The 70,139-nt window shown below is 45.3% G+C and overlaps 7 protein-coding genes across 9 annotated transcripts in view; 4 read left to right on the top strand and 3 right to left on the bottom strand.

Moving 5' to 3' along the window:
* Positions 1-13,184: 13,184 nt before the first annotated feature.
* LOC124680921 (kinesin-like protein KIN-7A) lies at positions 13,185-17,123 on the bottom strand. Its single transcript, XM_047215940.1, has 13 exons — positions 16,883-17,123; positions 16,706-16,795; positions 16,524-16,624; positions 16,292-16,405; positions 16,124-16,205; positions 15,960-16,027; positions 15,807-15,866; positions 15,596-15,720; positions 14,444-14,642; positions 14,236-14,367; positions 14,038-14,130; positions 13,441-13,934; positions 13,185-13,200 (listed from the first exon to the last, which is right to left on the bottom strand). Exons 1-13 carry the CDS (start codon positions 17,121-17,123, stop codon positions 13,185-13,187), a joined length of 1,815 nt encoding a protein of 604 aa, XP_047071896.1.
* Positions 17,124-31,411: 14,288 nt separating this feature from the next.
* On the top strand, positions 31,412-31,964 carry LOC124680911. Its single transcript, XM_047215929.1, has one exon. It carries the CDS (start codon positions 31,638-31,640, stop codon positions 31,962-31,964), a length of 327 nt encoding a protein of 108 aa, XP_047071885.1. The 5' UTR covers positions 31,412-31,637.
* Positions 31,965-32,463: 499 nt separating this feature from the next.
* LOC124680910 (dual specificity protein kinase splA-like) lies at positions 32,464-39,265 on the top strand. 3 transcript variants are annotated; one of them, XM_047215927.1, is made up of 12 exons: positions 32,464-33,129; positions 33,262-33,883; positions 34,469-34,509; positions 34,592-34,660; positions 35,033-35,133; positions 36,795-36,873; positions 37,344-37,442; positions 37,561-37,629; positions 37,757-37,806; positions 37,914-37,995; positions 38,484-38,578; positions 38,664-39,265. In XM_047215927.1, the coding sequence occupies exons 1-12, from the start codon at positions 32,719-32,721 to the stop codon at positions 38,800-38,802; spliced, it is 1,857 nt and encodes a 618-aa protein (XP_047071883.1). In that variant the 5' UTR covers positions 32,464-32,718; the 3' UTR covers positions 38,803-39,265. The 3 variants fall into 3 exon arrangements, with proteins under 3 accessions (XP_047071883.1, XP_047071882.1, XP_047071884.1); XM_047215926.1 differs by having other exon boundaries at positions 37,739-37,806; XM_047215928.1 differs by lacking the exon at positions 37,561-37,629.
* Positions 39,266-53,495: 14,230 nt separating this feature from the next.
* LOC124680908 lies at positions 53,496-57,558 on the top strand. The gene is made up of 3 exons (XM_047215924.1): positions 53,496-53,764; positions 53,880-54,606; positions 55,552-57,558. Exons 1-3 carry the CDS (start codon positions 53,537-53,539, stop codon positions 57,330-57,332), a joined length of 2,736 nt encoding a protein of 911 aa, XP_047071880.1. The 5' UTR covers positions 53,496-53,536; the 3' UTR covers positions 57,333-57,558.
* Positions 57,559-59,674: 2,116 nt separating this feature from the next.
* Positions 59,675-60,571, bottom strand: LOC124680905 (acidic endochitinase-like). Its single transcript, XM_047215920.1, has one exon. It carries the CDS (start codon positions 60,569-60,571, stop codon positions 59,675-59,677), a length of 897 nt encoding a protein of 298 aa, XP_047071876.1.
* A 4,106-nt stretch (positions 60,572-64,677) lies between these two features.
* Positions 64,678-65,574, bottom strand: LOC124680906 (acidic endochitinase-like). The gene has a single exon (XM_047215921.1). The coding sequence runs from the start codon at positions 65,572-65,574 to the stop codon at positions 64,678-64,680; it is 897 nt and encodes a 298-aa protein (XP_047071877.1).
* Positions 65,575-68,756: 3,182 nt separating this feature from the next.
* LOC124680916 (mitotic checkpoint protein BUB3.3) overlaps positions 68,757-70,139 on the top strand; it is an 11,410-nt gene continuing 10,027 nt past the window's right edge. The window contains exons 1-2 of the mRNA XM_047215933.1: positions 68,757-68,914; positions 69,188-69,318. Of these exons, the coding sequence (XP_047071889.1) occupies positions 68,819-68,914; positions 69,188-69,318 (227 nt within the window). The 5' untranslated portion in view covers positions 68,757-68,818. The remainder of the gene's footprint in view (positions 68,915-69,187; positions 69,319-70,139) is intronic.

Here is a 70,139-nt window from a genome sequence, read left to right as displayed (position 1 = left end):
GGTGCCACAATCGGGCAGCACCTCCGTACTCGGTCACACGTTCGGTGTTGATGAAGACGACGTCCTTCTCCCCGTTCCAGCGGGCAGCGGAAGTAGTAGCTCCTCCTTGAATCCGGCAGCACGACGGCGTGGTGGCGGTGGCGATGGAGATCTCCGGCGGAGCTTTGCTAAGCGTTGCGGGAGAGGGGGAGGAGTGGGGCGGCTAGGGTTTGGGGAGAGGGGGTGGCCGGCCTCCTTGGGGTGCGGCCAAGGTGGTGGTGTTGTGGTGGCCGGCCCCCTCCCCTTGGCCCCTCTTTATATAGGTGGAACCCCCAAGTGTTGGACTACAAGTCTTCGAATAAGACCCCAACCCAAAACCTTCCATGTGTAGGGAAACCTACTGATGACCCACAAGTATAGGGGGTGTATCGTAGTATTTTCGATAAGTAAGAATGTCGATCCCAACGAGGAGCAGAAGGTGTTGACAAGCAGTTTCGATGAAGGATTCACTGTAAATGCTCACGTACAAGTATTCGTGGGGTTTTGATGTAACAGTTGAATAAAGTACGAGTAAGTAAAGTGCGAGAGTAACAATTGCAGCGAGTGGCCCAATCCTTTTTAGCACAAAGGACAAGCCGGTTTGTTTACTTATAATGACCAAACGTTCTCGAGGACACACGGGATTTTAGTCTAGTGCTTTCGCTACATACGGCTAAATAATCTTCATTGTTATGATAAGTGTTGTGTGGGTGAACCTATGCTAATGTACCGCCCTTCCTAGGACTAATACATACTTGTGATTATACCCCTTGCAAGCATCCGCAACTACAAGAAAGTAATTAAGAATAAATCTAACCACAGCCTTAAACTCGAGATCCTCGCGATCCCTCCCGCATCGATATACCAACGGGGGTTTAGGTTTCGTCACTCCGGCAACCCCGCAATTGGCAAACGAATACAAGATGCATTCCCCTAGGCCCATAAATGGTGAAGTGTCATGTAGTCGACATTCACATGACACCACTAGAAGAATAACACCACAACTTAAATATCATACCATTGAATATTACTCATCCATAGTTCACTACTAACATTTAGACTTCACCCATGTCCTCAAGAACTAAACGAACTACTCACGAGACATCATATGGAACATGATCAGAGGTGATATGATGATGAATAACAATCTGAACATAAACTTGGTTCAATGGTTTCACTCAATAGCATCAACAACAAGTAGGAATAGATACCGGGAGAGTTTCCCCTATCAAACAATCAAGATCAAACCCAAATGGCTACGGCGGTGACGAGGTGCTGCGGAGGAGATGGCGGTGATGATGGTGGAGATGATGATGATGGTGATGGAGATGATGTCCAGCTCGATGACGGTGACGATGGCGTCGATTTCCCCCTCCCGGAGGGAATTTCCCCGGCGGATTCCCGCCCGCCGGAGAGCTCTTTCTCTCTGGTGTTCTCCGCCCCGCAGAGGCGGCTGTAACTCTTCGTGAGGAACCCTCTGTGGCTTAGGTCTTCGGGACGAAGGGTTTCGCGAAGAAAAGGAGGCGAGAGGGGCTGTGGGGCCCCCACACCACATGGTGGCGTGGCCAGGCCATGGGCCGCGCCGCCCTATGGTGTGGGCCCACCCTGGGTCCAGCTGGCTCCTTCTTCTGGCTTCCTTCGTCATCTTGAAAAATAGGATTTTTGGTATAATTTCCTCCCACAGCTTGATCTTCCGAAATGTCGCGTTCGACGGTGCTTTTTCCAGCGAGAATCCCGGCTCCGGTGCTTGACCCTCCAATAATGATGAAACATGCAAAATAGATGAAATAACATAAGTATTGTATCCAAATATGAAATATATCAATGAATAACAAGCAAATTATGATATAAAATAGTGATGCAAATTGGACGTATCAACTCCCCCAAGCTTAGACTTCGCTTGTCCCCAAGCGAGACCGAACTCGATAAACAGGACCACATGTTTATGGAGTGAATAGTCGATAAATAAAATACAGACAAGAAGCATCATATTCATTCACACAAGACATTATAGTAAACAACTTCTTCATATAACTCAACTTGAAACAAGTATAAAGTAATCACAAATAAAGGTGCATAAGAAATCATAGTTGGTGATGGCAAACTTCGTTCTTGGTCAGAGAACAATTAACAGATTATATTTATCTCATTGAGCAGCGCTCTCATGTTAAAGTTTATAAGGCACAGCTTGCATACTCAATCATAATGGTCTCCTCATGATCATTGATACTTGCAAAGCTATATTCATTCAGATAAAACTTGTACTAAACAAGGAAGAATAAAAACATGATGAAGTGAATCACAATATAATGGTTTGATTACAACAACTCAAATGCTTGCTCAAGATGGAGGGAAATAGGTTTACTGACTCAACATAAAGTAAAAGACAGGCCCTTCGCAGAGGGAAGCAGGGATTAAATCATGTGCTAGAGCTTTTTCAGTTTTGAAATCATATAGAGATAATAAAAGTAACATTTCGAGAGGTGTTTGTTGTTGTCAACGACTGGTAGCGGGTACTCTAACCCCCTTGCCAAACAAACCTTCAAAGAGCGGCTCCCATATTATTTTCATTTTGTGTGGCACTCCTTCCAACCTTTCTTTCACAAACCATGGCTAACCGAATCCTCGGGTGCCTGCCAACAATCTCATACCATGAAGGAGTGCCTTTTTATTTTGGTTTTATTATGATGAGTGCTTACACAAGCCATGGCTAACCGAATCCTTTGGGTGCTATCCATCAATCACATACCATCGAGGAGTGTCTATTTAGTTTAATTAATTTGGGACTGGGAATCCCATTGCCAGCTCTTTTTGCAAAATTATTGGATAAGCGGATGAAGCCACTAGTCCATTGGTGAAAGTTGCCCAACAAGATTGAAAGATAAAACACCACATACTTCCTCATGAGCTATAAAACATTGACACAAATAAGAGATACTAAGTTTTGAATTGTTTAAAGGTAGCACATGAAGTATTTGCTTAGAATGGCAGAAATTACCATGTAGTAGGTAGGTATGGTGGACACAAATGACATAGGTTTGGGTTAAGGTTTGGATGCACGAGAAGTATTCCCTCTCAGTACAGGTCTTTGGCTAGCAAGGCTAATTAGCAAGCATAAGAGTTGAAGGAAACAAACAAATATACATGTGATAGAAACAATCATGCATCTTCCTTGTAAGCACAAACAATTTTAACTTCAGAATAATAAGCTATGAGCTAACAAGAAAGAAAGACAATGAAACAACTACATGTATTTCTCTTTCTACTTAAACCTCAAAGTGTTGTTGCTATTGACCAATGCTAAGTTTGCCAAAACCATATAGATTTATTCAATGCTCCCAAAGTGATACCAATACTAACAACAAGGTAAATCATATAATAGAGATTGCAAACTAGAATAAGATGTGCAATATGTAAATGATAAGACTTCTCATTAATATTCCATAACGATAACTCACACCAAGGGATACATAGATAACCAACTAAAGGAGAGATACTTCCACACTGCAACCCATCTTATATGATAACTTCCCTACTCATGATATGACACTACTTGACAATAAAAAGTAAAAGGTAGTGATAATGTGATACCGCGGCACTCCCCCAAGCTTGGAACAAACCAAGGGGATGCCAATACCGATGATGAATTACTCCTTTGGCGATGGTGGTGATGAATTCCTGACAAGCTTCTCAATAAGCTCCTGAAGCTCATCAATCCTGTATGTGAGATTGCGAATCATCTCCGAATTGTGCTCGACGCGGTTAAGAAGTCTGTCCCACGGCGAGTCCCAGCTCTTGGAGTTATTTCCCCACTCTTCAGCCTCAGGCTCCTTCCCTCCTGCAGTGTTAGAACGATCTATATCCCACTGGCTAGGCAATGCTGCCTTTGGAGTCCCTTCAATTTGATTATTGAAAATTAGATTGTAGAAAGGATGGTGAATGCCTGATAGAGATGTTTTCGGAGCTAGGTAATGACGTGGAACCGCTCCTCCAAAGGCGAATTCTTGTGCTCTTGTTTGCACTAAAAGGGTTGTCCACCACCTTGATGCTTGCGATGGTAGCACGCGGGTGTGCGCGCGAATCTTCCTCCACCTCTTCTTCATCCTCTTCCTTGACGTCCTTGTCTTCCTCTTTCCACCCAAGATCTCGATCATCTTCATCCGGAAACTCCTTGCCCTTGTTCTTGGAGACCATGGTGCTTCTAAACTGAAAACAGATCCTGGCAGAAACAGCTCGAAACAAAACACGTCGAGAACACGATATACGGACCTCCAAGGGTCTGGGGGATTATATAGCAAAAATTTTCGCGACATAAGGAAAGTACCAGATCGAACCAGAGTCGGAAAGGGGCGACGAGGCGGCCAGACCATAGGTCGGCGCGGGCCCAGGTCAGGCCGCGCCGGCCTATGGTGGCACGCCCTCGTGCGTCCTTTCCACTCCGTTTCGAACTCGTAATTTTTCATATTTTCCAAAAATAGCAAAAATATTGTTCGGAAAGTAAATTGCGAACGTTTCATTACCAGTACTGTTACCTATTCAAAGTCGAGTTCTGGCGGACTGTCAATTTGTCCTTTAATGAAAGCCTCCGGTGTTTCCACTTGAATAATATCAACATCAACATTATAAGAATCACCCGAGATATAATGCTTGAGTCTTTGTCCATTCACCACTTGCGTAGCATTGCCTTGGAGAGAGCTAATTTTGATTGCTCCCGAACGATACACCTCCTCAACAACATATGGTCCTTCCCATTTCGAGAGTAATTTCCCTGCAAAGAATCTGAGACGAGACCGATACAATAGGACTTTATCCCCAATATTAAATTCTCTTTTAATAATCCTTCTATCATGCCATTTTTTAACTTTCTCTTTAAAGAGTTTAGCATTTTCATAGGCTTCACTTCTCCATTCATCTAGAGAACTTAATTGCAACAACCTCTTATCACCGGCAAGTTTAGGATCTTTATTTAACTCTCTAACTGCCCAATAAGCTTTGTGCTCTAGTTCTAAAGGTAAATGACAAGCTTTCCCATAAACCATTTTATAAGGTGACATTCCCATGGGATTTTTATAAGCAGTTCTATAAGCCCATAGTGCATCCTTCAATTTACTAGCCCAATTCTTTCTAGTTTTATTAACGGTCTTTCCTAAAATAGATTTAATCTCTCTATTTGATAATTCTACTTGACCACTAGTTTGAGGATGATAAGCGGAAGCAATTCTATGATTAATACCATACCTAGCAAGAGTTTTTCTAAAACCTCCATGAATAAAATGAGAACCTCCATCAGTCATAATATATCTAGGCACTCCAAATCTAGGAAAAATAATATCCAAAAGCATTTTTAAAGAGGTCTCACCATCAAGCACTTTTTGTAGGTATGGCTTCCACCCATTTAGTAACATAATCAACCAGCAACAAGTATATGAGTATTACCTTCTGAAGACGGAAAAGGTCCCATGAAGTCAAATCCCCAACAATCAAACGGTTCAATAACAAGAGTATAATTCATAGGCATTTCATTACGTCTGGAGATATTACCAACCCTTTGGCACTCATCACAAGATAAAATAAACTTTCTCGCATCCTTGAAAAGAGTTGGCCAATAAAAACCTGATTGTAAAACCTTTTGTGCGGTTCTTTCTCCGGCGTGATGTCCTCCATAAGCACTACCATGACATTTACTCAATATCTCTTGTTGTTCATATTCGGGAACACACCTTCGCATAATACCATCCACTCCTTCTTTATATAAGTGTGGGTCATCCCAAAAATAATGCCTCAAGTCATAAAAGAATTTCCTTCTTTGCTGAGCTGAAAAGGTTGGAGGCAAGTACTTGGAAACAATAAAGTTAGCATAATAAGCATACCAAGGACTATCTCGCGAACTCACCTTTATTACAGCCAATTGTTCATTTGGAAAACTATCATTAACAGGAACAGGATCATAAGCAATATTTTCCAATCTAGACAAATTATCAAGCAATGGGATTATCAGCACCTTTCCTATCTACAATATGTAAATCAAATTCTTGCAAAAGAAGTACCCATCTAATAAGTCTCGGTTTAGCATCTTTCTTTGTCATAAGGTATCTAATTGCAGCATGATCGGTATGAATAGTAACTTTTGAATCAACAATATAAGATCTAAATTTATCACAAGCAAAGACTACAGCTAATAGTTCTTTTTCAGTTGTAGCATAATTTCTTTGAGCAGACATCAAGAGTTTTACTAGCATAATGAATAACATTCAGTTTTTTATCTACTCGCTGTCCAAGAACAGACGCCTACAAAGAAAATCACTAGCATCACACATAATTTCAAAGGGTAAGTTCCAATCGAGAGGTTCAACTATAGGAGCAATTGTTAAGGCTTTCTTTAGAGTTTCAAAAGCTTCCTTACAATCATCATCAAAAACAAATGGTACATCTTTTTGAAGAAGATTAGTAAGAGGTTTTGAAATCTTGGAGAAATCTTTAATAAACCTCCTATAAAACCCAGCATGACCAAGAACACTACGAATACCTTTAACATCCCTCGGATAGGGCATCTTCTCAATTGCTTCAACTTTAGCTCTATCAACTTCAATACCTCTCTCATAAATTTTATGTCCCAATACAATTCCTTCATTAACCATAAAGTGGCATTTCTCCCAATTAAGAACAAGGTTAGTTTCTTCACATCTCCGCAAAACTTTATCAAGGTTTCGCAAGCAACTATCAAAAGAATTCCCGTAGACGGAAAAATCATCCATGAATACCTCTACAATACTTTCACAAAAACCATGAAAAATAGCAGACATGCATCTTTGAAAAGTAGCAGGAGCATTACATAAACCAAAGGGCATACGCCTATAAGCATAAGTTCCATAGGGACAAGTAAAAGTGGTTTTCTCTTGATCTTTAGCTTTAACAGAGAATTTGTGAAAACCCGTAATAACCATCAAGAAAACAAAAATGAGTATTTTTAGACAATCTTTCTAGCATTTGATCAATAAATGGTAAAGGGTAATGATCTTTCTTAGTAACTTTATTAACTTTTCGAAAATCAATGCACATTCTATACCCTACAACTACTCTTTGAGGGATGAGCTCATCATTATCATTAGGCACAAAAGTCATTCCTCCTTTCTTGGGAACGCAATGCACAGGACTAACACATCTACTATCAGCAATAGGATATATAATACCAGCTTCAAGAAGTCTTAATACCTCATTCCTTACCACTTCCTTCATCTTCGGAATTAGACGACGCTGATGTTCAACAACGGGATTTGCATCATCTTCCATATTAATAGCATGTTGGCAAATAGAAGGAGAAATCCCCTTCAAATCATCAAGAGTGTAGCCAATAGCTCCTCGGTGTTTCTTCAATATTTCCAATAACCTTTCTTCTTCAAACTCTGAAAGCTTAGAACTAATAATAACAGGATATATTTTCTTATCATCAATATGAGCATATTTAAGATTATCAGGCAAAGGTTTTAATTCAAAAACAGGATCTTCCTTTGGTGGCGGTGTTGTACCCAAATCTTCCACCGGTAAATCATGCTTGAGAATAGGTTGGCGAAGAAAAATTTCCTCAAGCTCATCTCTTTCTTTCCTAAAAACTTCACTCTCGCTATCCTCCAAATGTTGCTCGCAAAGGATTGTTAGGAACAAGAACAATAGATGCACATTGCTCCATTTTAAAATCATCACTAGGCAAATCAGCTTTATAAGGAGTTTTGGTAAATTTAGAGAAGTTAAACTCATAAGATTCACCAAGCAAATTTAGTCAAAATTTTCTCTTTCTTGCAATCTATAATAGCTCCACAAGTATTTAGAAAAGGTCTACCAAAAATGATAGGACAATAATCACTAGCAACAGTAACCAAGTACCAAAAAGTCAGCAGGATATTTAATCTTACCGCATAAAACTTCCACATCTCGAACAATACCAATTGGAGAAATAGTTTCTCTATTAGCCAGCTGAATAACCACATCAATATCTTCAAGTTCATAAGAATCAATTTCGTGCATAATCTCCGTGTAAAGCTCATAAGGAATAGCACTAACACTTGCACCAATATCACATAATCCATAATAGCAATGATCACCAATTTTAACAGATAGCATAGGAACACTAGCTTGTTTGGGTTTATTAGGATGTGAAACAATATTAGAAGCATCTTCACAGAAAATAATATGACCATCCTCCACATTTTCAGGTCACAAGATCTTTAACTATTGCAACAACGAGGTTCAATTTTTATTTGTTCTTCAGGCTCTACAGGTTTCTTTTCACTTTTATGAACCGCACTATTTATAACAGAGTACTCCTTCATTTTAGCAGGGAAAGGAGTTTTTTCAATATAAGCTCCAGGAATAACATGATCAGCAGTTTCAACTACAATGCATTTATTAATAGATGAATCAATTTTATCTTTATACGGTTCATGATACTTATCAAAATTCTTCTTTGGCAATTCATAATGAGAGGCAAAAGCTTTATAAAGATTTGCAGCAACTTGAGAATCAAGACCATATGTAGCACTCATATTACGAAATTTATCAAGTATCCATAAAAGCTTCAATGCATTTATAATCATAAATTATACCCGATTCTCTATCCTTGTCGTTCTCCCAACCTTCGGTATTTTCTTGGATCCGATCAAGAAGGTCCCTTTTAAACTCTTCTTTGTTGCGTGTAAATGATCTAGAACAAGAAGTATCCAAGCAAGGTCTTGTCTTGAAAAGAAAGTCTTGCATAGAAATTATCAATAATAACATTACCAGGAAGCTCATGAATGGGGCATTTGAGCATTAAAGACTTCAATCTCCCCCAAGCTTGGGCAATACTCTCTCCATCATGAGGCCAAAAATTATATATGCGATTCCGATCCTTGTGAATTTCACTTGGAGGATAGAACTTAGAATAAAACCGGGGCACAATATCATTCCATTCAAGAGAATCCCCATTATCCAAGAATTTATACCAATGCGCCGCCTTACCGGACAGCGATAAAGAGAATAGTTTCTTCCTCACTTCATCCATAGCAATACCCGCACACTTGAATAAACCGCATAATTCATGTAAGAACAATAAATGATCTCCAGTGGTGGACAGTTCCATCCCCTTCATAGCGGTTATCCATAACACGTTCAATAATTTTCATAGGTATTTTATATGGTATCACTTCCTCACTCGGCGCCTCATCCACTACCGTTGCAGTAGTAGTAGATTTCCCAAATAGAAATTGAAGAGAAGATCTCTCCATAATGACTTATAGCAGACAGGCGGAAATAAAATCAGCACAACAAGAAAGGTTTTCCTTACCAATTCCACTTACCAATAGCGCTTCACTCCCCGGCAATGGCGCCGTGAAAATAGTCTTGATGACCCACAAGTATAGGGGGTGTATCGTAGTATTTTCGATAAGTAAGAATGTCGATCCCAACGAGGAGCAGAAGGTGTTGACAAGCGGTTTCGATGAAGGATTCACCGTAAATGCTCACGGACAAGTATTCGGGGGTTTTGATGTAACAGTTGAATAAAGTACGAGTAAGTAAAGTGCGAGAGTAACAATTGCAGCGAGTGGCCCAATCCTTTTTAGCACAAAGGACAAGCCGGTTTGTTTACTTATAATGACCAAACGTTCTCGAGGACACACGGGATTTTAGTCTAGTGCTTTCGCTACATACGGCTAAATAATCTTCATTGTTATGATAAGTGTTGTGTGGGTGAACCTATGCTAATGTACCACCCTTTCTAGGACTAATACATACTTGTGATTATACCCCTTGCAAGCATCCGCAACTACAAGAAAGTAATTAAGAATAAATCTAACCACAGCCTTAAACTCTGGATCCTCGCGATCCCTCCCGCATCGATATACCAACGGGGGTTTAGGTTTCTGTCACTCCGGCAACCCCGCAATTGGCAAACGAATACAAGATGCATTCCCCTAGGCCCATAAATGGTGAAGTGTCATGTAGTCGACGTTCACATGACACCACTAGAAGAATAACACCACAACTTAAATATCATACCATTGAATATTACTCATCCATAGTTCACTACTAACATTTAGACTTCACCCATGTCCTCAAGAACTAAACGAACTACTCACGAGACATCATATGGAACATGATCAGAGGTGATATGATGATGAATAACAATCTGAACATAAACTTGGTTTAATGGTTTCACTCAATAGCATCAACAACAAGTAGGAATAGATACCGGGAGAGTTTCCCCTATCAAACAATCAAGATCAAACCCAAATTGCTACGGCGGTGACGAGGTGCTGCGGAGGAGATGGCGGTGATGATGGTGGAGATGATGATGATGGTGATGGAGATGATGTCCAGCTCGATGACGGTGACGATGGCGTCGATTTCCCCTCCCGGAGGGAATTTCCCCGGCGGATTCCTGCCCGCCGGAGAGCTCTTTTCTCTCTGGTGTTCTCCGCCCCGCAGAGGCGGCTGTAACTCTTCGTGAGGAACCCTCTGTGACTTAGGTCTTCGGGACGAAGGGTTTCGCGAAGAAAAGGAGGCGAGAGGGGCTGTGGGGCCCCCACACCACATGGTGGCGCGGCCAGGCCATGGGCCGCGCCGCCCTATGGTGTGGGCCCACCCTGGGTCCAGCTGGCTCCTTCTTCTGGCTTCCTTCGTCATCTTGAAAAATAGGATTTTTGGTATAATTTCCTCCCACAGTTGATCTTCCGAAATATCGCGTTCTGACGGTGCTTTTTCCAGCAGAATCCTGGCTCCGGTGCTTGACCCTCCAATAATGATGAAACATGCAAAATAGATGAAATAACATAAGTATTGTATCCAAATATGAAATATATCAATGGATAACAGCAAATTATGATATAAAATAGTGATGCAAATTGGACGTATCACCTACCCAAGGTGGGATTCCCACCTCAAGTGGGACTCCCACCCTTCCATGAGGGGGGTGGCCGGCCACCCTTGGTGGAGTCCACCTGGGACTCCACCCCTCTAGGGTTGGCCGGCCATGGGAGGTGGAGTCCCTTCGGGACTCTGCCTTCCAAAGTGATTTCTTCCGGACTTTTCTAGAACCTTCTAGAACCTTCCATAAATGCACCGGATCATTTTCAAACTTATAAAATGACTTCCTATATATGAATCTTATTCTCCGGACCATTCCGGAACTCCGCGTGATGTTCGGGATCCCATCCGGGACTTCGAACAATACTTCGAACTCCATTCCATATTCAAGTTCTACTAATACGACATCAAACCTTAAGTATGTCACCCTACGGTTCGTGAACTATGTAGACATGGTTGAGAACTCTCTCCGACCAATAACCAATAGCGGGATCTGGAGATCCATAATGGCTCCCACATATTCAACGATGACTTAGTGATCGAATGAACCATTCACATACGATACCAATTCCCTTTGTCACGCGATATTTTACTTGTCCGAGGTTTGATCATCGGTATCTCTCTATACCTTGTTCAACCTCGTCTCCGACAAGTACTCTTTACTCGTATCGTGGTATGTCATCTCTTATGAACTATTCGTATGCTTGCAAGCTAATTAGACAACATTCCACCGAGAGGGCCCAGAGTATATCTATCTGTCATCGGGATGGACAATATCCCACTCTTGATCCATATGCCTCAACTCATACTTTCCGGATACTTAATCCCACCTTTATAACCACCCATTTACGCAGTGGCGTTTGATGTAATCAAAGTACCTTTCCGGTATAAGTGATTTACATGATCTCATGGTCGAAAGGACTAGGTAACTATGTATCGAAAGCTTATAGCAAATAACTTAATGACGTGATCTTATGCTACGCTTAATTGGGTGTGTCCATTACATCATTCATATAATGATATAACCTTGTTATTAATAACATCCAATGTTCATGATTATGAAACTAATCATCTATTAATCAACAAACTAGTTAAGAGGCTTACTAGGGACTCATTGTTGTTTACATAACACACATGTATCAATGTTTCGGTTAATACAATTATAGCATGGTATATAAACTTTTATCATAAACATAAAGATATATAATAAACACTTTTATTATTGCCTCTTGGGCATATCTCCAACACAAATATGCGCCACGTTTGCGTCTCCGCGGTCACCGAGTGTCCGCCGAAAAAGACGTAGGACCCGCCCGTTAGTGGCAGGGAGGCCGATATTATTCCCGCTAGTGGCCACTCCCCGCGCGAAATATCAAACTAGACCGGAGCGAGCAGTCCAGAAGCGATGGACGTCCTCGCCGCCCAGCCACCACCATGGATGCCGAGCAAACTCTCGCACCCGCCGCCGCCCCACACTCCCCTGTAGCCACGACCATAGCCACAATGGAGGCTGCAGCTTTGGCCGAAGCAAAGCGGGCCGCCACCGGCGGCCGGGAGGCAAAGCCGAAGGCGGCAAAGAAGGTGCTCTCCAAGGAGGAGAAATGCGTCGAGGCCGCGAAGTGTCGCGGCCGGCGCAAGAACTTGAAGGACAAGACTGTTGCGGCCGCCAACCAGCAGGCGTGGCAGATGCAGATGAAAGCCGGCGTCGCGCAAGTAGCCCTCCATCCGACCATAGCGGAGGGCTACATGTTCGTCAAGCGAGAGGGGATCGCCGGCGTCGCTCCTCCGGCCTCATCGGTGCACCGTACCACATCCCAAGCCCTCGCACGGAAGAGTCCCTCACAAAAAGATGGAACTACATCAAACAAGAGACAAGAAAGTTCTGCTCGGCCGTCGAACATTGCAAAAACAACCATGTTAGCGGCGCTGGCATCATGTCAGAGACAACCTTGATCATTCTATTTGATGTACATCATTCTATGTACATCATTAGCGGTTTTGGCGTGATTGCAGGTATCCCGGGCCTTGGAGAGGTTCAAGACAGTGCATAAGAAGGGCTACCATCATAGTTTTAAAACCGGACCGGCGATCAAACCGGTGAAGCTATTGGTTTAGGTTTTTACTGGTCGGACCAATGGTTCACCGGTTCAGTGTCTGTTTTTTTTAGATATAAATTAATATATTTTTACTTATAAAATTTTGCATAAAATAAATAATTATGTATAAGAAAATTATTTCACACAAGTCATTTGACATAATGGTTCACTTAATGATACAGCAGAGAAGTCACTCTGATCCACAAGGTTGTAACTTGCCACGTGCAATACTCACAGGCTCCCAGTCCTAAAACATAGCAAATATTTAAGCTGTGATTTTTTTGTACAGAATAGAGCCAAGTATGTATAAGTGGGATGCAATGTGTTGGCAAGGAGCAAGCTAGCGATAGCAAGTGATACCGTGTGTCAGACTGTCAGTGTGTACATCAAGCAGCAAAGGTGAACAAAAAAGCAACAGCCGATCAAAATTTCATCCAAATGATAACGCATAGATGATATATAATACGTATCTCCATTCTGCACATACGTAAACGGTGGGCAGCTCAGTTGGCTAACATTTGGAAGTGACATCACCAATTTATCAATAGACCTCTGTACATTTTCCAGTTTCGCCTCAAGTTTGGCAATATCATTGTCTTGCATATGAAGTCTACTGATTTCATCTTTCAAATCAGACCCATTTCCCTCATCTGTAATCATCTCAACATCTCTGTTCTCAGGTCTCACAGATTGCATCTCCCTGATTTCTGCCTGAAGTTTAGCGATAGTTTCTGCTACACCTTGGTTGCCATGCTTGTGGCATTCAACCTGCTTGTGCAATACTTCAATAGCTCGGTTTGCTTCAACCTCAAGCTGTTGTTGTAGCTGCTCGAGCTTGCGAATTTCATGCTTTAGCGTTAACGGAGCAGTGGACGATTGTCTAATTGAGTTCCTTATCTTGATCATTTTACTAGGCTGTAGTGACCCAGAAAATGTGAGACACTTTCGGGCCTTTTGCGATGAGTCAAAAGAATTCCATCCCTAAACGAATGACAGATATGGAGAAGATTTAGTATTTTGCCAGAATGGAGATGATTTAGTTAAAAGCAAAGAACATGTCTTCCTCGAAAAGATAAAATCTTACTTGCTGGTTGTCACCCATCTTCTTTCGTAGTTCTTCAAGTTGTGAACAGGCATTGTCTCGTTCTTTCTTGAGTTCTTCCATTTTTATTTCCATCTGCAAGGTTCGCTCTATCAGATCAAGTACAAAATTATATTCAGTGAATCCTCAAAACTAATAAAGCTAAAAAGTAAGCATTTCGTCCTTGGTAAGAAACCTTACCTGTCTGATTTTCTCGTCCTTCTCCATTATGAGGATCTCTGAAGAGCCAGCACGATCAGGGATTCTTAGTTCTGCTTCTAGCCTAGCAACTTCCGTTTGAAGGTGTTTCACAAGTTGCTTATCAGAAATAACCTGTATGGACAATGAATGGTAAGTTTATTTTAACAACCAAGGGTGTGGCAAAGAACCTCAGAGTCACAGCTCTTACCATATTAACTTTTGCAGTATTTGTCACCTCCTTGGCGCATGTTGCAAAGAATAATGTATTTCTAGATTGCTCTACGTGTGTCAGGGCTGGGCTCATGGTACATATGATGGCTGTTCTTGCATTCCCACACAAAGAAAGTTGCAAAATACGTGTGAGCTTTGAATCTCGATATGGTATGTGTCCACTTCTTTTCTCTGAGCTGCAATGCAAATTTATAATTAGTTTGTTTGAAGTTCCAATAAGGATAAACTTTCTTTCCTTAGGTTTTTTCTGCTAAATCAAAAACAAAATGCCCCATGCGACACCTTACTCACATAATCTTAATTCTAACTGCTAATCCAGATAACCTTTTAAGTAATTGTAAGCATTGCTGAAGTGAATAGGCAAGGTTTCTAAAACTCAGGTAGCCAAGTCTGCAGCGTACAGTTATTTGCATTATTTAAGTAGACATCAATGATAGTTTATGCGATTTTGCAACATCTTTGTAGATATTTGATAGTTTTATTAGAAAAATACATCAATAGCGAACTGAATGTAGTGCAGTAACCATGTCATTTTAGTGGTTATTTAAGTATCTACCATGGTAAGTGTTGGTAACCTCCAGATACTCTAATTTATAATGTGTCGACACTGCTATAAATTATTAAATTTACAATGAAAACCAACACTTGAAGATGACAAAAATGAGTTGGATTGAATGGAATAACCATCTACAATTTAGTTTGATATGATCACCCTGGAATATGAAAAACTACTGTTTATTAGTCATCACATGCCAAATGCCACTTGGATACCAGAAAACCACAACCTAAAGTGTGAACTTCCAGTCATTTAGCCAACAGACCCAAGTTACTGCTATGAGATGTTAACAAAGCAGGAGTTGTTACACAATACACAAAATGACGCCCTCAAAATTGTGGAATTGGACTATGAATCGATGCCATTAACTTAATAAAGTGCCTTAGTAAGAATATGTTCATCTGATGCCTTTCGTTTGCACTTTGCATGTGTACTTCTGTATGCAATTCATTAGAAGCTTAGTTACCATATAAGAATTTAGATCCGGTTTCCAGATGAATGCAGGGAAAAGGCTAATAAAAACAATTGATACAAATTTCTTATCTAGAAGTATCTCTTATAAAGAACTCAAACCTTAGCTTCCGGATGACTTTAGTCAAGGTCAATAAACTGCGATTTATATGGCAGCCTTCTTTCAGTCTTGCACCAATTGCATGTGTTTGTGCAGCTCTTTCACTTCCAGCAAGGTCAACAAAATTCTGCGGAAAAGCAAAAAAACAATCATTAAGATCATGGACAACTAAAATCAGCACACCACATGCCAAAAGTTGGGCAGTATTCTTACTAGACTAGCAACAAAAGATTTAACACAGCCTGACACTTCGCGGAGCCTACTCTCCACTGTCTGCATAGAGATATATACACAAAATAAATATTATTCTTTGCTCAATACATTTTTCTTCATTGAATGTAAACAGGAAAGATTGTTCTCACATACCAGCCTAATGATTTGGTGGGAACGTGAACTGGTGTCATTTAGTGCAGTCTCCCCAACCTGTCTTTGTTCTGCATTTATTTGGCACATCATTAACAAATGTCAACCAGTTAACCTTACACATTTTTGCCTTTCTTTGAGAGTTACACTCTGTAAGTAGTAGTAACCTTCACAAATGCCGATTAGATGCCGTAGATGTTCTCTGTCCCTGACAATTTGTTCATCCAACTTCTCCACGATGGGTCCTTTCTGTCAAACCAAAATACATTCCGACAAGATCATTACAACGTGAAGGGTAATTTCGTAAGAAAAGTGTACTGACTGAGTTAACAAACCTCGGGATCATCTAACAAGCGAAGGGAACCAGAGTCAGGTTGTAGAAGATCCTTCACAATCTCATTGTAGATTTCCATAGCAGATATCTTGATAACAAATTCTCTCTCAGGGGTCTAAACAATAGACAAAAGCCAGAAAGTGAGAAACGGTTATGTCTTACGGACATGTTAGCAGTCTTCCATGATTGCAACTGTAAAATATCATGAACAGAAGATACAAAAAAAAACTCACATTTTCCATGTGCCTGTAAATATCACTAACAGCACTCTCTGTCACGCCTCTCATGGTATATGTCTTGCCACTGCTAGTCTGACCATAGGCAAAAATGGTGGCTGCAAAACAAAGGCAAGGAAACAGTCACTTGCAGATCATCATTCCACCAGCACTAAGCTAGAAAGTGAGCACTAATCTACCATTGATGCCAGTCAATGCAGACATAGCAACATCCTTAGCTCCGCCTTCATAAACCAAATTTGTCTGGCAGCTCGGCCCAAACACCTTATCTGGAAGGGTTACATAGGCATTCATTAGTAGATTAGAAGGTGACATCTGTCACAACAAAACAGAATTGCTTGACCAGGACAGTGTACCGAAAGTGTAAGAGGTAGGTGCAGCCCGGTCCTGTGGGGGGCCTTTGTATGTAATTGTTTGACTGTTAGCACATTCCCACGCAGACTGGTACTTGACGGCCAGCTCCTTCTTGCTCAATGGTCGCACCCTAACCGTGACAAATATTTTCTCCTCCTTGGATCTGGAGCTGCCACCAGGGGTAAGGCTCGGTGTGCGCTCAATCTTCGATGTAAGGACACCTGGTGGTCTTGATGCAACCATGTTTTTAATCCTTGTTGGTGTACAAAATCCTTTAGTCCGAACTGCAGCAGAGGGCTGGGAATAACAAAGAACCTGCAACTGTCAACTTCAGATTCTAGAGAATAGTATGTATATAAAATGAAGTAAGGGTTCATCATCAGCCATAGAAAACACTAATACTGACAAAGTACCGAACAATTTCAAAGACTATCAATCTGAATGCATAATGATGCGATCCAGTTGCTTAACAGTTCAATAACATTCGTTTAGTTTCCAACAGAAGAAATAAGACAATCAGATTTTACACTAGCCTTTATGGAAAATCTTACACGGCTGTCAAGCTAGCAACAACTCCAAATTTCAGAAAAATATCGCTGTCAATCATCAATCTCTGCATTTTCCCCCCTAACTGAATAGATGTCCTCCCAGTCCAATTTCCACTGAACAATAGAAGCACAGATCCGGCTGTTTTCAGCCGTAATGGTAGCAAGACGGAGAAGTTGCCGTAATGATAGCACTGTCAAGTAAGACTAATTTCCCCACCAGATGCCACAGTTTCCCATCCCAAACTACCGTATGCCCACACATTTCTCCGACGAGAATAAAGGGAATCGGGGACGCCAAACACACATGCCAAAAAAACATTTCAAATGCTAGTAAAGTAGATCACTCGAGAGCCCGATGCAATCACTTACCAAATCCCCTCAGGCGATCATGCGCGTTCAGCTGAAGCCCCTGATTCCACCCAAAAACAAGCTGCTATCAGGCGTCATCGAATCCGCAACAAGCTGGACGACGACGAAGGATCCGGATTAGAGTAACCAACACGACCAAAGCTAAACCCTACGAGCAATCCAGGCAGGATAGGGTTGCTCACCGGCGAACGAAACCGATCCAAACAAGCACGGGCGGATCCCCACCCCGGCCCCGCGCGCGGCAGTCCCCGACCCAGTGCAGCGTGGCGGATGACGACAGCCGCGCCAACGGGCGAAACTCCTCGGAGGCGACTGGAGAGGAAGAGAGGGCTCGCTCGGCTCGATGACGCCGTGACCGAGGGAGAGGAAGAGGACGAGGTATGATCGTATTGTGGGAACGATGGAAACTTCCATCGGTTACGTGTTAATATATAGGGGCCAACAACGGCAGAGCTAGATAAAAGGAAGGTTACAACAGATAGAGAAAAACGTGGGTTGATCTTGATCTTATAGCTCGATGACGCCGTGGCCGAGGGAGAGGAAGAGGACGAGGAACTCGTGCGAGCGAGCGGAGCGGGCGGGGGCAACAGTTTGAATTTGAATTTCATTTTGCGTTAGTATAATGGTGATTCGCTGGGTATTCGTGCTGAATTCGAATCTCTAATGTCTCGTGGTCGTTGCCGCGACCTGGTGCGACGGCTAAGAGCGTCTTCAGTCGTGTCCCCAAAGCATCCGCAAACAGCGTCGGATCGAGCGTTTATGGGACATATTTTGTTCGTGTCGCGTTTGAGGGACGTCGCTCCTCAGCCGCGTCCTGCAAACAAAATTTCAGAAACTTAAAACTCGAGCGAATTTATTCAAACTTGCTATATATTACATAGATTCGAATGAAATTCGATTAAATTTAAACTAAACCATAATCTAGAAGTACTTGCGGCGGCCAGAGGCGTCGTAGTACTGGTGGAAGTTGTACATGTCGTCGGTGACGATCTCCTGCTTGACGCGCTCGTCGGGCTCGTCCTTCACCAGGCCGCTCGGCCCATCCTCGTCGTCGTTGGTGAGGTCCACGAGCGGCTTGTCGGTGTCGCGGATGGACATGGTGATCGCCCTGTTGACGTCACCCATCCAGGCGTCCTTGTCGTTCAGCGACGCCGCGAATGCCGCGTGCAGCCCTGGGCAGTCCTCGGGGTCATCGCTGCTCGCGATGAGTCGCTGCTACCGCTCGTACTCCGCCAGCAGCACCGCCTTCCCTGCTGCCTCGTCGTTCAGCGATGCCGCGAACGTCGCGTGTAGCCCTGGGCAGTCCTCAGGGTCGTCGCTGCTCGCGATGAGTCGATGCTGCCGCTCGTACTCCGCCAACAGCACCGCTTTCCGGCTGTCTCGTCGTCCTTCTCCTCCTCCTTCACCTCCGGCTTCGGGATGAGGAGGGTGCCACCGCCGTGCCTTTGCTGATGCCGGCTGCCGCTGTCGCCGCGCCTCGGATTGACGAGCGGTGTCGCAAACTCCGGCTCCTCCTTCACCTCGCGCTTGGGGACGGTGTAGGGCGCGGTGCGACGAGGACGGCGTCGATCTCGCTGGCCCTGACGAGGAAGAGTTAGAGGAGGAAGAGTACGTCCTCCTCGGCTGCCAGCGCGCTGCAGGAGACGGTGGCTACGAGGACGGCGTCTCCAACCTTGAGCGCCGTTGTGGATGGCGCTGATGACGTTCTCCAGGGTACGCCCCGGAACGCCCCAGAAGAGGACGCGCGCATCCTTGTTCCAGCTGTTCCGTCGGCCGATGAGGCCAGCGGTGCTGTTCATCTCGATGTCGTGCTGCGCCTAGAAGTAGGCGACCAACCAGGCGTCGTTGCCGGTGGCCGCCCAGCTTGGATCCGCCCGCTCCTCGGCGGTGAGGCGGGAGCGGCGGGCACTGATCGCGTCCCTCCAGCGCTCTGTGCCCGGCGACGGTGGAGGCGGGACGCCTATGCTGTTGACGGCCATCCTCCACCCATCGTTGCTTGGCAGGTGCATGTTCGGCAGGACGGGATATCCCGCACGGTACAGCACCCACGCCTCCACCATGGTGAGGCTGCCGCAGCCGAAGCCGTTCGCCGCGACAATCTTACGGGAGGACGACGACATTGGCTGGGGAGAGGAGATTTAGGATTGGCGAGAGGTTGGAGCAGCGAGAGATTGGGATGGGGAAGGAAGCAGGGGCGCTCTTAATGTACAGTGGCGGCAGGCGAAGCGGCAGCGGGTCGTTGGACGCAATAAACGCCGGCGCGGACGGCCACACGACCATGCACAACGAGACGCATCCCTGCGCCTCCTGGGAAATCAGGGACGCCATTAACGTCGCTTGACCAAAGGTAGGCGACGAGGTTTTAGGCTCCCGACCTGCTAACGCGTCGGGCCCGCGTCTCCTCGCCTCGCTTTTCATTGTGTTCAGCGTGCCCGAAGCGTCCATTGTGTAGCGGGGACAGGCTCGGGGCGCCGAGCACCGTATTGGGCCGCGCCGGACAAAAAAAAGCTTTGGGGTACGCGGCTGGGAATGTTTTTTGGCCCGGCACGCCCCAAATCCCTTTAAGGGGCGCTTTGGGGACGCGGCTGGAGATGCTCAAAGTCAATGTCCCCGAGCAAATAGGTTTATTAGGTTGTCCATGTTGAAGTAAATATATTATATAAGGGTATCTCCAACGTGTCAACGCATTTCGGACGCCTAAATTAACCATCTGCGTCCGTTTGCGTCGGCCCGCGGACGTCATATGGTTCGGGATGACCATTTGCGTCGGGTATCCCAGCGGTGCGGACGCATTTTTTAAACACTAACACCGTTAAGGTCGGTAATGGTTGTTTAACGTCCCGTCGAGGCCTGCTGGCGGCGATTACCGGTTCCCGCGTGACGATGGTGTGTGGCCAATAGATTGGGGTATTTCACGCGCGCGGGGCGCTCGATCGAACACTGTTTCCCACCCCGCCGTGGCTATATATGGTGGACGCCGGTGGGCGTGACAAGCACACCTCAACCAAAACCCTATCATCCATCCATGGTCGAGTACAACGGCACTTGGGCTCGCTTTGTTCAGATGTGTTGCGAAGTCTACCCGGATGATCTAGACCTCGACGAGCTCCGCACGATGGAGGCGTTCGATGAGGAGCAGCTCGCCGCCGACGCCCTTGAAGCCGAGCAGCTGGACAGGGAGGCGGCGAAGGCGGAGGTAGAGGTGGCATGGCGCGCGATTCACCACGATGCTAGAGCTCGTAACTGAAAATTTTGGACCGTGAACATGAAACTGCCCTAGCTGCGTACAAAAAATCTCCGAGAAAAGACATGTAGTTATCTATGCAAAAAAATAGATAAAATGCGGTGCTGATTGGAACATCTAGATTTGTTTCTTACCTCACTCCAATTTATCTTTGGAAAATGATTCTATTCCCCCGGGGGACGCTCGCGTCGCAACCTCCTGATGGAGCGTCGTCCGATGGACTTCCATCGTCGGGCTGATATTGCGCCACGTCACCCACTCGCGGACAGGGCGTTACTCCTATCCCGCATTTGCTGCATCCCACCCACCACCTGGTCGAGACGGCGTGGGGGCTCGTGGGTTTCGTGGTGGAGAGGTTGGCGACGGCGGAGCGAATCCGCGCGCCGCCGACGGTTCCTGCCACCGGAGAAGACGACGCGCTCCTCCGCTTCCTCCGGTGAGTTGGCTACCTCTTCCTCGTCTAGGACTTCCTCCTCTCGCTGCTCTTCCCCCAACCCTAGGATTTTTTCCGCTGGCTAGAACTCCGCGGTGGCGTTGCAAATCCGCGCACCGCCGATGATTTGCTTTGATGTGTGCCTCCAAGTGTTGCTCCCCCGCGATTAAAACACGCTGCCTTCATTTTCGTCCAAGTAATTGTTTCGTACCCGTTGAATCCTCACTTTTCCCCTTCATTTTCTAGGTGTTCTTCAAGGGAATCTTCGCCGGCATTCGATTCGAGTCGTTCCGAGGAATTTCTGCCTGTGCAATCATGGCTGTAAGTTCGAGCTCGTTCTCGTGTGGATTTTATACTAGGATTTGTAGGCGTTTGTCATGTTGATTTTGTACCCTGCGAGCTACCCCTGTGTATTTCTAGGGCTGTAAGTTCGAGCTCGTTCTCGTGTGGATTTTGTACTAGGATTTGTAGGCGTTTGTCATGTTGATTTTGTACCCTGCGAGCTACCCCTGTGTATTTCTAGGGGTGATATACGTTTCTATTTTGCTATCCTGTGTGCTTGCTATTGCTGCATAGGTTCATAAAATTAGCTATATTCTAATTATATTGCAAATCCTTTTATATTTTTGCTACATTCTCTCGTGATAATTGCTATCCAGCTTGCATGCAAATGTTCATGATTGCTACATTCTCTCGTGATAATTGCTACGCTGGTGATACATTCTTTGTATGCTTGTGCTTCATTTGTGTCTTTTGCTTTTATTTAGTTTGCTACATAGGCCATTGTGTTTATAAGTTTTGTTTACCCATCTATGTACATTATGTACATGAATTGCTGCGTTATCATTTTAAATGTTTTTCTTTTGATTTTTTTTGTGTTCTTCATTTTTAACAGGAAGATGGGATTGGTCATTGGGTTTCCAAGGATCGTTTTGCTGCAAAGCGTCTGCATGCTCTTGCTGCAGAGCTCGATGATCCGAAGAGACGTATTATTGAAGAGCAGAGTGCATTTAGAGCATTGTTGAATGTATCTCCATTCAACATTCCTAATGCTCTAATAGACTTTGTTGCCTCTCATACTAGCCCTGGTTTGCGGGAGTTCAAGTTCCACAAGAAGAGGATAGTTTTCACAAAAGATATGGTGAGGAAAGTTTTTGGAATTCGATGCGGCGACAGACTTGTTGTTCAGAAGAAAGGTGAGCATCCTCAGCTGCGGCAGATATACATAGAAGAAGGACAATCAAGGCCTTTCATCCAGCATGCCGTTAAATTGCTCAAGGCTTGTGATGTTACGGATGACCTCACCATTATCGAACATGGGATCTTATATGTTTGGCTACGGTTATTGCCCCCGGTAGCGCAAATCTGATTAGCCTTGACTATTTGGACTGTATGTTGGACCCTCGGAGGACTCACGAGTTTGCATGGGATGAACACTTGCTTGAGTTAGCAATGCAGGAGGTTACAAAAATCAATAGCAAGACAGCAGAGGTAGTGGTACCAGGAAATGCTAGGAAAAATGAGTTTTGGATCACTGGACCGTTCGCCCTTCTAGCTGTACGTTGTTGAACTTACCCCATGCTCTGTTTTGTTTTTTGCTTTTTTGCTATTTTTCATGTTTTAATCTTCGCTACTGTAACTGAATTTGTTTATGCTTCCATCCTTTCTTTGACAGGTTGTCTACATGGATCACCTTGATTTTCCACCAAACCAACATGTCATTAACTACTCAATTCCTAGAGTATGTTTTGTGACCAGTAGTGATTTCAAGTTTGTTGTCCAAAATGATGCTGATAGGAAGATCCTGAATAATAAGACTGTTTTTGGAAGGCGTCCGGTGAGTTACTCATAGCACCGCTTGGTTTTTTTGTAGTTTTTTCTATAAGATCCTTATTTTCTTCTCTTTTTTGTTGTGTAGTTTCTTGAACTGTCAAACACTCCTTATGGAGTTGCTGCTTTTCCCAACCGTCATCATGTTGAGGAGCCCGTCGAGCAGCCTCGTTGAAGAATCCGAAGTGAACCCATCTGCCTCGCTCAATGAATGGCTTGTGTTTCCTACTAGTCAGGATCTTGAGGTATAGTACATTGTTTTCAGCCTTTTTCCTCTATTATTTTTCATGTAATTGCTGCATTTTTTATATTGTCTTGCTACTTTACATTTAACAATGTTGCTACTATAGTTACTGTTATGTGCTACCATGGTATCATCTGAAAACCTCCAGCTTCATTAGCATTTATGTAGCAAACCAATACTTTTTGCTAACATGTTATATATTTTTTGCTACTTTATTTTAACAATGTTGCTACTACAGTTAATGGTATGTGCTACCATGTTTTCATCTCAAAATCCCCAGTTTTTATAATGAATGCAACAATTGCTCTTTTATACTGCTTCATTAGTATTTTATTAGCTGTATCACCTCCATTTTTTCTTCCTGATGTATGTGCTATGTATCTGTCGACAGGTTCCAACTGCTTACAAGCATCTGTATGAGAAACACAGGTCTATTTATGGTCGTGATCTTGACACCACTCTCAAGAATTTTGGTGTTGGTTTGAAGCAAATGCATTCGCAGCGCATGGCAGCTTTGCTTATTGACATAGATACAGCAAAGAAAGAAGGTGATGGTCCTAGTGTGCATTTCCCAAACGTAGGTGGAGTTGAAGATGAAAATGTGGACGGTGCTGACAGACATGATGATGAAGGTACTTCCAATCATGATGATGAAGAAATCCCGGCAGCTGATTCTGAAGAAACAGACAACGACGAGTTTGTTGTCGAAGCAAGGGCTGCTGTCATGGACTCACGCACACTCGTCGTGGATATGCCGCAATCTGCCGTTCCGTTGGATTCTTCTACTCGGTGGAGATGTTGTCGGTGAACAGGTTTCGTTGACAGCCCCGTGATGTCACCTACAAACTCACCATTTGCTCGTATACCGGAGGGTATATCTGTAGAAGCTTGGAATAGAGCCCCTGACCCTCCATCAATGGAGCTATTCTCTCAGGATCCAGATGGAGTTGTTGTGTCTGAAGATCAAATCACTATTCCTGCAGAAGAAATTACTCCGCCTGCTGATGTTCCTTCTGTAGTGAAGCTTGACGACACATGTAAGCTTGACGACACATTTGCTTTATTTTATGTGTTGTAATTGTAGTTTTTTGATCGTCTAACTATCTGTTCTTTTTTTATTTTTTACTAGCTTCTGAGCAGCCTAAAGTTATGGAGGCTACAACACCACCCATACCATCCAGGGATGCTGAAGATCACTTGGGCGAGAACGTGTCACCGCAACATCCTACAAACACAGGTCATTTTTGCCTAAGCAAGTTTTTTTCATCTTTCATTGTTCATGTTTACTAAGTTTTGAAAGTTTTATTAGGTGCAGATGTTTCAGTTATTAAGAGAGCTAAACTTTTTGCTGCCGATGGCAAACTTAGTCTGATTGCTGGTATTCCTTTAAATGTGGGCTCAACTGTTCTTGTGGCTGAAAGAAGCCCTTCTCCTTCTGGTATTCCTTGAGCTTAAAATGTTCATTTGCTGCATTTTCATTTTTTTGTTGCTACATTATGTATACTGTTTTGGCTACTTTACATAATAATTGTTGCTACATTCCTTCTTTTTGCTTAAATGTTTTATCTTAGTACTCACTTGCAATTCACAGCATAAAATGGTTTTTGTCTGTGTTTTTCTGCTTCAGATGTTGCTGCAGATGTTGTCACCAAAGATGCTAGTACTGGTGCTAAAACTGTTGAAAAGAAAACTAGGTACAAGAGGGCTGCCAAGGGTGAACTCTCACCTCCGAAGCTGAAGAAGATTAAGGTCTCTCAAGATGTTGTGCGTAAGTACGACAAATATGTTTCACATGGACGGAAATTCAAGAGGAAGAAGAAGAATGAAGCGGCGTGAGTCCTCCGTGTCATTTTTGTTTATTTTTTGCTGCATGGGTTTTGTGTTTCATCTTACCCTTTTTCCTTCATTCTTTTGGAAATAAAAGTGTTTGTTGGTTTTCCATTGCTTGCAGCAAAGAGTTTCTGAAGATTGGTCGATTCTTTTGCTCGTACAAGTCCTTCATTGGAGCTCTTCGTCCACGCCAATATCTGAGCAACGTAGTGATGGCACTTTGGACAGAGAAGTTCAATCATGCAGCAAAAGCAAGTGCTGAGAAGAATCCCCGAAATCACAAGAGATATGCTTTCTCTCCGTACTTTGCGGTGAGTAATTTATTGCATTTTTCTCTTCCAAGCTTGTCCAATGTTATCACTTGTTTCATCATCTTTTATTGTTTTCCAAACATACAGGAAAAGCTTGCTGTAGAAACCTCTACTTTTGACCCTGCCTCTGTCATGAAAGAGTTCAAAATTGCATGTAGCAAATTCAAAATTCTGAAAGATGACATGGTGAGTTTTTCGTGTGTGTTCTTGTTTCTGTGAGCAATTTCAAGGTTTCTCATGCATGTATAACTTCTTCATTCTTAAATTATCTCTCTGTTTGTATGTAGCTTTACCTGCCCATTGTACAAGCCGATCACTGGATTGTATGCTGCATCAACTTGCTGTGCAAGCAATTTCACATTTTTGATTCAATGATGCCAGAGAATGGTGTGAGCAGCTTAGCAAAAGCAGCAAACAACTTGGTAGCAATTTCCACCTTTTTTTCTTAATGTTTTGCTTCAACTATTTTTGTCCTTACTATCCCATGCTGTTTGTTTTTTCCAAAGTTCTCCAACTTCGTCCGGACTGCAAACGAGTCCAAAGTTTCATGGGTTGACTTTGGGAAATTCAAGGAAACCACACTCGACCATCCACAGCAAGACACTTTGTAAGTTTGCTTCACTGTTTTCTGACAATTAAATGATACAGTCATAATGTTTCTCTGCTTCTTTCCTCTTTTTACTTTGTTTTTCACCATTTTTTTTGGTTGATGCAGATATGACTGTGGATTCTACAGCATTCTTTACATGGAGCACTTCAATGGGAAAGTCATGCCAAATTTCGAGAATGATGTAGTTCCAGATTTTCGAAGGTTGCTCGCAGCAAGCCTAATCGACAACAGGGATAACCAGAGTGATGATGTCGACGTGATAATGAACGAGGATTTGCAGCAGGGATAGTTTAGCTTTTTGTTCAAAACACATGGTGTTGCTGCCTTTTGTAACTGTAACCATGTACTGGAACATGGAGTAGAACTAGGCTTCTGGTGATGGTTCTATATGTTGGACCTGTTAGTTGAATGATCAGTTCTTTTTTATGTTTTCTCAGTACAATCTACCAGATATAAGTTTAATGTTGGCTCTGGAATATGGATGATGTTTTGAGTTTAAGTATGACAAGTATTCTCATGTTTTATGGTCTTTTCCAGTATCATTCTCTTTTTACTTGCTACATAAGTTGATTTTGTTTGCTGTAAATACATAACCCACTTTGCTACCATGCTCATATATTTTTGCTGTCAATTTACCTGTGGTACATGCACTTCCGTCATTTTTAAGTGTTGCTTCACACAAAGAGTTTATCTCCCTGACAATGTAATAAACAAGTTTTGCTTCAAACCAAATGTTACCTAACCTTTTATTTTTCAACATGCATGCTGCAAGCAATTAGGTTGAGCTTTTCCATTTTCTACTATGATGCAAACACAATGATACAATAAAATGCTTCAATGCTTGAACCATCAAGAAGTTGTCAATTCAAATGATCCCTTTTGTGTCCCCAGTATGACAAATATAGTATGTTCCTGACTGGAATTAATTTGTTGCTGCAAACTCATATCTATTATGTTGTTTTCACAAGCTAAAAGTGCTCGCATCCGCATCTGTTTGTTGCTGCAATTTTTGTCCAAGTATCATTTTACACTATCCAGGTTACAAAATAAATATAAGACAGCCTGGGTAGAAAATCAACAATGTAGCATCCGTAACATTTTATCAACATTTGTAACTTTGTATACTATAATTGTAAGCATCCGTAACATATCTCAACATTTTTCAGAATTAAATGTATAATTCCTCGTTGAAGCAATCTATAACGTCAAATCTGCTCCCGCTTGCATTGCATCTTCTCTAGCCAAAGCAATTTTCATGTACTTGCAGTCCTTTACAGATATGTGATCTTCATCACCACAGAATGGGCACTTCTTCTTCCTGTACTTCCTCTTTGGTTTTGGCTCTTTTGGTGTTTTAGGTTCACTTTGCTTCTTCCTTCTCTTCTCATTTGCCTCATCCCGCAGCTCGACCAATGTCTTCCTCCGCTTTTCGTTATCTTTGGGCGACCTTTTGGCTTCGTACGTGGAGGATTCTTCACCTGGTGACTTGCAGTACCATCTACTGTTGTTGTTTGTTGCTGTGGAGCTTCAGGTTTTTGCTGTCTCTGGTCCTCACTCTGTCTATGCTGATAACCTTCTCCTTCTTGCTGCACTTGACCTTTTGCTTTCAGCATTGTAGCAACAACTTTGCTTGCTTCGTCAACAATGCGGGATACAGCAACATATGTATCATCATCGAAGCATGCGTCAGATGCCAACTGGTTCATCTTTCTGCACAGTGAGTTGTACTTGAGTGTGTTACTTGTCGGGACACCAAATCTGATTGTATTTGTCCCAGGTTCAGGGGCATGTGTTGTTGCTGCTGCAGACCACCTTTCAAGCATGTATCTTCCTGGTATTTGCTGCACATTGAGGTGCACCATCACCCTAATGATATGTGGGCATATTAAACCACACATCTCAAACATGTTGCATCCACATGTGTACAATCCTTCTTCGGGGTTAATCGCAACCCGATAAGTTTTCACATCAAGGTCTTGATTTGGAACAAGATCAAAACATAAGCCTTCGCCTCTACATGGATAGGGTAAAATCTTGTTGAACTCTGAACCATTTTTTGGAACCTGTCGAAGACTTCCCTTGTGTAAAATTTCAATGCCTGTTCTTCAATGTTGTAACTGCATTTTGTTTTTGTCACAAATGTAATTAGTAAATGCTCCAGTAATAATAAAACAATGCTACATATTCATTAGGGGACAATGTATAAGTGTTGTGTAGCATGGAAGAGTCTCACCTGCCCCAAAGCTTTGTCGTCGTCGTCTCCATTGTGAAGCCCGCATTGTCTTCACGATCCAACATCAAATTCCGGCACAACTCATACTCGCTGCACGAAATTCCACACGGAGTCACTAGGGCGAACCAATGTCTTGAAGTATGAGTTAAGGCCTTCCGATCTTCCAGCTTGTGCTTGTGAATGGGAAAAAACTTTTCCTGAAGTAAACCGGTGCCCATGTCTTTCTGCTCTTCCACATATTATTGAGGTGGTTGTTCTCTCGCCATGTCGAAGCTTCGCAAGCATATGCTGCCAGCAGAATTCAAACTCCTCAATAGTATCAGTTCCATATATGCATGAGTAAAATGCATCTGCAAATGGATGGCCTTCTCCCAAATTTGGACCAAGTTTTTTCCTTGCTAGGTGCAGCACATGGTAGAAGCAGCATCTGTGTACTGATTTTGGAAATACCTTGTCAATTGCAGTAGCCATAGCCTGGTCCTGGTCTGTCATTATATGATCTGGGTGCATCTGATTCATTGCGAGCATCCACCTTTCAAATACCCACTTAAATGTTTCGTTGTTTCATCCGGTAGCAAAGCACAACCTAGAACAATCGTATGTGTGTGGTTATTTATTCCCACAATTGGAGCAAAAGGAAGATTATACTTGTTGGTGCAAAAGGTTGTGTCGAAGAAAACACAGTCCTTGTACTTGGGGTATAGTGCTCTGGTCCTTCCATCCACCCAGAATAATCCTCTGACAGCATTGTTTGAATCAACTTGTGTGTCATAAAAGAAATTTGGACTTTCTGCTTTCCTGCGTTCAAAGTACTCAATCACCATGCTCATATCACGCCGTGATACTTCCTCTCGCAGCATTGTCCTTATGTTAGACACATCTCTCTTCACGTAGCCTAGCGTCCTTGGGTCGCCACCATGCACACTTCCTAGACAACCCATTATCTGAGCGGTTGTAATGTTTTGATTATGTAGCGTCTGTAGGAATTGGAAATCTTCTTCTGGGACTTTCCTATGTGATCCGTAGTAGCGTCGCCTCCCCGCTAGCTTCACCATTGGGTGGGTGTGATCTTCTTTAAAAACAAGTGACGGACCAATGGCCATTCCGCTTCCCAACAACCATATGTGCTTTACAGGTCACATCGAAGCAAAATATTACGCTGCTTTGATTCGTTCACGTCCATCTCGGAACCAGCTTGTTTGCTTCTTGACTTTTGCTCACCAATGTTGCTCATATCGACAGAAGCTTCTTTTACTTTTGCAGCAGCTTCTTTGCTTCTCGCAACAACATTCTTACATTCAGCTGCTGGTTTACCAGTATGCACACACTCAAACACTCTGCTCAGAATTGTGTCCTTTGGCACTCCTCGTGCTGTGCTATACTTGGTGTTTCCAATGCGTGTGCCGAAACCAAGCTTCCACGCATAGTCATTGTATACTTGTTTTGCTACTTCAAGGTCATCGAACATCATCCCAACAAATGGAACCACAGGCTGTGAACAAATTTCTTCACCATCTTCTTCGAGCAACATTGGAAGCACCTGCACTTGCTGTACTATTTGGTCCAGGAACAAATTTTGCTGCATCATTCCCATCTTGATCAGCACCATCATAACCTTCTGTTTGCGCTGGCTTGTTGAGGTCAAAACCTTGAAGGATGCTGTCGGCAACAAACCCCTGTCGACATAACATGAATTGTTGTTATAGTCTTGTAGCTAGAAGCAACTTTTTCTGTAGCAATATGCAGTCCAAAATCCAGACTACCTCTGCAGCACTTTATTTTACTGTTGAGCTTTTTTTTGAGAAGCATAAATGACCAACTATATATGATGAAGAATATGTGCAGCACTATATTTGTAGCAATAATTTTATATGCAGCATCATTGCTGCATGAAGCACAAATATTTCTTAATACAAAGGCCAATTCCATCACGTGTAGCAATTTTCAGCACGTGGCTACACGGTTACTAGGTCTACAAGTTTTTTTGCAGCATAGAAGCAAACTGCAGCAGCGAGAACTCGTGGAGATTCGGAGAGAAGAACTCACCGATGCAGCTGGTTGGTCATCTTCGGGGTTCCGGTTGAAAAACACCGGAGGGTTGTTGAATCTTCCATGGATGGGTTGCTGCAACGGCTCTCCTCGCTCCGGCGTTCGCCGTATCCGCCGCAGCTCGCCGGCGAGGACCCCGGTTAGATCCAGAGCTTGAAGCAACAATTGGCGGTGGGACTAGGTGGTTCTTATGGCCTGGAGGAGGGTACAGCACGGATCGGAGCAGATGCGCCATGGATCACGCGGCGGAGGTTGCTGCAGGGGCTTGTCTCCGGCGGTTGCCGCGCGGCCGTCGCCAGTGCCGGAGAGCTTGGCGCCCGAGAGGAGAGGTTGGCGACGGGGAAGCTGATTTTAGTTGTTTTGCTGCAATTCGCAAGTTTTTGCTGCCCGGCAGCAAAAGCGGGACGATGTCTTAATTCCGACCAGATCGTACGGTGGAGGTTGTTCCATCCAACGGCTGGCGACCCGGGGGCTGGGAAATCAGATCCCCGGGGGACGCCCAGCAGTTTCCTTTATCTTTTTTGCACAGACCACTAGGCATGTCTTTTTAGAAGATTTTTAGTGCGCAATTAGAACGCTTGCTCATATTCATTGTACAAAAAAATTCAGATTTGTTTATGCAACCAAAAGCATCACACCCGGATTCAGAAATGCCTTGTCCGATCAAAAGGGAATTTACACTTAAAAAAATTCAATCATGGTGTTAGGCATGGTCTGAATTAGCCCCATTATCTGAGTTGACCCGGCTGAGTTTGAGTAAGAACAAAAGGACATTTCATTGGGAAGTGGGATCAAGCGCACAACTTGATCTGTTCACGTGAAGGAGGCGATGAGAAGAGGAGAATTCAGTTTGAGCTTCCAACTTTCCATGGAGGAGGCAGCTAGTGGAGCAAGCAGACAGTGAGGGATGGGCAGAGCACAGCTCACCATCCGTCTCCATCTGATGTCACGCATGAGCGAAATCGTTGTTGGCCTCAGCGAGGATCTTTTTCCCGCGGCCTGTTCCGTTGCTCACCCAAGAAACACAACTGCGTAACGGTGGAACCTCCGCCGGCGATGGAAGCCGAGGAGCTCCTGAAGAAGCTACGGGCGCTGGAGGAGGGGCAGGCGGAGCTCGAGCGGGAGATAGGCAGGCTCGCGCCGCCGGAGGCGGAGCGCCGCGGGTGCGCACGCCCGACGGCACGCCGCCGCCGCTGCCCGCCCCCCGCGTTCCCGCCCTCGTCGTCGCGGCGTGCCATCGCCGCGTTCCCGCACCCGTCTTTTTCGTCGCGGCTGCTGCACCGCGCCGCCAGGCTGTCCGACAGGCACTGCCACTGGATACTGCAGTCGCTGGGCCAGGCCGTGCACATCATCGCGCCTGACGGGAAGCTCCTCTACTGGTGAGCTTCCTTGCGCATATCTTGGTCCAGTCGTGTATGGTCATTGTTCACCAGGTGTTTGATGAAATGCTGAACTTGTGTTATGCACATCTGTTTCAAGTGTAAGATGTGGTGGCTTTGGATACTTAGTTGCGTGATCTTTCCTACTATTGTCTTGCTGGACACCAAAACGTTAGCTCTAAACTTAGTCTTGTTGGACGATCGAGTCCCACATGCTGTTCGAGGAGCGTGATGGCTTTTCCCGTAGGTTTCGTATTGGACTGGTCCCGTGTGCATCGGTTTTATGTGTCAGAGGAAACTATTGGGTTTGTTGGGAGGAAAACAGTTGCTGAATTCAGGCTAATGGATGACAACTTAGGGTAACCAGCTTATTGTCAACTTAGGGTAACTTAGGTAGGTCTGGTTAGTTCAAGATATAGTGATAAAATCTGAACATGGTTCTTGTATAAGACACTGGAGTAATTATTTTGCGTGATTGCACCTATTATTCAAGAATATATTTTATTCTAGTTTTGGTAAGCAAACTTGACTCTGAAAAAATGAGCAAAGATTACTCAAATACATAGCATATTTTGATGCACGTAATTAGTGCAGATCCCATGCTCTCAACTGGTGAACTTGGCTCAAGAGGCATGCCAGATTCTCTATGTAATTTGCATTTCTTTCTTCACACACCTGACTCTGTTTGATCCTATGGACACTTCTTTTTACCAAACTCTTACCTTTGACTGTAAACTAGGAACCGGTATGCCGAGCATATGTTTGGCTATTCTGCATCAGAAGCGATCGGCCAAGATGCCGTTGAATTGATTGTTCATCCTACTGACTTTGATGCAGCAAATATCGTTATCCAGAACATATTTATGGGCAAGTGTTTTAGAGGAAAGTTTCCTGTTAAAAACAAGTCAGGAGAGAGGTTCTTTATTGTTGTCAACAACACACCTTTATATGATGACGATGGTAGCTTGATTGGCCTTATATGTCTCTCTCTTGATGTACGGACATTACAAGAGGTATTTAGTCCTTCAGCCACAGGGCAATCCTTTGAAAGTTCAGCAAAGCCCAATTTTCATGTTAACAACCGGCCTAAAAGTGGTTCGCAAAACAGAGGTTCTTTTGACTCGCAGCAACCTCTTCAATCTACTATCACCTCCAAGATAACAACTTTTGTAAGTCGCGTTTCTGAGCAAACAGAAGAAAGGATTACAATGTTCAGTTTAAATGAAAGTTTCTCTTTCTGATATTTATTCATAATTTCTTTCCCAGTGTATTATCTTCCTGATTTTTGAATAACAACACAGGCCACCAAGGTTACAAGTAAAGTTCGTTCTAGGGTAAGGACAGGACAGAATTGCAACATACAGTACGGTAGCGGCTGGGAGGACCATGATTCTGAACATGAGGTCAGGGCTGAACTGACATCAAGTGAAGCAAGTACCCCAAATGGGGATGTACGTCCTGGTGTGTTTGTTGCCGAAGAGAAATCTCCTGGGAAATCAAGCAAAACTAGTGATGATTCAGGAGAAGGAAAAGTAGGGTTTCACAAAATGTTTAGTTCAAAGGCTGAGGGATTACTGTCCAAGAAGGGGATGTCGTGGCCTTGGAAAGGGCGTGAAACTGATGGCGGTTCTGGAAAGAATAACATGACCTCAGCACCTTTGCATGATAAGCAAGAAAATGACCGGATTCATCAGAGAGTTCCAGAGCCTATCACAGTTCCAGAGTGTCAAGATACTGAATATGCGCAGACAAGCAAATATGAGGTCTCAGGTTCCTGGTGGACTTTCAACAATAATAGTACAAGTAGTATGAGCAGCACGAGTTCAAATGGCAGTCCTATCGAGAGATTAGATTACGAAGCAGACTGCTTGGATTATGAGATTCTCTGGGAAGACCTAGTAATTGGACAACAAATAGGTCAAGGTAGTTACTTCTCCCTTTGTAGTCACTCCATCTGTCTGGACATGTAAACACTGACATCTCTTGTTAACATCTTGTACAAGATTTTGGCATAGACATAGCCACAGTTTGTACTTTTAAGAACCGCTTAAGCAGTTTGTTCTCACTAATACCTTACCATGCTCTTGTTATCTTTAGGATAATCTAAATCAGTTCTTTGTCAGTAATTCCTCACTTTGCATGTCTCTTGAATAATAGCTTATCTGCTCATTTTTGGCTTAACCCAAATCAGTTCTATTTCTTCTTATCTTCAGTAGTCAAAACAATTTCAGTTATTTTCCTGATTGTACATGGTCCTGGTGGCAGGAGTGCCTATTGTCAGCTCGTAAGCCGCAAGTGTCAATTCCGTGTCACAACGGTGATGGCATTTTTGTGCGTATGGTTATGGCCGTATTTGTTCATTACCAAAAGTTTATGTAGATACTCAAATATCGATAGTTAGAAAATGTCTATTCTTAAGCTGGTGTAGGCACTATGCAGTTTGGCATTGTCCGCCTCTCTAAAACAGAGACCACTCATTTATGCTATTTTCGTGTTTGATTCATGCAGGTTCTTGCGGAACAGTGTATCATGCTTTGTGGTATGGTTCGGTATGTATGTTCAGTTGCGTGATTATGTATGAAGCTTAACGTCTTAACAATAAATTCTCAATACTTATCTCTGTCTTTGTAGGATGTGGCAGTTAAATTGTTCTCCGGGCAGGAATATTCAGAAGAAATGATAAATACCTTCAGACAAGAGGTGGGTATCTAAACATAAATGCAATTTCTGTTGACCCTCGACTGCTTATGAGATTGAGGATTATGTCAATTGAACTGCATTATATCTAATATATGATTTGAGTCAGATATACTCCAGTACAGAAACTAATTCCAGATTGCAGTTGGACTCTGACGTTCGCTGAACCCATATTTGTTATTTTCGTTATTCTATGTTGTTGTAATCAATGTGAGCAAATATGAAGAAATCGCAGTGCTGAGAAATCTACACTTCTTGATGTCTTTTAAGGCTATATCAATTAGCAATACATTGATAGCTTTATCAATCCTGTTCTTGTGATTCCTTTTTCATAGATTGTGCTCATGACCATATTTGTATCCATTAATTTTGTAGGTATCATTGATGAAGAAACTGAGGCATCCCAATATAATACTTTTCATGGGTGCAGTTGCATCACAGCGGCGACTTTGCATTGTTACCGAATTTCTCCCACGGTAAGCTATAAATCTCCCACATGGTTCTTATATGGTTGTTATTTTATTTTTCCGTTACTTGGTGCAAGACAAAGACTATGCAGTTTTTTTACCTGGGCCCATAGAAACAATAGGAGTATTTGTTAGAATTTACGTGATTATACCATTGCAGAAAGTAGATGGGGAGAATCAATGTCTATATCCCCGGGGCATGACCACGGGCACTAATCTCCGTGTACTAAATCAACATAGTACAATCGACGAAGGCCTTGTGGGGCCATTAGAAGCATCTCATCTAGTCTACCAACTTTGTCTTGTCTATTTTTGCTACCCCGTGGTATTTTTACATAACAGGCCTGAATTACATGTGTTCGAATCCAACACCGAACCCTCCATATATTGCAAGTCCATTTGTAGCCATATACACATATTCGACGCCAATTCTAACAGAATCCATACCAAGGAGTTGTCAATAGTCCATTCCCAGGTTCGAAATGTAAGTAGTAACTGTGTGGTTCTTATTGGTCACTGCTCGATAGTGAGCTGGGGTTGAAAAGATAGTCTCTGTTGACTTTTCTTCAACTCTACATGGTTGCCTCCCATAGTTTTCTTTTGTCACTTGACTCGTATATCAGAATTGTTTCTCTCGAGAAGTCCACCATCCAAACTTTGGTCATAAACCAGTGGGCAGAAAACTTGATTGAGTTTTAGCTTCTTGGCCTTTTTTCAAGTTGTGATTATGTAATCCACGTGAAGTTTGTATGTAGGTCTTTACTTTGCAGAGAAACATGCTTAGAAGGCTTCACAGATAGATAAATAAGAGAAATATCTCGTAGACACATGCCACTTGTATTGGTCTTTCCACGCCAATGAACTTGAAAAAAAAAACACAAGGTGTCAGCTGAGGTGTTAGGTGCTTCTGCGTGTAACTGGAATAGCCAATGGGAAGTATAAGAATATACAATCCAGGTGTTGGGCGCCCAGCCATCAATCCCATTCCTGCTGTCAAAGATCAAAGAGGAGGTCAACTGTTGGGCAAAAGCTGGTGCCCAAGGGCTACAAGCAGTCCTGCCATCCACTTGGGATGTGCACTGATGTATGAACTAAACTATGTAATCCACCTCCTAGGAGGATGTAAACCAAACTCTATCTTTTCAATGAAATGAAACGCAAAGGTCCTTTGAGTTTTCTCGAAAAGAAAATACAATCCAATTTTTGTTACTTGTGGTAGATGAAAATTTTATGCATGATGACCAGTTAGAGCTGACCACATCGGTCTTTTTCCATTGTGTTGCACTGATGCTGCAAGTTCACATGAAACTCTTACCTGTGATAGTCATTATGTAAAAACACTTTTTATGGATCAAGGTGTGAGTTCTGTTACTTGTATAACCAACGACTGGGATATTATACTTACTTTTCTCTTAACAAAAAAAGTTTGGCTGCTAGTACTGACGGTCCTTTTCATTTGATACTAAAACCAATTCCCAGCGATTGCTGACTTACCATGCACTGCTTTTGTACTAGGTGCAGTGCTCTTTGTTTTCCCTGGGTTATGAATCATTCTGGCTACTGAAAATTTAGTTTTGATATTCTTCTGTAATTATTTACTGTAGAATCTCTGAAGAGGTCAATTTGTTATAGTTCCTCTGTGTAACACTTTACTGAGTCCCGTAATGCAGAGGGAGTTTGTTTCGGTTGCTTCAAAAGAACAATGGCAAGCTGGATCCAAGACGGAGAGTTAACATGGCTATAGACATCGTGAGTGTATTTTCTCTCCACAGCAGGTTCAGGAAGTCTTGCCAAATGCATCCTGTGAAGCTTTTGAGAAATGAACATATTGTAGCAGAAAAACTAGATTAACATTCTTCACTTGCATATCTTAAGAGACATTTTTTGCAGATACATAATTTATTCTCTAATTTCTTTTGGCAACTGTGTGGAAGCGGAGTTAAATTTCATGTAAATTAAGCCATATCTGTAGCTTCAGTTGTGGTACGATATAAGAAGAAAAGAGATAATATCATTTACCTTCCATCTCCTTTATGAAACTTGGGAGAAATCCCTTTGATAAAAGTGTCACATTATTTTACTATGACATAACTGAGGATTCTGTCATCAAATGCCAATAGTGATTCATGTTAGTATTTTGTTCGACAAGTACATATCTTGGCCGCATGGAAGCTTTCACTGCCACATGGATTTTTACAAACATAATTATATTGTTCCAGGCAAGGGGCATGAATTATCTTCACAGTTCCATCCCCACTGTTGTGCACCGTGATTTAAAATCGTCAAACATGTTGGTTGATAAGAACTGGACTGTAAAGGTAACTACGAAAGTTTCTGTTTCACACTTTATGTTTTCTGCTCTCCTTTCTGTAAAACACTTGTTTGGCTGAGGACTTCCAAACACGTCATAAGCTAAACCCTACTTGGTTCAATTAGGTTGCAGACTTTGGTCTTTCGCGTCTCAAACTCGAAACATTTTTGACAACAAAAAGTGGAAAAGGAACAGTAAGTACAAGCAAACTTGACCTTTTGACATGGTTTCTCCAGACTAGCTAGGGTGTCTTAGACTTTAACCCTGTACCAATTCTCTATTTATTTACTAAACATCTGATAGCTTAGCTTCCATATCCAGCCACAGTGGATGGCTCCAGAGGTTCTACGCAGTGAACCTTCAAACGAAAAGTAAGCTCAACATGAACATTTTTATAACATTTAATAACCGATGTTCTTGCCACCTGCTAATATACCTACAGCTGGTTACTCATTCCTTCCTTTTTGTTAAACCATAGGTCTGATGTATACAGCTTTGGAGTGGTCCTATGGGAGATTGCTACTCACAAGATACCATGGAATACTCTCAATCCAATGCAGGTGCGTTTTCGCTATGTATACGCATGTCGGTTAGGTAGGTAATATTCTGATTTTCTTTCATCAATATTCGGAGGCAACTTTCTTTTCTAGAGCAGGTTGATAAAGGGTGCCAGACTGCCAGCTCAATCTGTATTACAATCCTTACATACTACCAGCGAATAATAACAACTTAACGTGTCCTTGCTTCATTATTTCTTTCATTCTCCTTTCAGTCTGCCTGAAAAAATTAGAATTCAGATGCTTTTGTCAGGGGTTGGTTTTTCTGTTAAAGAATTGCCGAGTGTGTACTCTGGCTAAGCCTAAGGGTGTCATTTTCCCTTTTAACCATTAGGGCCAGGATTCCTTTGGAAAATACTAGCTTATTGTTGAATGGTGAATCTTTACCAAGCACTAAAATCATTGCCATTACAGTTTAAGAAAGCTCAATATCTTGTACACAAACACATTAGAACATGGGAAATCTCTACATTGTGATCCTTATGTGACAGGTTATCGGGGCTGTGGGTTTCATGGATCAAAGGCTGGAAATTCCGAGCGACACCGACCCTGAGTGGGCATCGATCATCGAGAGTTGTTGGGACAGGTACGTCACATTTTTGCGCATTGCTAGTTTCCTCAAAAAAAACTGATTCACAACGCTGCTAAAAGGTTATCCTTTCTGTGAGCAGTGACCCGCAATGCCGCCCGTCGTTCCGGGAACTCCTGGAGAGGCTCCAGGAGCTGCAAAAGCAGTATGCCGTGGAGGCTCAGACACACAGGAAAACTGGTGGGAAAGGTGCCGGAAAGATGAGCGGGGAAGATTGCTAGCTTTGTGTCCTGACGGTGATGATTGCAGCTACCATTTTGAGGGTAATCGGTTCATCAGACGCGAGCTGAGGAGGAACGATGGCGAGCTGGAATACGCTGTGCAGTGTGTAGAGTACCATGGAGACAAAGAGGTGGTGCATGACTTCTGAAATCGCAAGCTGAAGCTTTGGAATGCAGTTTGTTTCAAGGCAGGGAGGGTAGAGCCGTAGGTGAGGTGAGATGAGACTGGTGGCCGTTCGAGGATCTTAACTCGTGATGATGGATTGTACGTACTATGCTAGTAGTAGTTCTCAGGAAGCGTGAATCCCTGTTTTTTTTTGGGTAAAGCAAGCACTTTATTAAGACTTAATGCAGCATCAAGTACATAACAGAGGCTCAGAGCAGCCTGAACGGCAGCCGAGATAGAATTTAGTGGTACTCAGCAAGTATGAATCCCTGTTCTTTTGGGTAAAGCAAGCACTTTATTAAGACTCAATGCGTCATCAAGTACATAGCAGAGGCTCAGACAGCCGAGATAGAATTTAGTGCCTCTTCACGCGAATGATTCAAAAGAAAAGGCATGGAATTATTTTAAAAAAACGAATGATTGCAGTGTCATTGTCCATTCAAGGATTCCTCAAAAAAAAAAAATTGTCCATTCAAGGTACTCCGTGCTGAAGTTGATTTCAGTGCAGTGAAAACAAATGGTTCCAAGATTATTTTCGGGCTTGGGCAATCAGGAGCATCACAAAACAACGGAGCGATCGAAGAAGATGGACGCACAAGCACAAGATGATACGGCTGCGTGCGCTTTTCTAGTAAAAGTTACAGCAGCGCTCTTTGCTTGCTACCCCAAAAGTAGTACTCCAGGAAAAGCAAGCGCCCGGCGAATCTGAAGATCGGAACCAGCAAGGCGCGTCCCCCTTTGGCAGTTTGGCCGGTTCGCAAAAGCGTCGCCATCGTCAGAATGTTTCGGATCACTACTCAAAAAGCTCCGATCTATCATCTGTGCTCCTGCCAATAAACAATGGTTTCTGCAGAGGGAAAAAGTAGCATCGTGCTTATCTTAAGGTACAAGCATACAAAGGATCTTTGGCGAGGAGCTAAACATCGCCGGCCACGCCACAACCGGCCGGATAAGTAACATTTCCGCCACGCCCTTTTTCGATGCCTGATTATATGCTTGTAATAATCCTCTCCGGCAATTATATCGTATAGTATTAAGAGAGTTTTGTCCTTCCACGCGATGCCCACCAAGAAGGCAAGAACTATGTTGCGTTTACAGGGCGGACGGAGAGGGACGTGTCGTGGCAAGTTCCTTTCGCAATTCCCCTTATCTTCTGAACATGGATGCCGACTGATCAGATCGATGATCATCCGGCTCTCCTTCTACAGTAATTTTAGAAAAGAGAGTAGGGCCAAAACTGGAGAAAAATTTGGTGCGATCGGGCAGCTTTGCAGGGGCGAGCAGTGTACCGCGGCGCAGACCGATCAGCTGTTGACCTGACGACCAGAGCGGCTCGACGCTCTTTGGAACCTTGTGACAGGGAGAGAGACAGGGGTATTAATACCTGAACCTAAAAATCGGCAGTTGCTATCAGGCAGGTGGGGACTGTCACGTCTGCTTTGCTCCCCCACGTCCTGTGATCCGCATGATCCTGTGCTACCTGCCTGCCTGCCTTTTGGTCAAGCGCTGTTGATTCGAGTGTACGTGATCGCTCCTTTCCGCGCCACTTCCAGCCGGTCGCTGTAGCCTGTAGATGAGAAATTTCGTTGTTGGGATCCTTCCTAGAGCTTGTAAGGTCACATGTAGAAATACAAACGGGAGCTACTAATTGTCGATCGAGAATTAAGAGCATATCTGACAGAGCCTGTAAAACTCGTCGGAACCGTATTTTTCCGATTGATTTACGGTTTCGGTTCGAAAGTGGCGCAGAACAGAGACTGAACTCGCTGCCTGGTCCGAAATTTTTTCTCAGGGCCCCAAAAAACTTCACACTCGACCCCTACTAATAAGACCGAAGGGCGGTTTACAGGTCCAAAACTGAACGGAATTCTTCAGCACCGCCGTTCGTACAACCGTCTACAGCCACCGATTTCTAACTGCTTTGCTAAAATTGTGCGACCAGACTAAGCTCACGGCTGCAGGCGGGATGGCCGGTGGCCGGGCACGGCAAACCATAGCGCAAGGCGGTGGCGGGCAGCAGCGGCCAGCATCTAGCAACGGCAAAGCTCCACGCAGCGGCCGGAACAGCAGCTAGGAGCGGCCGAACAGCAGCTAGCACCTCCTAGCTCCACACAAGCTAGCAGCTAGAAGCAGGCGTGCGGCAGTGGCCTGGTTGCATGTGCAGCAACTCGCAGCAGCATCACGCGGCCGCGTCCGGCCGCGCTGCCTGGTCCTGCGTCCAATCGGCTCCTCCCGCGCTCGGCTCTACCCTGTGCGCGATCGTCCTCGCTTGATTCCCAACCTCGTGGCGGCAACAGGGGCGCAGGCAGCGGCCGCGTGGGGATATCTAGGCAGCATCGCAGATAGTTCTTGCGAAGAAGATGATGATTTTTCGAATATTCCGTTTTTCGGTTTTAGTTTACGGGGTCTGTTCTGCGCCAGCGTTTTGCGACCCGTAAACACGTTTTCGAAATACTGAATTCGAGTTTTTTGGTTTGCACTTTTACGGGATCTGCTAGAGATGCTCTAAGTCGATGCCGTCCAATATTAGTTGCAGTCCATATTGTAACTCAATGTTGAAACTCACCATAAGCATTAATCGCATAGCGATCAAAGGGTCTATGATATTTTTCTCGGTTGGAGCCCATGTTGCAAGAGAATACAGAGGTAAACAACGGTTGAGGTGTGCCAGAGGCTAGATATCTTAACTGAATCGTTAAATGATGGATACCTTGACTCACCGGCAATGATTGGAGCGGATAAAACCACGTGTGTATTTTGGCATTTGGTTGATAAATTTAGAAGATAATTTTAGGTTGGAAAGAGAAGACGCTATCAATGGGTGGGAATGGGACATTCCTTAAGGCGATCGCACAAGCTATCCCAATGACGGTGGTATGCCAAGTTCCAAAAAGCATTTGTAAAGGAATGAAGGTTGCGATTGCAAAATATTGGTGGGGTCATGATACTGACCGTAAGAAGATCCACTGGAAAGCATGGTGGAAATTATGGGATTTTCCGTGATTTTCATGTGTTCATTCTAGCAATGTTAGCAAAACAGTGGTACTGCCTAATGGCTGAACCATAATCACTCTGTGCCTGAGTAATGACATCTAAATATTATCCTGGTGGGAACCTTCTTAATGCAACCTAAATGAGTGGAAGTTCATTCACGTGGCAAAGTGTTTTGGCAGAGGTGAGATGTTTTAAAGTGGGTGCATATGGAGAGCTGGTGATGGGACACAAAACAATATATCGGATGATCCATGGATCCCTTCAAGTCACCGTCGCAAGATTACGACGCCTAGGGTTAATACTCTTGTGACTAAGGTTTGTGAGCTAGTTGACCCAACGACGGGATGTTGGTATGAGACTATGATCAGAGAACTATTTTGGGCAGTCGATGCAGATTGGATTCTTCAAATTGCCATGGCACCAAAAGGAACGGGAGATTTTGTGGCATGGCATTATACCAAGACAGGTATTTTTCTGTATGGTTTGCTTATCATATGCAGTGGGATCATCATTTTGGAAGAGACTAAGAACAATAGAAGAAGTAGAAGGGTCCAATGTATCCGTGTGGAAAAAACTCTAGAAATTGAATACCCCTGCAAAGAAAAAAAAATTGATGGAGGGTTGTCCATGGGATTATTCCTTTCCTTGGTGTATTGGAAAATCGTCATATTGGTGAACTCCGTGGATGCCCAATATGTAACGAAGCTTTTGAAGATAATAGGCATGTCATATTCACATGCACGAGAGCAAAAGAAATTTGGAATCATTTTGGTTTCGACACGGAGGTTGAAGGTGTAGAAAATGCAGACACATCGAGTTTGGTCGGGCTACAACAATTAATCCTTTCTAATGATCGACCAAATTAAAGCTGCTAAGTGGCCTTGGCCTAGCAAAATTAGTGCTTACAGGAGCTTGGTATATATTGTCGGAGAGGCGCCTAATTGTACATGGGGAAAGAGTTCAATCATGTGCTGGTTCGGCTATTTCCCCATGTACATCGTGTTATCAGTGTCGGACGACCAAGTCTATGATGACTACGTGCGTTGGAGGCGCAACAAGCTCGCGTCGGATGCGCGGGCGGACCCGAGTTGCGCCGTCGACAGCCAACTCTAGTAGCCTCTCTTCGTGGCGGAGAGCGAGGAGGCCCTCGACGCCACCATCGGCCCGTACGGCGGCCCCTATAACCGATTTGGCCGCCGAGACTGGTGGAGGGGCCGCAACGTGGATGCCATGCTAGCCCAGCTCGGCTACATGATGGAGCCCTCCCCTGGCAAATGCCGCGGGGTTCGAACATGCCGAATCCTACGTGGTGTGAGGTGCTGGCGCATCCGTTCGGCACCCATGCGAAGGGACCGACGCGGGGTTGCCAGCTATTTTATTGGACTCGAAAACCCTCCGGCTATTTTTTAGTGGTGCCTCGTTGTGAGTCTGAAAATCAACACTGGCCCCAAATCACCATTGGGTCGCTACGAGGCGTCTACCAGTCTGGCTCCTACACCGCCGGGCCCCAAATCACCGTTTGGTCGCTACGAGGCGTCGGTAAAAATGCGCTGGTAGGAGACGGGAAATTGAAGAAATAACCTGGTTTTCGAATTTTGACGCGCGGCCGAGGTGATTTTGTAGGTACACTGATCGAGTTAACAGTGTTTGTACTACCGTATGGGCGACCTGGAATCCGATGGAAGGGCAGCCGAGTACTGAAAGACACGGAACCCTTTTAATAGGAGCCAGACTGGTAAATGCTACGAGCACAACAAGGCAGCAAAGCTACACCAGCTCCTCCTGGGACGCCGGCTGCACAGTGCGGAGAGTGCCGTCACTGTTGGAGATGCATGGCTGATGGGATGGCTCGAATAAACAAGGCATTGGTCAATTGGTGCAGGGAAAAGTTAGCACTACCTCGACACGGTTGCTTGCTTGCTTGTCTGTGCTTCCGTTGTGAGAGGATTTCGGCGTTTTGACTATGTAGGTTTCCACTTCCGTCTGGGCGCCAGAGTTTGGCCTAGGAGACGGCGAAACAGGGAGCAGCCGCCCCTTGGAACGGATCTCAGATTCCTTCCGTGGATTGCCGCGCGCGTCGCCTCCGTCAAAATGGACGACCGTGGTTCGTCGAAAAGAATGAAAGAAGTGGAGGACAGTGGATTTCTTACATGAAAAACTGAAGACGAGCTACTAGCGTAAGTGTAAATTTAGACAAATTTGAGACATGTTCTTTTTTTTTTGAACTTAATTTGAGACATGTTGTATAAGATGGAGGGAGGTACTTGCTCCATTTACAATTACCTCAAGTTTTTGGATTTAGTCGGTGGTTAGACTTTATAAAATTTAACTAAATATTTAGGACAAAATGTCAACATCTAGAAAAAGAAATCTCTATTGTGTTAGGAGATAGGTTTCGTATCGTGGTTACCGGCATCACGATAGGACCTGAAATCTATTTCATATTCAGCAGAGAGCTGAGTTTCAAAATGAATCCTCAAAAGTTAAGCCGGCATCTCAAAATAAACAAGAAGCCGGACCTTGTCGAGTTGTGTGATATGAAAACGGAAACAAGCCTCCCCACTGCAGCGAGTTTCCATCTATGCGGAAGATGTCGACCTCCTCTTCAAGCCGGAGGTGTCCGAGATTGCAGCCATTAAATCCATCCTTGAGATGTTTGGGGAGGCGTCGGGTGCACGTCAAGTATTGCAAGACCACAGCCACTTTGATCAGGAGCACAACTTTGGAGGAGGATCGAGTTCGTTTGGGCTTGGGTTGCCAAATTACAAACTTCCCCATCAAGTACTTGGGCTTGCAACTCGCTTTGAGGCCCCTAACTCGAGATGAATGGCAGCCCCTTTTGGAGAAAGTAGTGCAGTTTATCCCTTCATGGCAGAGAGGCATGATCGTCAGGGCAAGCCGCTTAATTTTGATCAAGTCGGTGATGACTGCAAGACCAATCCACCAGTTCATTGTGGCTGACGCTCCCGCTTGGTTCTTGGAGGAAGTAAACAAGTGTCTTAGGGCTTTCTTTTGGGCAGGCAAAAAACAAGTGCACGGTGGTCAATGTTTAGTTGCCTGGGAGGCGGTTTGCAAGCCGGTTCGTTTTGGGGGGGCTTGGCGTCAAGGATTTGAGACTCCAAGGTCTTGCCCTCCATGCCAGATGGGAGTGGTTACAGCGCACGGATCCAAACAGACCCTCGCAGGGGGTTCGAATGATGCAGGACGACGGGGCGAGAGCGGTGTTCCAGAGCTTGACTCAAATTTCGGTGGGCGACGGTAGGAGGGTCCTCTTTTGGACCGATAGATGGATCAATGGCAGAAGTGTGGAGAACATCGCGCCTGAGCTGTTTGCCCTGGTCCCTACTCGAAAAAGAGGAGAAGTCTAGTAGCGGATGCTCTGTTGGACAACAATTGGCTGTCAGACATTTCAGGTACCTTGACGGTGGAGGGCTGCGTGCAATGTCTTCGGCTTTGGCAGGAGATCAACCTAGTGAAGCGAGACGAGGTAGTCCCCAATGCCTTCTCGTGGACAGGGGCAACTGAAAGGACATATATCTTTTATTTGTGGTTTTGGTGTTGATGACAATAATTTTATATGATCATTTTGTTATATAAGATTTGTATGTTGTAGCGTTGATCGGTATGCCCAAAAGTTGAAGAGATTTTGAAGATATGCTATGCTATCCTTGAGAGAATCCTTTTAGAAGAAAGAATAGAAGAACAAAGAAGAAAAGAGGAAGAAATGAAGAAAGAGAAGAAATGAAGAAAGAAAAGGAAAGAAGAAGAAAGGAGAGGAGGGGTGGTCGCCGGCGGTGGTGCGGGCGGTACCACCGGCCACGCAGCGGCCGGAGCCTCTGGGCTAGGTACTGCCCGTGGTACCGGAAGATGCCCAAGCGGCTCAGTACATGTCCAGGGTGGTTGGAGCCCCGGCGGTACCTTGGCCGGTACCCCGGCCGGAGGCTCCGGCCTCCCCTCCCGGCCCGCGCGCTCCAGGCCCCTCTCGGCCACGTGGCTCGCTCCGGTTGGCCGCGCCGCTCGCCTAGGAGCGGTAGTACCGGCCCAACCTGGCCGGTACTACCGGCCACCTCTCTCCAACGGCAGGATCGGCAGGATCTCCACCGACTACTTATAGTCTTCTTCTCCAATTGGCTCAGTTGCTCACCTCTTCCCCAAAAAGCAAAACACCATTGTTGAGCCACCAAGAACACCAAATCCATCGGATCTCCTCCCTCAACCACCCAAATCCCTTGTGCTTTGGAGAATCGAAGGAGAAGACCCCGATCTACAACTTCACCGAAGCAATTTGCATTTCCCCCTCATTTTGTTGAGGGCCCCCTTGCTAGTGTTCCTCTTTGGATCCCTAGTTGATTTGTGTTGATGTATTGTTGTTGATTGTTGTGTTGTAACAGATTTGGGAGCCTCCAATTCGGTTGTGGATGTGTGCCCCAAGAACCTTGTAAAGGCCCGGTTTCCGCCTCGAGGAAATCCCTTAGTGGAAGTGGGCTAGGCCTTCGTGGCGTTGCTCACGGGAGATCCGAGTGAAGCCTTCGTGGCTGTTGGTTTGGCTTTCGTAGCAACCACACTCCTCCAAACGTAGACGTACCTTCTTGCAAAGGAAGGGAACTACGGGAATCATCTCCGTGTCATCGCGTGCTCCACTCTCGGTTACCTCTATCCTATTCTATCTCTTATATTGTGTAGCTATATCTTGTGTAGTTGGTTACCTTGTCATATAGGTAAATTCACTTAGTTGCATATCTAGAGAATTTACCTTTGTGTCAAGCCTAAATTGAAAAAGAACTAAAAATTGGGTAGCACCTATTCACCCCCCCCCCCTCTAGGTGCGGCATACGATCCTTTCAGCAACATCTGGCTGCTATTTTGGAAAAGACACCTACAAGATGTTGTGCCAAGGAGGGACGGTCTTCACCATGCATTCTCCGGTCTAGAAATCATATGCTCCGCTCAAATGTAAAATCTTCGGCTGGTTGGCGCTCAGGTACAGGCTAGATCGTCGATTCAGACACGGGCTGGCGGAGAATACTTATGCATGCTTCACTTGCGATCAAGAGGAGGACACGGTCGACTACATTCTGGTGCAATGCCCGTATGCTAGGCAAGTTTGGTTCGGATGCTTGTTGGCGGCGTGTCTAAACATCGTGGAGCCGAGGAGTGATAGCACCTGGGAGTCTTGGTGGTCCGCTACGAGAGGGCCCGTTAGCTCCAGATCGAGATGGGGTTTTGATACACTCGCCATTCTCATTGCTTGGTCTCTATGGAAACAGAGGAACGCAAGAGCATCCGAAAACGTGCCTCTTCGGCTCAGCCCTACTCTGCTGGTGGAGAGAATCAAGGAGGAGTTCAAGCTATGGGAGTTAGCTAGGATATGAGGGAGGCATCCGGTGCCGCGAGAGTAGGCTTTTGGTGTGTGTTCTGTGGAGTTCTCACCTCCTAGCTGTTCGCAGCTTAGTTGGTATCTTGTATATACTTTTGCTACCTTCTATAAAAATGTGGTACGCCTTTGGCGTTCCTCGAAAAAAAAACGGAAACAAGTAAGCGCCTAGCCAGACGGGTTTAGGGCATCTCCAGCGGCGCGACGCAAACGGACACTGAACGACCGTTTGTGTCCGCCTTGACCGAAAATGCGTCGTGCACCACCTTCGGCGGCGCGACGCAAAGTGACCGGGCCGTCCACGAAGACGCAAACCTGGCCCAAATATGCGCCAGGTTTGCGTCTCTGCGGACGCTCGGCGGACGCGCAAAGTGTCCGCTCGCTTCTCCACCGGGCCCGCCTGGCAGCGAGCCTGCATCGAGGGCATCGCTTCGGCGGTCAGCGCTTCCGCCTCCGCGCCGCAGCCTTCGCCATCAATGGCGCGGCTGCCTCGTTCGCACGCGCACCGACGGGCGGCGGCCGGGCTTCTGCGCCGCCTTCAATGGCATCGTATCCCGCGCGCGGCCGCCCTTAAAGTCCACCGGCCGCGTCGCTCCTTCACCCACACCACGCCTCCACTCGCACCACCACCGCCGCAGCGCCATGGGGAAGAAAAACGACTTCGAGGCCTCCGGCAGCGGCTGCAAGAGGGTGCCGCTCCCCGTCACGGTGGGGAGGCTCATGCACGGCAAATGGATGCCGTGCGACGACGCCTGGTCTGGCGTGCAGCTGCCTGGCGGCTGGCGGCTCGGCTGCCGCCGGGTGCCCATCCCTCCGAGTACTCGCGCGTGAGCCTGATCGGACGGCGGAGATCCGGCGCAGGAGGCGGTATCTGCCGGCGGACCTCCGCGACGATCCGGCGTACGCCATTGACTCGGAGCTTTGGCGTACGTACATGTCCACGGAGACGGACAAGAGACGAAGGGCAGGCTTCATGGGCGACAGGGATTACCCCTTCGGCCCTGCACCGCCGGCTCGTCGTCAGCAGGCGCCGACGCGTCGTCAGCAGGCGCGGACGCGACGTCAGCAGACGCAGCACAACGACACCGACGACCGCGAGGACGACGACGACGAAGCCTACGCCGTGTACGACGACGACGACTACATCGAGGCGCTCGCGTACCATAGCGAGGAGGTGAAGGACGACAGCGACGACTATGTCGTTGTCGTCTTCCACGAATGGCAGCAGGCCTTGGCGGAGGGCCGGAACTTCGAGTTCCCGGAGAACATGACGGACGACGAGATGGTGAAGGACGCTGTCCTCGTCTCCGAGTACGACGCGCCTGTGCAGCCGCCGCTGCCTCGCTACGCCACCGCCGTCATGCCGCCGGGCCTGTCGGCGGATGAAGCACTTCGACGAGCACTCTCGGAGGGCGGCGCCTCCGCCACCGCCGCCACGGCCACGGCAGTGGGCGCCTCCACCGCCGCCACGGCCGCAGCGACTGGGCGCCTCAACCGCCGCCACGGCCCGCGAGCTCGGGCGCTTCCACCGCCGCCACGAGCGCAAGCACCGGGCGCCTCCACCGCCGCCACGGCCGCGATGACGGGCGCCTCCACCGCTGGCACCGCCACATCACTGGGCGCCTCCACCGCCGCCACAGCCGCAGCCTCCTCAACCTCGAGCACCGGCGGCGGCGCACCCGGCGTACGCTCCCCCGGATGGCAACTGGCCTTGGGTCATACCGGAGCTCATCGTGCTCGACAGCGACGACGAGCAGCACAGCGACGACGAGCAGTAGGCGTTTAGGTTTATTTTTTATGTTTTAAGTATGTAAACTATGTTTCATGTTTAAAAAAAATGATTCGTCCTACAAAAATGCGTCGTGCCGCTGGAGCCACCTCCGACGTAAAAGGACGCGCGCGGACGCTAAAATGCCCTTACCATGATAGAATTATCGTTGTACGCCAGAAATTTAGGAACTCATTTTCCCTAGGAAAAAAAGTAGGAGTATAGTTCCTAAAAGACGGCACGTGTCTTGGACACAGAAGACCCGCTCGACAGAGATCTTTTCCGGCAGAGGTGCAGTCCACAGCACGGCAACATCAGCAACGGTGGTCGCGTGCGTGCGTGCGTAAACCTTTCCTCCCCTCGTCCTCGCAGACGCTCGGAGAGCACTCTCGCAGTGTCACGTGACCAGGACGACGCACCGTGCACCGATCCGAGACGAGGGAGCAGGACTCAAAGCTCGTGGTGTTGGACTGTTGGCGTTTGCGTGCGGGCAAAGCGCGGTTGCACCGAACGAGAGTGAAAAGAGAGGGAATCCAACGCGGCAGAACGGATGCGATGCGGGCTGCATCGCCCGGTCGCTTGCCGTCGCCGGTGGAAGTCGCGACTGATATGATAGATGGACGGGGCATCGTCCTGCCATGGATTTCAGGTGGTAGTACTAGTGACTAGCGGTACGTGCCCCATGTCACTGCATGTGGACCCCGCCACGGACTAGGCGGCCGTAAATGGGGGATCCGATCCGATCCGATCCGCCTGCCCTTCACACAGATGCTTTCTCTTCTCTTCTCATCTCGTCTCCGCAACAACTGTAGTAGCACTGTACTGTACTAGATGCACACACAATTCTTGTTCCGGAGTTAATTCACCCCGTATAAAACGGAGGAGCGGTTACGATCGTGCCCAATTCTACGCCAAGACGACCTGTTCCACCAGTTGACTTGTACTCGTAGTATACTGTAGAACTCCGTAGTAAAATTCCGTGCCAATTCCCGTGCTCTTTTACCACCGTAAACCGGGGGTTGACTAGGAGTAGGGGAATTATACCGGTGCAACACCAACAGTGACGGCCTACTGGCCTACTGCTCTGCCGCTGGCCGGCGACGGTCATCTGGTACTGCCCACTTCCTCGGGTAGCCCTGCCGCAAGACCATTCAATTTCCAAGCCCTGCTCATGCCCATGCGGCTCGGCTCGTTCAACGACCTGCCGTACCCCAGAGTATCCAGGAATCAATACTACTAGTATAGAGAGCACCCACAGCAATTCCTCCCCGGATCGGCCGTATCCTGCATCGCACAAAATGCAAGTGGAGAGTCTCTAGCAGATTATCTCCAACAATTATTACCGATGATGTTATCAAGATATTCAAAAGCAACCAAATAGGTTCTTGGACCACCTACCGACGGCTACGAGCACTCGAGCTAGTCGAAGGCTCACCGCCGCCCTCGCTACTCCATCATCGTAACTGGGCAAATCTTGTCGAAGCAGATATTGTAGTAGTAAATGGACATGAATTTGTCGTGCTAAGGCTCCAAAGTACCCGTGCACCATAGTTGAAGCCATCGCCGAAGATGAGAACCATAGATCCAAAGAGTTACACGAGTTAAATATGTAACCACGCTGATAAACACAATGATGGATCGGATCCCAGAAGATTCACTAAAACTCCACGCGCTAGGCGCACCACCAGAGCTAGGATACGAGGAGATGACCTTTTTCTACCTTCAAAATATTGCCACCGCCTCATCATTCTAATAAGAAGATACTGAAACTACCTAAAAAAGGAACGAAATCCACACACCGGCAAGGGGCCGTGGTCGGCCACACCTCCAGGGCCACAAGGGGCGCTGGATGCGGGATGACCACCTAAGTCTCCGGCGAAGGGGACCGGAAAACCTAGATGTTGCTTTTGCGCCTCCTCACTCTTTCCCTTGGACGTACATGTTGGCTATTACACAACTTGTGTGGGAGTGGACTTTTGTACTACCTCAGTTGGAATAATATACATGTTTCCACTGCAAACTACTGAATATTACTGATAACAATAAACTATAATACTAGTAGGGTACTAAATACTACTAAGCCGCACATGCTAATTTATCTCAAATCAATCAGCATTGCGCATATGGCTCGTCTGAGCTACATATGTTGCCTCTCCGTCCCTCGCTATTCGCATCATATTAGATCTTACAAACTCCCAGTATCATGTTCCAAATTTCATCTATTCCGGTCCGATCCATGGGTATGATTTGCTCCTCTAGGTTGGTGATTTGTTTTTCTTCGAGGTTCTCCAACTTCATCATGTTCAATTTCTCCACCAAATCAAATAGACTTCAACTGCAAGCAGAATAAAAATCAGAAACCCTAAATCTTATCGGGGGCACGGTGAAGTACCTTTTTAGGCAGCGCAGAGCCTCAATGCGGCAAAGGGTACGTGAACCCCATGCCAACGAATTGGCAGCACGGAGGTGGCGGCGACACGTGAAAGTAGGAAGCGGAACTAGAACACGTGATAGGAAACTATGCGGTGAATTAAAAACATAATAGGCATCTAAACCGAGTATATACGAGTTTCGAAGGCTTGTTTGAGATTTACCATAAAATGTATCCTATCAGCCACAGTTTATGCTTTTGCTGTATCTGCTAGAGATGCTTTAGCCAATTGCATGGATTCCCCGAAATGAATGAATGCGGTAAAATTGGAAAATAAAGTGAGTTTGGTACTCGGTGGCAGGTCCTATTGGAGGTAGCGGTAACCATCACCTTGATAGTGTCAAGACGTCTCTCTCCTCAGGGAGGGAGCAAAAGCATGCGAGAGGTGTTTGTCAGATTCTCTCACGATCCCAATCCACACATCTCCCATCACCCATAGCGAGAGAAGAAGAAAAAACAGGCCAGATCCTTAACGAGATACTTAATGCTAAACAGAGTAACAGCCGCCTAACAACCAAGATCACGCACACACGAATCTGAGAGTGACAGCAGCTTGACAGCTTCTCCCATCAGAGGGAAAAAATGTCCTAGTACTGTTCAAGAGTTTATTTTAAATAAAATGGTGGCCGGCCATGGAGAGAGAGATTAGGTGAGAAGCAAGGAGCACTCAGAGAGAGAGAGAGAGGGAATAATAATAAGACCAAGATGTCAACAGATCTGCTGCTGTCCTCGCATAGTTTAGAAGCTCCTTGGTTCCATTCCCTATCTCGCTCTCTATCTCTCTCTTGGGGGGAGAGAGAAAGGGAGGCCAGAGCAGCACATGACAACAAAGCCATCCAAAAGGAAAGGGGAAGAAAGGCGAGAGAGAAAACCAACGCAGGCAGGCAGCCAGGCAGAGTCTTTCGTTCGTTCGTTCGGGGGCCAAGGCAAAGACAAAGAGAGAACAAGAACCCACAGCGAGCCTCCTTCTCCTCCTCCCTGCTTCCCTGACCTGGCTCATCGAATCCAGCTCCCGAACCCCGACCCCGCTCCCCGATACGCCGCAATTCCTCGCCTCCTGTCCCCGACGCGAAATCTGGTACCTTTCGCCGGAGAAATCCTCCTTTGGACGCGGCCTTCTCTTCTTCTTGGGAGACTGGGGAGCTGCCGGGAGGGCCTTGTTCGTCGCTCCTTGCGGCCGGCCATGGTCCTCGCGCCGCTGAATCCGCGCCCAGCCGGCTGTTCCCGTCTGCTGCAGCTCAGTGCCAACAATCTCTGAGGTAAATTTTGTAAAACTTGATTTTGCTTAGCTCGGCAAAGATGCCATCGTCGCCCGTATCTTTTCTCGGATTTTTAATGCCTCCTGTCTTTCTCTGCTTCGGCAAGTGAGTTGGCCTCGGATTCGGCCGCGTCCCGAAATTCCGGTCGGATCGAGTTGGGTAACTGCATCTGCCTGCCCTGCTGGTGGCAACGGATTCTTGCTGGTATCCACGTTTAGCTAGGACGATGCATCTCTTGGACGAGCTGGTTCTTCGTACTAGGATTTAGTATGCGGGGGGTTGGACTGTGGAGGGTTGACTTGTCGCATCTCCTTTCTTAGTTTTTTCCCCATCGCCTTAGAGTCGAGTTGACGTCCGAACAGCCGCGGGTTGTTGGGGGAATAATATCTGCTTGGAAATGGCAATCCTAACTTGTGGTTCCAAAACTATCCCCAAATCGCCAGCGCTTGCGGCTAATGCGCAGGCCGTGGAGTAAAGCTGCGGCGTCATCAATTGGCTTCAAGTTTCTCGCCATCCGCTGCATGTAGGCTCGACCATCATTATTACTGTACTTTACCAGGGAAACAAAAGCTAGACGCCCTTTTTCTGTTCTCTGCCAAAGCAATTAACAACGCGTGTTTCTGATTTTCCTTAACTGCGGCTCATATATGGAATGTAAGAGATTTACCATTTCTTGCTCTGTTCTATCCTAATTCAGGGTTTGCTTGAACGATCTGGCGAGCATATTGTAACATCAATCAGGATGGGAGCAAAAGTAGAAGGCGAGGGCTACAGAACTGGGCATTATGCCGTGGGCGATCTCAACGCGGGCGCCAATGGCTGGAGGTCGCCATACGAGGAGGAGGAGAAGACATCAGAGGAGCAGTTGTGTAACGGCTCCATGACAACAGAGGCAATTGGTTGTACAGATTATGATAGAGAAATGTTCAAGCGCACAATGCTGGCTCATGAAGCTGTATTTAGACAGCAGGTACCTTGGCATCAGTTACATTAGATCATTTCAATTTTCCCTTGTTAATTTGCATCTCTGACTTGAAAACCCGCCCCTTGTGCATCTCTGACTTGAAAACTCATTCCTTTTCTAGGTGTATGAACTGCATCGGGTCTACAGAATACAGAGCGACCTGATGAAACATTATAGAAACAAAGAAATGCATGCGTGCCCAAGGCTGGGAGATGCATCACAGAGAAACTCACCGCCACAGGTTCCTCTGCACGGTGCGAAGACGGCCGCTGCAGCAGCTGCTGCTGTGAACATTGAAAAAAGCCAATCCTTGAAGTTTCTGAGGGAAGGCAGTGTCCAGTCCTCGCCAAATGGATTTCCCTCAAGTGATGCCGCTTTACACACCAAACAAGCCATGTTTGACCTTGAGCGCGGAGCTGATAATTGTTTTGAAGATGACAATGCATCGGATAATAAGCCTATAGATTTCCTTGGTGTATCATCAGATGCAAAACATCAGAGTGATTCTGCCGTCACATTAGCTGGGGCGGAACGCTTTGGGAGGTTGGGTCATAATAGTTCAACCTCTTTTTTGCCGACTATAGGTAATCTTGGAGGCCACCATGTCGCTGATCTGAATGAGCCGATTTTGGGCACAAGTATGGGAAGACCAAATGGGTCAGTATCTGGAGGTCCTTTATATTCCCTGGACAACTCTTGGCAGCAGTCGGCATGGAGATCAAGCGTCACTAACAACAGTTTCAATAAAGAATACACCATAGACAAGCGTACTAATGAAGGAACTAGCTCAAATTTCTTTGATACTAGTTCCAGGATAAAACAGGAGGAGAAACCATTCATTGATAAAGGTAACACACTAACACTAAGCTCCATTAAGCATCTCTTTACTACTTTTTTTCCAGTTATATTAGTTCTTTCTATATTTGCATTGTCAATACCGTTAACGTATATTCCAGACCATGATCATGAACCACAAGTGAACCTACGGTATGTGGACATGTTTTTACTGCAATTTTGGTGGAAATGGGGCCACCGGCCTAAGAGACACCGTAAAAAACATGCTCGTAGGATGAGTTGACTGTAAAATATTCATGGTTACTAGCATGTTAGAATTAGCTCAATACTGTGTGCTGGTTAGCTTGTCATCGCTCCACCTCTCCCCCACAGGTGGTTTTCTTGCCGATGCATTTTGTTTCCCCCTTTTTAAAGCTGTTTGGTGTTGCTTGAATAATCTTCTGTCTGTTTGGTGTTGCTTGAATAATCTGTCATTGTGCCTGTTTTTGTTCCATGTGTTATAACTTCTCTTTTTTGTACTGCACATACTTGTGGCGTGATGCTGTGATGGCCTCTGTAGGTTTTGAGTGTTTCTTAGTATTGTCTCCTGTGTAATGGTTTGTTAGTACAGAACCAATATGTTGATCTGTAATAATCTAAGGATAACATAATGGCTATTTCTGTGATTTCCCGAATCATACTGCCGGATGGCTGTGTCCTGTGTTTGAGTGCAGTTTTTATCTTTTTTGCGTGGCGTGTGTGACATATTGTTTGCTCTGGGGCTACATGTGGTTACTTGGCAAAACATTATTAGAGCAAAGAAGAATCTTTTGATACAACAACAACAACAACAACAACAACAACCAAGCCTTTCAGTCCCAAACAAGTTGGGGTAGGCTAGAGTTGAAACAACAACAACAACAAAGGAATAATCTTTTGATGTTCTTTATAAATGCTAGCAGTAGCACATTTGTTTACAGTAGACTTGTGTTGATCATTCTCTCATTCGAATTCTTCAGGGAAACATGCCAGCAACGGAGGTTTTGTTGCACCCAGATACAGCGACACAGATGCACGGGCAACCTTCAATGTTGCTGATGGGAGATCTGCAAACATTAACCAGTTTATGTACCAATATCCGAATAGCTCAACCGGATGGTATTCTAGAAGTCCTCTGGAAGGGTCTGCTCTCAATATGTTTTCTAGACATGACCATCCACATGGTTCAAGTCCTAATACACTGGTTGCTCCAATCCCTTCTCCGCACATAGGCCATCCTTCTGTTGCCTCTCGTGTCGGTTCTTGCATAGTAGACCCAAGGAGCTATAGCAACAATGCCGGTTTCCAATCATTTCCAAGTTTCAATGGATCTTCAACGGTAAATTCTTATGCATGCCTTGGTGCTGCGAACCAAAGCATTGGAACTTTCAGATGTAATCCAAAAGGAATCGATAAGTCAGATGGTAGGTATTCTGGCGCTCCACTTGATTCATCGTCTGCTTCACGACCATGTCAGCAGGCAACAATTTCAAGTGACTTGAAGCAAAATAAGAGGCAGATGTTTGAGCACCCTGCACGGCAGTGCCACGATGATCCTGACTTTGCAAATGGTAAGGGCAGAAATAACTTCAATTTGAATGAAGCACTTTCAGATGGTCAGGAAGATATTCCTGTAGAGCAAGACAGGGTATATGCTGGCAGTTTACAACATATTGAAGGTGAGGGATCAGTATCTGGGATCTCTTGGCTCAGTAAGAAAGCTTCATTTGGTGATTCCACAGGTTTGGAAGAGCCAAGGAAGGTGTTTGAGAATTCATCTCTAATGGAGATGAAAGTTAATAAAGGCAGATCGGGAGCAGCTCTGGCTGTTAGCAATTTGCCAGATTCTGCATCAACATCTGTAGGTTGCGGAGCTAAGAAGGATAAAACCCAGGAGAGTGCTGCATGTTTACCTCCTTCATGCCAGAACCTTGTGCCTAGAGATGGGCAAGCTGCTGCCAACAAAAGTGGTGCAGCCATCGTGAATTTCTTTGATCTGAATGATGATATACCAAATGAAGATAATTCAGAGTCATCCATAGTGTCACATGAATGCCATGCGACCTCATTACAGAACAACCATGCTAAGCGTGCGTTTGTGATCGACTTAGAAGTGCCAGCTTGTGAAGATGCTGCCGCTACAGCCGCAGCAGAGGACATCATTGCCTTGTCAATGGATGTGCCAACCACAGATACACCAGAAAATATGTTGCAGTGGTTTGCGGACCTCGCTGTATCAAGCATTGATGATGACGATTTAGAAACATTTGAATCGTTGACACTGAAGCTGGAAGAGACCAAGGCTGTTGTTGAGTTCTGCAGCAGGCCAGTGGCACCCGCAGTAGAAAACGATGAGCAAACCGTTTCACCCGTGAATCTCCTGACCAAGCCAAAGAGGGGAGGCAATCAAAGGAAGCGCCGGCAGAAGCGCGACTTTCAGAAAGATATCCTGCCCAGCATTTCATCATTGTGCCGTCCTGAAATCATCGAGGACATTCAGTTGCTAGAGGGGTTAGTTCAGACGACTGGTGGATCCTGGGAGTCAAGTTTCACTAGGCGTCGGCGGTCAAGGGGTAAAAAACCCAAGAAGAAGGTGGAAGATACCGTAGAAGAAGAGGTGGAGATCAGCCCTCCGCCCTCAAAACCTGATGAGTCGGGCTTAGAGGCTGAAGACAGGGGTATGATCGGGTGGGGAAGAACAACGAGGCGGTGTCGCAGGCAGCGATGCCCGTCGGGTATGACCATCGCTGCTGCATCCTGAAGTATTTGTCCAGCTGCTGAGTGATCACGATTTGTGGCTGGGTGTGAGTTTGTCACAGCCAGGAGTGTACATACTTGATTGGTCAATTTGGCCTCCCATGCTTTTGGGTAGGAACATGGCGACCACTTTTCTGAAAAATTGGTAAAAACCTTAGTTCATAAGATTGTCCTGCGGCAGCAGTAACATTATTCATCTCTGAAAGGGTATAGATGAGAATTCTTCTTCTTGTTCAGTAGGTTGTGCACTTGTGCTTAACATTATTCGTTTCTGAAGGGGTATGGGTGAGAATTTCTTCTAGGAGTAGTTCGGTAGGTTGTGCTCTTTCTTGCAGTACTGATTTTTTTTAGATAAACCCTGAGGACATGCCATCATAGACCATAATCATCTTAGTTGATAAACATCGGTAGATCTTTTTTTCCCTCTGAGATGCTGCTACGTTTTACTTCTCCCTGAGATGTGATTCGTAGAATCGTAGTAGCTCATGCCATCATTGAAGCGAGAAAAGCCTGATTAAGTTATGAGTTGTACTGTAGGGCGGCACCTGCACGACGATGTGGTTGTCTGCACTGACTACTCCGCAGGTATTAATATTTCCGTGGCTCTCTGCCTGATGTCCTGTATATGTTTTTCTCTGTACCATTGGGTGACCATGTTGTCACTTATAAGTACAGAAAATAATAAAAAAAATCTTCACCAGCTCAGGACTCACTCCGTTTACGGTTACTTCGTTTGTTTTCTATGTTTAGTCGGAGTGAAACTTCACAAAGTTTGATGAAATATTTGGAAAACGTATCAATATCTACAATGTAAAACCAACATTATTAGAATCGTCATAAACTATTCTATCCGTCCATCAAATAACATCTCAACTTTGTCTAAATTTGCATGTAAGACGAAATTGAGATATTCTTTTGTGGGTGGAGGGAGTATAATATTTAATAATATGCATTCGATATTATAGTTATTGATTTTTTTTAACTAAACCTAGAACGCGATACAAAGTAAACAAAAAAAAAGAGGAGTACAAGTACTAGGGACAAGGGGGTTTGATCGAGCGATATGCTGCTCTTGGGTGCATATATATTGTCGGAATATACATGCTAAACTTTTTATATATTGTCGGAATGTACATGCTAATGTTTTTATTAAAATCTTTTAACAATTAAAAATATGTTTTTTTAGAGAAATCTTATGCAGCATCCGACAGGCGAATTGAATTTGAGATTTGTTTAGTACTGCTACCACTCTGGCTTTTGTATAGTACTACTGTAGTATCCAAATGGCCATCCCAATCCCCATCCAAGTCCCAATCCCAATCGTCATGGAGACCACCCCTCAAACTCAAATGCAACGCCAACGCAGATCCCACGGTCGTGGGCGCAGGTGGATACGGGGGACGGCATCTGGGTGGGGCCCGCCCAGGGTTCCAAAAGCGTAGGTTGCTTTCATTCACAGGGAAGGACACAGCAGCAGTGCCAGTAGATAGGAGTGGATAGCATATCAATACAGTGCTTGAACAGACACATGACACTGCTGGTGGGCCCACCAGGGGATCGGGATGCGCCATAAACAGGGGATCCTTCCAGCAGCGGTGGCCATACCGGATCCCCCTCTCCCGCGATGACCAATGCGTTCTGTTCGGCCGGTACTATCAACAGTGCTGCTACTGCTTCTGCCATTGATTAGTTTGTGTGCGTGTCCAGATTGTACAGGGCGGCAGGCAGAGAGGTATGGCCTCTTGTACAGCACAGCAGCTACACGGGTGTACGTACACCAAATGCCACGACTTGACTAGTAGCCAAAGTGGATCCCCTGTATTATTACAAAAAACACATATTTGAAAATATTTGTTTTCTCTTATGCCATCATTCTTTGACATTTCGAAAGGTATTGAAATTTTAACTTGCACAAATATTCCACCTCGAAAAAAAACCTTGCACGAATAGTCATTAATAATAATGTTGTGAACAAAATTGTACACTTGTATTCTCTTTGTCGGAGGAGTTCAGACACATATAGTCGTATACCACACTGGGAGTTGAAGAAGACAATTGGGGGAGTTGTGATGGAATAAAATGTGCTTCAGAAAAATAGGAGTTGATATCATGTACTTGTAAAAAATATCTCCGGTAGCCAAGGCTTTATGTCGCAGAGAGCCACATAGGACAAGGGAAGTAGCACATATATGTTAAGGTTCAAATCTAATAGGTAAAAAGTGGAATATATTCTTGTTAAAACTTTATACAACAATCGAGTAACCCATGATTACTAACAAGCCACACGGAAATAAATAAAAATCCTCACACAAGACATGGAAGTAAATTACAAGTAAAGCAACCCTCTCAAACGTCACTCTTCACCGAAGAGCTGTAGCCATCCTGATCATCATAGTACTTCGACCACAACATGATGCCTCCGTACTTCCCTGAAGTCTTGATCAATGGGAGAACATCTGACTTCAGATCATCAGCTGGGATGAACCCGCTCCCAGCCGCCTGGGGCGAGGCCGGGAGACCAAGGAAGATTTGCTTCGCTGGAACTGTCAACCACTGCTTCCATGAATCCTCAAGACTTGAAGTGCTTCCTGAACTATATTGGCAGGGAGCGTTGTTGTAGAATTGAACCCACACATAGTCAAAGAGGCCGGTGTTGAGGGCGCCGCCTACCCAGGCATCAGGGAAAGGGCATTGTGGTGCGGCAGTTAGGTACACTCTCCTTCCGGAGTTGCTATACCCTTTCAGGTACCTCGCAAGATCATCCCAATGCAGAGGTGTGCCACCCTCAATGTCAAAGTCGATTCCATCGAGGATTGCATCACCGAGAGGTCGCGAAGATGACTTTCCTCCCAAGAAGTTGTTCCACAGGTATGTCGCAACATTCTTGGCATCCTGGGATGAGTTGAGGTAGTAGTCGCCTGCTCCACCACCGATTGAGAGCATGACCTTGACGCCACTGCTCTGGCACGCCTTGATGTCGGAGCTCTGGCTGGCGCAACCACCGTTGGTCGGGTCGCAATGGCCTGCCAGGTTAAGTACTGGGGACTGGCCATTGCCAAAGACGGGAAGGAAGGCGATGTTGACAAACTTATAATTGCCGGTGGCACAGGTGTCCGCGAGTGTGCCCTCGCCACTATTCTGGCCCCAATAGATGGAAATGCCGCCGGCTTCCGACCCGAGAATCTGTGCAGTGGCTACTGTCACCACGACCAGCAGTTGCAGCAGAGATGCTGTGTTAGCCATTTCCTCTTTTGGTGTACTCAAATGATGGTATGTTGTTTGTGTTTGCTGTGTGTTATTAGTCTGGGCTCGGGAGGTTGGCTTTATATATGCAGAGGGAGTTGGAGTGAGATCAGGTTTTCTACTCCTATTGTTTATGCCCCTGCGTGGATGAAAGAACACATATGACTGTATTTCGTTGCAGCTTCGAATTAACGGCGACGGCGTTCGTGATTTTTTTCTATTTGAACAGAATAGCGTGCAAGGCACCTGTATGGAGTAAGAAAAGGTGTACTCCGCTCTGTTTTGGAGATGGCATTGAGCTTTAATCACATATGCCTGCTTGGCTACTTTCCAGTTGCAAATCGGTTCAATAAAATATCAACATATGTATCTGGCCTAACACAAAAAAGGGACCTGCACGAAGATTTTGCTAACGATGATGGAAGAAATTGTTTAGATCGTCATGTGCCAAATCAAGGTTACTAATTCTTGCAGAAAGCTCATCGCTATCGTTCGTATGTGTTGACCTCGTTATATCGACGGCATCTATATTAAAGCCTGACATGCGTTAAGAAGATTCGCATTGCACCATGTCGCGCATACCTGAGAAATCAGGGAGTTCCATTTCCCATATAGTACTACGAAAGAAACGTGCTGCTAGTAAAGCTGATCCCCTATGACTCTATGAGACATTTTTACAACGAAGTAAGGATGGAATTATTAGATGGATATATCATTATTCAGGGTAGTAGTACTGTGAGAGCCGTTAGGAAAGTTGCACACTTTGCATGTAGAAACGAATAGTTCAAAAATAATATGCAGACCATATGGCCGATCTAGAACCCAGTGACGGGCACCTTGTAGTCTTGGTCAGCTCGCTGGTAGTAGGATGCCACGGGCCCATCCGCCGTGTTAACCCTCGGGAAGAGGCTGCGGAGCGCCGCCATATCCCACGTCGATGGAGGCTCGGCCACCACCAAGATACGGCTCGCGCTCCTTTCGGTACTCAAAGCACGGCCACCATGACTAGTTGTGATCCTCGCTGCGGCCACGAGGACGAGAACCAAGAACACCCCGAGGCGAGCCATTTCTAAACACTGAAACTTTTGGCTGAGTGTATGCCTAAAGGGGGTAAATATGGTTTTGTGTGTTGTCTGCAATGTAGGCATGGTTGGTTTTTTTTTTATAGCAGGAGCAGGGATTTGGTTACCGGATGAAATACCGTGGTTACCGGCCGGTAACCGGAATTCTCAGCCCCCTCCGGTAAATAAATTTATCGGCCAAAAAATCTCATTCCATTTAAATTTGGTTTGAATTTAAACTGATTCGTTTGTCCAAACTAAACAGTATGTGTTCTCTCTCCACTATAACCCCATGCCCCAATTCATTTGTCCGAATCTTTCACTTCTTTCTCCTTCAAAACTTATTTTTCAAATATTTAGATATTTTTTAGTTTGAAATTCGAATTTTGTTTGAGAATCTCGTGCGGTATTTGACCGGTTATCTCCGGTAACCATGGTTACCGGAAATCCCAGTCCCCTCTGAGAATTTTTTGAAACCGGTATCCAAAACCTTGAGCAGGAGTAATAGCGTAGCGAGTTTAATTTCTGTAACCACGATGGGCTTAACTACAACAATTAACATAGGAGGTAAGTAAAACAATGTTACAAGGAAGTTAATTTATGAACTTGCGAATGGAACAGATTGTACTAAATGAATGGTTTTCTATTTTATTTTCTTCCTTCTAAAGATTTTATAGAGTTGTTACAAGTAAAACAATGTATTTTATTTTCTTCCTTCTAAAACAAGTAAAAAAATGTTACAAGGAAGTTATTTTATGAACTTGAGGATGGAACAGATTGTACTAAATGTATAGTTTTCTATTTTATTTTCTTCCTCCTAAAGATTTTACAGAGTTGTGATTAATCGCTTATCGGTCGATTAATCGATTTTATCGGTCAGCCATTTATTGGCTTATTTTTTTAGTAAATCCTAATTTTTGACACTAAATTTTCTATAATATGCTATGCAAAAAAAAAATATTTAAACATTGCACATATGTATTACATTGATTCCTTGCATTTGAATCAATAATAATGAAAAATTAGAGCTAATGCACAATTCTACAAAATCATAGGATGAAAGTATCGACTGCCATACCAAATGTCATTGAAATTTCATTGACAATCAGCCGAAATATCGGCCATGAGAGTGAAAATCGAGCGAAATATCGGCTCTGACGCAGAAATCGGCCGAAATATCGGTGGAGCGATAAACTGGCCGATTTGCTAAAATCTTATCGGTTACCACCCGATTCACGATAAATCGGCCGATAAATCGGTATCCCGGCCGATTAGTAGAACAGTGGACGAAACACAACACTTGATTATTGTTGTTCGGTGAAGAATGATAATTTTCTCTAGCATAATCACTATGGGAAAGCTTCACTTAAGCAAATATTCACATGTCCATTATCACCAAAGGGTGAAATTATTCAAGCATATGATTCCTCCAGACTTCCACTTCTCAAGATTGATAACAATCACCACCTAATGTCATTGTCGCATGGGCTAAATGAGATCTTCCTTTTGATGCTATACCATGGGAAATATACCTAACCCACATAGAACTACCAATCACATATATTATGAGTTGTTTTACAAAGTGAATTTCACGTTTGCTTGCACCATTCAGCTAGATCACTTGATCCCATGCGGGACATCATTTATATTTGTGTGTTGACCAACTTGAAGATAATAATTCTGTGCACTTGGTCTTGGTCTCTTGTATCTTTGCTTCCCTCTTCATTGTGATGGCGTTTCTTGCAAGCAATAGTGAAATCTTCACTTAATATTAATTCATCAAGACATGACCATTAATCGGATTACAAGGTGAACCTTACTTTGGTCATTACTTGATCTTCTTCATGGTCTATCATACTCTCTTGAGATAGATAATGAGTTATTCACTTTATTGCATGCTTAAGTCTTGATCAACTATGTCTAAACACGTGAGTCCTCCATGGTCATGACTTGAATCCATATCTTGAATTTTTCACTAGCTATCATTTATCAAGATTTTGGTCCTCCGTGAATTAACACATAAGCTAGAGCATGAGTAAATTTGAGTTCCACACAAGAACTTCATCTTCAGAAATCAATGCATATCCTTATCTTGATGGCATAGAACTTCAAATCCAACACATGGTCTTCAAGTATTGCCGAAGGAAAATCCCTTCAAATATAACCCAATGAAATCATTAGTCATAGAGATTGTCATTAATTACCAAAACCACACATATGGGCTCCATGCACTCTCATCTAGACAACGGAACACTAGGAGCAGCACAGAGGGTTGCTTATTCTCGTTGCTGCCGGAATCAAGGTACACACACCGCAACGGTTGGAACAAAGAACCAAACACCACCGCCAACCTACCACCCAAGAACGACTCCCACCCACGCTACCAGGGAAAACCCCGACACCTTGACTGCACCCCGAGGACAACCCTGTGCCACCCCAAAAACGTGCTTATGCACCCTTGGTATTGGACCAAATGACACTGCGACCGAATTAGGCCCCTAGGCATCTTCAGTGTTGGGCCCGATGCCTCCGAATCTGGGTAGTCGGCAGCAACACGGATTGAGTTGCTGAGGTTGGGATTTCGGCACTGACGCTAGGATTTCCTCTTGGCAAGAGAGACTTCAACTTTGTTATCCACTCAAATGAAAATTGTGTTCTTGACCAAATTTTATTGAGTTTTTCTTTTGGAACAAATACCCTACTCTGGGGTTGGTGTGTGCATGTGTGTGTGTGCTTGCACACACGTATTTTTTGTTGTGGGGAAACGAGATTGTATTAATTAAATGTGAGTGACATTACAATCCCGATAGTCAGTCCAATCTATCCTCTCTCTTTAGACGGATGAAAATTATGTTGCACAAAGCCACATAGCTCATGGAAAGTAGCACAAAGATGTTAAGGTTCAAATCTGAAAGGTAAAAGTAGAATGTGCTTTTATTTATATTATATGTGCAAGACTCATAGAGGTACTAAGAAGCCACAATAGAAATGGAGAAAAATATCCTCACACTACACAAGGAAGTAGCTTAGGGTACACCAACCCTCTCAAACATCATTCTTCACTGAAGAACTGTAGCCATCCTGGTCATCATAGTACTTGGACCACAACATGATCCCTCCATACTTCCCTGCACCCTTGATCAATGGGAGAACATCTGATTTTAGATCATTAGTTGGGATGAACCCGCTCCCAGCCGCCTCGGGCGAGGCCGGGAGGCCGAGGAAGATCTTTTTTGCCGGAATTGTCAACCACTGCTTCCATGAATCCGCAAGACTGGAAGTGCTACCTGAACTATACTGGCAAGGAGCATTGTTGTAGAACTGCACCCATACATAGTCAAAGAGGCCAGTGTTGAGAGCGCCGCCTACCCAAGCATCAGGGAAAGGGCACTGTGGTGCGGCGGTCAGGTACACTCTCCTGCCGGAGTTGCTATACCCTTTCAGGTATCTCGCAAGATCATCCCAATGCAGGGGTGTGCCTCCCTCAATGTCAAAGTCAACGCCATCGAGAACTGCGTCACCAAGAGGCCGCGAAGATGACTTACCTCCCAAGAAGTTGTTCCAGAGGTATGTGGCAACATTCTTGGCATCCTGGGATGAGTTGAGGTAGTAATCGCCTGCTCCACCACCGATAGAGAGCATGACCTTGACGCCGCTGCTCTGGCACGCCTTGATGTCGGAGCTCTGGCTGGCGCAACCGTTGTTTGTCGGGTCGCAGTGGCCTGCCAGGTTGATGACCGGCGACAAGCCATTGCCGAAGGCGGAAAGGAAGGCAATGTTGACAAACTTGTAGTTGCCGGTGGCACAGGTCTCAGCCAATGTGCCCTCGCCACCATTCTGGCCCCAATAGATGGAAATGCCGCCGGCTTCCGCCCTGAGAAACTGCGCAGCGGCCACTGCTACCACCACCAGCAGTTGCAGCAGAGGTGATCTATTAGCCATTGTTGGGCACTATTACACTCTTCTCTCTTCTTTGTTGGTGTTTTCAAATGGTAGTATGTTGTTGTGTTTGCTGCCTATGATCAGTTTAGGCTCAGAGGGTCGGCTTATATACGAGGGGACTTGAGTGTGAAATTTTCTACTCGTATTGTTTATGCTCCTGCGTGGCTTGCCGGGCACATGTGAATGTGTTCTGCTGCAGCAGCTTCGAATTAACGGCGACGTAGTTCGTGATTTTGCTCTAATTGAACAGAATAGCGTGCAAGGCACCGGTATAGAATTAAAAAAAAAAGGTGTACTCCAGCTGTGTACTGGAGATGGAACTGAGCTCTGGCCTCACACAAAAAGTTACAGTACCAAGTAGATTTAACGCTACGTTAATGTTTGAGATGCGTACTCAGACTGCCGAGTAGGAAAGTGCTTACGGTAGTACGAATGAAGTTGTATTTGAAAGTGCATAGACTACATACACGTATGCCACTAATCATTCAAGAGACCAATTTATTTGTTCTGTGTAGTTCGGCGAAGTTGTCAGTTCGTTCCAGTGTCGCAAAAAGTTTCCGAAGCCATGGCAGTCATAACTCGCAAGTCAAAAAAATCATCAACTAGTAGGTGCGAGTCCTGAATCTGAGGTACCATTCACATTCTCCTTGCTTGTAAACGTACTACTCTACTAAAAAATGTTCCTAATTCAACTTCAGGAAATATATTGTGCCCGTTAAACGCAAAACTGGTAGCAGCACCCGAGCTCCAGTGCTCCCTATATTTGAAATTTTTTAAAAAGACATCTCTAGAACTCTAAAAAAATCTGCAATTACATATATGCACTACCGGAAAAAATACATTGTACTTTGGGCCACAAAAAAACGACAAATTTCTAACAAAAAGAAGTGTTTTATAGTCTTATATACAACGAATTTTATTTTTTGCTGCTCAAAATGCAGTGCAGTTTCTAGCGAAACTTTGCAACAATATCCAATACATGTGTATGCATTCACGAAATGATTTTTCAAAACTTAAAAGTACATTTACAAAGAACAAATATAGAGAAACCGAAGCTCGGGTGCTGCAAATCCGTGTTCCGGTTAAGGATACAAGTCTCCCTTAACCTCCACCTGGTCAACAATACTATGTAGATAGTGGACAAGCTTCAGCTTGAAAAAATGAACACAACTTTTGGTTCGAGGTGCACGTGAGGCGTGTCTGCCTCTCGACCCCTTGGGTTGCTCCACTCGAAAAAATGTGAATCTGTTAGGGTAGATTGCACATATATTAGGCATTGTAACCTCCTTGCAACATAATCTTAATTGGTCTTGAGCCTAACATAAACCCTGGAATCCCATGTCACTACACGTGGGAGGCTTCTCCCAACACTTTCTCTCATGTTTCTACATGGTATCTGCTTAAAAACCCTACACCGATCTAATCTACACCCCTTCCACTGCTAGTAATGACCACTAGCCAAGGCTTCCTCAACGCCACCACCGACGCCCTTGTGTTTACATCAGCCAACGCCGTTCCTCCCGGCGGAGCCCCTCGCCATGTTACCCTCGTGGTCCTCTCATTCCAACCTGAGAATTACACAAAGAGGACGACCTACATGTGTGCCTCCCTTGGCCGTGTTGGCCTCCTCGGGCACGTCGACGACACGATCGCCACCACACCCACCGACGCTGCGTGGTCCGCCGACGACTACACCGTGTTGAACCTCCTCCACTCCGCCATTGATGAGGACGTTGCCGACATGGTCCTCGCCAGAGATAAACTGTACGTCAACTATGGCTCGCGGCCCTCGAGCTCTTCTTCGCCAACAAGGCCAACGATGCCATCTACCTGGACAATGACTTCCGTCAGCTCGTCCAGGGTGAGTTGTCCATCATCGAGTACTATCGTCTCCAGAAGAGGATCTCCGATGGTCTCGCCGATAACGACTCGCCTATCTCGGTCCGTGCCCTCGTACTCAACACCCTCTGCGGCCTCGTCCGACGGTACACCTCCATCATCTCCATGACGGAGCCTATGTCGTCCTTCTTCTGCGTCTGCAACATGCTTCACATGGAGGAGATGCAACAAGCCAACCAACGCTGCATCGACGGCGCTCGTCGCCCGGACTCGTCCCTCACCACCGCCATGCAGTGGCACTGCTTGCCCCGGTGACTCCTCGACCTCCGGAAAGTCCAAGCCCTACTACAGTCTACAAGCCCAAGACCAAGACCGGTGCCAAGCAGGAGGCGCCCTTCCCGCGCGACTAACCATGTGGGCCCTTGGGTGTGCTTCTCCCCAGCTGCTGGGCAGTGGCGTGCCCCCAACGTGCAAGTTATCCTCGGCCCCCGCCACTAGGCATACATAACAATGACCGTGCCACTTTGCCAATCTACGATGTTGTCGCCTGCTTCATCAACTTGGGACACCTCCGGTCCGATCGTTGCGTTGAACAACCTTGCCTTGCAACAGGGCGGTGATGGTAGAATTTCTCTTCCCACGAAACTTTCTCGTCCACATAGTGTCACGGTTGGGAACGGCCACACCATTTCCATCTCGTCCTCTGGCCACTCCACGCTTAAGTCTTCTTTTCGCACCCAGTCCGTAAGTTGCTCTCTATTCGTAAGTTTACTCGTGATTTTTTTGTTCCATTGGTTTTGATGCCTTTGGTTTCTGTGTGAAGGACCTGAAGACCCGTCGTACTTTGCAGTTCAAAATTCCGACTACCAAAATTCAAATATATGTACCTTAGGAAAAAAAATGACTAGTTTACAATGTACAGTTCAAAATTATCCAGAAGTCCATACTTTGCAGATTGAAAGCCCAATAACAACTCTAACAACTACTCGTGGCAAACTGGCAATGCATCAAATTGAGCAATTTCTTCCCCTCAAAAAAAAAAAAAAAAGAGAGAGAGCAATTTCTAAAGAAGAAAAAAATCTCACCCCGCGCCCAAATTTCCCCGACGCGCCGGCGCCCGCTCACCCCCTTCCCCCGCCGCGTTCATCCCCAACCTCCGCCTGCTCCGTCGCCTCCACCCCTGCTCGAGGGACGCACCGAGGCCAGCGGCGGCGCAGCTTCTCCGCGTTCTCCGCCGCGCCTATCCGCCTTCCGCTGTCGAGGTACGCCGCGGCAAGCTGCTCGGCGGACGGATAGCGGCAAGAAGCGGCGGCGGCGCTAGCTTCTCGGTAGCGCACCGGAAAACTACAAAAGACCCAAACCCTCCCTCCAGCGACTCCTCGCTCCTACTTGCCAAGGCCGCTCGATGGGGAGGCGGGGGCTGGCGTCTGGCGCCGGCGCCGTCTCCAGGGTTCGATTCGCGCCGTCCTCTAACAACCTCATGGTTTCCTCCTGGGACTCGGTGAGATCTCTCTCTCTCCCCATCGTTATCTCCGGCGGCTTCGCCATTTTTTGTAGCCTGCCTCTACTTGTGGTTTGTCTGGGTTCGAGGACGGCGCAGTTTGCTTAGCGTGTGCTTTCTTGAACATTTCTAGGGCAGATTCGCTTTAACTCATGCGCAATTTATCTCAGCTTGCCTTCCCTTTGGATCCATTTAGTTGATTCGAAAGTAGGGCAGTTTATCTTTGCCAAGGAGATGCCTCATAGTGTTCCCGCACGGAATTTTGTTCTGCAGGGGCTGCGGCTGTATGACGCGAACGCCTCCACGCTACGGCTGGAAGCAAATTCGGAGGCGGCGCTTCTGGATTGCTGCTTCAAGGATGAGTTTGTGGCGTTCGCTGGCGCTTCGGATGGATCCATAGTAAGGTAAAATTAGGCATGGGGAATCTGCATTGCCACCACTAACTGGGCATGTGTTAGATTTAATGAAGCCAAATTGAATTCTTTCTGTCACGTCCGTATACTAGTACATGGGCATGAGGAATATACATAGCTACAATTAGCTTTGAAACAAACAAGGCATCGTATAAATTATCTTATAGGCATGGGGAGTCTACATAGCACAGCTGGGCATGTGTTAGATTTAATGAAGCCCAGTTGAATTCTTTGTGTCATATCCGTATACTAGTACATGGGAATGACGAATCTGCATAACTACAATTAGCTTTGAAACATGCCAAACAGGGCATCACAGAAATTATCTTATTCGCATTTGTAATAGTTTTTTTAACCCTAAAACAGTTATGAAGTTATAATTAGTTGACGTAAATCTGTCTATTGTATTTGAAACTATAATCAGTTTGAAAATTCATAAACAGAGCATAGAAGTATACATGTAAAGTGGAAAAGATTAGAAAAAGCAAATGTAATCATATTTTTTCATTTACAAGAAAATGAAAAAAAAATAGAAAAAAAACAGATGTAATCACATTTCACCTTCTTGGCATTACGTTTGTTTGAGTCACTTTTATGTTATTTTCTTTTTATCTATCTGTTTGGGTAATATTCAGGAAAAGAAATTTCAAAATTGTGTCTTGCCTATCATAGAAACAATAAATGTAATCTTGTTTGTCAAAAACAGGCTTAGCCTTTCTACTGCAGCTTATTAACAATGTTCAGCAACCGTGTACCGTGCCCACATGAGAATTGACATTTCGGCATATGAAAAGTTGTTAAGAATTCCCCAC

The sequence above is a fragment of the Lolium rigidum genome, unplaced genomic scaffold (genome assembly GCF_022539505.1).
Source record: "Lolium rigidum isolate FL_2022 unplaced genomic scaffold, APGP_CSIRO_Lrig_0.1 contig_30536_1, whole genome shotgun sequence".
Taxonomy (NCBI): Eukaryota; Viridiplantae; Streptophyta; class Magnoliopsida; order Poales; family Poaceae; genus Lolium; species Lolium rigidum.
The sequence above is the reverse complement of the archived record's forward strand: the minus strand, read 5'-3'. Positions and strand labels throughout refer to the sequence as shown.

What these genes read in the sequence shown, in the direction of transcription:
- LOC124680911 (XM_047215929.1), top strand. Translation starts at nt 31,638, where the DNA reads ATGGAAGCCGAGGAGCTCCTGAAGAAGCTACGGGCGCTGGAGGAGGGG.
- LOC124680910 (XM_047215926.1), top strand. Translation starts at nt 32,719, where the DNA reads ATGTTTGGCTATTCTGCATCAGAAGCGATCGGCCAAGATGCCGTTGAA. An exon ending in TGGACAACAAATAGGTCAAG is followed by an intron (nt 33,884 to 34,468) that starts GTAGTTACTTCT and finishes TGATTCATGCAG; the next exon opens with GTTCTTGCGGAACAGTGTAT. An exon ending in GTTACCGAATTTCTCCCACG is followed by an intron (nt 35,134 to 36,794) that starts GTAAGCTATAAA and finishes CCCGTAATGCAG; the next exon opens with AGGGAGTTTGTTTCGGTTGC.
- LOC124680908 (XM_047215924.1), top strand. Translation starts at nt 53,537, where the DNA reads ATGGGAGCAAAAGTAGAAGGCGAGGGCTACAGAACTGGGCATTATGCC. An exon ending in AAGCTGTATTTAGACAGCAG is followed by an intron (nt 53,765 to 53,879) that starts GTACCTTGGCAT and finishes TTCCTTTTCTAG; the next exon opens with GTGTATGAACTGCATCGGGT. An exon ending in GAAACCATTCATTGATAAAG is followed by an intron (nt 54,607 to 55,551) that starts GTAACACACTAA and finishes CGAATTCTTCAG; the next exon opens with GGAAACATGCCAGCAACGGA.
- LOC124680921 (XM_047215940.1), bottom strand. Translation starts at nt 17,123, where the DNA reads ATGGTTGCATCAAGACCACCAGGTGTCCTTACATCGAAGATTGAGCGC. An exon ending in CCCACCAAATCATTAGGCTG is followed by an intron (nt 15,867 to 15,959) that starts GTATGTGAGAAC and finishes ATCTCTATGCAG; the next exon opens with ACAGTGGAGAGTAGGCTCCG. An exon ending in AGATGGGTGACAACCAGCAA is followed by an intron (nt 13,935 to 14,037) that starts GTAAGATTTTAT and finishes TCATTCGTTTAG; the next exon opens with GGATGGAATTCTTTTGACTC.
- LOC124680905 (XM_047215920.1), bottom strand. Translation starts at nt 60,571, where the DNA reads ATGGCTAACACAGCATCTCTGCTGCAACTGCTGGTCGTGGTGACAGTA.
- LOC124680906 (XM_047215921.1), bottom strand. Translation starts at nt 65,574, where the DNA reads ATGGCTAATAGATCACCTCTGCTGCAACTGCTGGTGGTGGTAGCAGTG.